This window comes from Ischnura elegans, chromosome 12, assembly GCF_921293095.1.
Source record: "Ischnura elegans chromosome 12, ioIscEleg1.1, whole genome shotgun sequence".
In the NCBI taxonomy this organism is placed as follows: Eukaryota; Metazoa; Arthropoda; class Insecta; order Odonata; family Coenagrionidae; genus Ischnura; species Ischnura elegans.
The window spans coordinates 48370499-48442587 of NC_060257.1; the positions used below are offsets into that span (position 1 = coordinate 48370499).

The 72089-nt window shown below is 37.6% G+C and overlaps 1 protein-coding gene across 2 annotated transcripts; it reads right to left on the bottom strand.

The window, feature by feature from the left end:
* Window positions 1-12890: 12890 nt before the first annotated feature.
* Window positions 12891-48704, bottom strand: LOC124168910 (protein obstructor-E). Of its 2 annotated transcripts, none has more exons than XM_046547297.1 (5): window positions 48541-48704; window positions 19377-19586; window positions 17411-17599; window positions 16587-16797; window positions 12891-13397 (listed from the first exon to the last, which is right to left on the bottom strand). In XM_046547297.1, the coding sequence occupies exons 1-5, from the start codon at window positions 48587-48589 to the stop codon at window positions 13337-13339; spliced, it is 720 nt and encodes a 239-aa protein (XP_046403253.1). In that variant the 5' UTR covers window positions 48590-48704; the 3' UTR covers window positions 12891-13336. The 2 variants fall into 2 exon arrangements, with proteins under 2 accessions (XP_046403253.1, XP_046403252.1); XM_046547296.1 differs by lacking the exon at window positions 12891-13397 and adding an exon at window positions 13898-15038.
* Window positions 48705-72089: the final 23385 nt, after the last annotated feature.

A 72089-nucleotide genomic window follows, 5' to 3' on the forward strand; every position in this document is an offset into this window, starting at 1 on the left:
AATGGGTATAAGTGATATTTTTTTTCTAATCAGAGCTACGTTCTGAAATAAGAAAACAAACTATATCATCTAGATATTTGGTGGTGCATTTGATTTTCCACTCGATGCCAGCACAAAACAGAGTCATAATGGTATCCCTTGGCCGCCAAGTTCTTGTACAGTTCTTCTATCAATTTCTTTACCCAACTCCGGTTAGAAACAAATCACTTGTACTCTATGGGTTCTCACCTCCTCATATCAATAGCAAGCAGATTAAGTACATTTGAATGACTATGGAAAGTTGCCACTTACTAATTCGATACGAAATTCCAATTTGAAATATGCTATCAGGTTAAATTCTTTTATTTAATAGTCGCTCACTTGAGAAAGCAAATGTCACCTTACAGCATTATCAGTAATGAACTGAAGATCAATGACGACATAGTTTCAGCATATAATAGAAATAGAGAAATCAACGAATGGCGTCGTCGTGGCGTGAAGTTATGAGGTCGTATGCAATTTCGAAAAGTGCACATGACTGCATTGTATTTGAGCTCATCTCTACTTCCACGCTATTTTTTCTCGATTCCAAATATTTTCGCAAACTTCCTGCTTTCTAGAATGTCTCCCCTGGAATTAGAAGTATTGGTTATAGTACCTCTTAATACGATGTAGTTTTACAACTTAATACGATGTAGTCAAACGCTACTCACCGTTAATACATTCGAGACTGATCTCGTTTAGACTACAAAAGCTCATAAATCGTCCATACCTCGCGAGTTTAGGTGACATATTTATCCAAGTTATCACTTAAAATTGCATTACTATAAAAAGATAAATAAACAACAATGCTTACCGAGTCGTCAAATGCTTCCTTCGATAATCACTTCACAGCCACTACAGCAAGTTGAAAGCCAACTCCATCGCACGAAGGCCAAAGTAAAAAAAGACAAACTATACACGTTTGGCAGGTGTTTTATGGGCCATCTCGGTATTGTTAGTTGGTAATGACGACAGAGGTTACCATGGCAACGATCGCAAACTGTGCGTGTGCGCAGCCGCTGCCAAGCAGACAGCCAGAGCGGGACGTCTGAACCTTTCTTAATGCGTGTATCTCAATAAATACGGGGCTTAAATAACATTTCGATTATATTATGTAATCTCCCAATGTGGCATCAATAACCTAGAGTATAATCAACAAACATATCTTAATAGCTTTTCACCGAACTTCAGAAACATTGAAAGTGACGTAATTTCACTAATTACCCAATACGGGAACAATCCTGGTTCTATGTCTGGAGGGAGGAAGGGATTTTCGGCGCGGTAGACGGATAGTCGGGAAATGTAATTTTTTTCTAAATATACATAGCCAATTGTATTAAGAAGAGTTGCTCCATTTGCCCATACTAAAATATACTATAATATTTTTTTCACCTCATGAAAGAAATCGTATTTATCAGAATCACTCATTTTTGAGAAAAGATTAATGATATTTGTATAGATAATTTGGAGAGTTGCGCCTCGCATCTTTATCTTCCCCATTATCACTAAACACGGTATATTTCAGTTTTGTCCATAAAAAGTAATCAGAGTTTAAATTTGGTAATTATCTTCATATGCTGCACACAGGGGACGAAAAGTTACTCTAAAACCATACCAGGGGGTCTATTCTCTAACTCGAAGCTCCCGTCGTGGTAGCTTCGAACTAGCTACCAGAATTGGCTACCAACCTTATTCTCTAACAGGGAGTAGCTTTCTCAGACCGAGAATTTCTGGTAGCTTTCTCAGACCGGATATGGGGTATGAGAAATATTTCGTGCGAACTCAGATTTTACTCTTAGAACCAATGAAATCGCTCGTTTCATTTCGTAACCTGCGGGAAAATCATAATGTAGTCGTTCTCGGCTGACTTTTTCTTCTAGTTGACATTAATGTGCTTTGTAAATTACGAAATGCTGAGTGCCTTCAGCTTTCATAATAATAGAAATACGAATAATAATAGAAATACGTAGAAATAATTATATTTGGCTAAGCGGCTTTTATATCAATTCAATAGTTTCGATCGATGCAGCAGTTTATGTCACGATTGATAATCATGTAGGCCATGTAAATATAATGAAGAGAAAATGTTAGTAAACTACCAACACATTAAACCAATGCTATCACATTGTCGTTCTAATTCCCGAGAACTTTACACTCAGCGCTCCTTATGCTTTTGCCTGTTTGATGCAAAAATTTTGATGACCAACTGTTTCTGGGCAGAGATTGTTCCTTCTTGCACTGCGAGAGAATATCGCAATAACATGTGCATACGATAAATGTATATTATTTCGGGAATATCTTCAACAAAGTTAATGGGAAGGTGGATAAAATTATGTTTGAAAGTTACGTCATTTCACTCAGATTGGCCTAAGCAATCATTTTAGGCTCACAATATGCTTCAAACGATATTTACACAAAACTATACTGTCGTGCCGTTCTCACGACGGCTAAATTAATATTTAAATGGTTTTATGAATAAGTATTATATGCCAACCGCCAAGCTTGCACTATTGCAAGCGAGGGCGATTCATTAGAACTTGACCATCATTATGAAAAAACAACCGATTAAACGTAGTTCCTTCTCCCAATATTAAAGTCATATTATATTATTGTTTTTGTGATGACTTCCTCCGTGGGCTTCTGGAATATCCATGGCTACACTTTCTCAAAATTCAAAACAAATACACCAATTTAACTACCGGCACTGAAATTAAATGCGTATATACGGCCAAAGACACACAAATGAAAGCAGAATGATATCATGAACACATTTATTCATTGGAAGAGCAAAAAATTTCTTAATAACTATCATGAAAAACCTTACATTGCATTATAACACAATAATATATCCACCTCTCTACGGTCTGCATCTATGTAACACTAAACTCTCTTCACACAATCACTTCACAACAAAGATCGTTGCTAATAATGCACGGTAAAGTTTATCATAAATGTATAAACACTTGCAAAAATAAGACATCCATCTCTGTGCAGTGGATACATTGGCATTGGTAATGATTTCAACGCATCAATTTGTACCGTCACTACAACAGTCTCTCGCAACATCAATAATAATCACTGTTTTCGGGGTTTTTCTTCTCACTAGTAATGACTTCATGCAAAATAAGATTTCACGTGATATAAAATGATTGAAAGCAACATTTTTCTTCTCCAAATAATGAAATCAACTAGTTAACGCGATCGATAGTTCACTCCGAAACATTTATGTTTAGTCACGAAATTTGTCACTCATGCCCACTACTTTGTTAAGAATACAATAATTGAAGGCTTCAAATAATTTACGCAGCATTCCCGACCTCATTAAAGAAAATAATTACGCAAAACAACAAAAATAGTCAACACTTTTCTTGTTTACCACTCAATCGCTAGCCGTGTCAAGAAAGACTGATGGGATAGAACAAAAGATTAGCGACACGCGCCACTTGGTTCACGGCGGTTCATAGGAATTCCCAAGGGAATTCCCATGGCCCTATGGGAATTCCCTATGTAATATGATGGTAGCTAGCTGAAGCGCGGGGTTCGAGGGCGCGCTTCGCGAAGCTACCGTGGTAGCTAGTTTGAAGCTACGGAAGTAGCTTCAAATCCCATAGAGAATAAGGGTTGGAGCCTAATAAGCTACCGGTAGCTTCTGCAAGCTCCCTTCGCCGGAGCTTCAGCGTTAGAGAATACAAGTGGGAGCAAGTAGCTTAATTAAGCATCTTTCCACCAGAAAGCTACCGCGCTTCGAGTTAGAGAATAGACCCCCTGGTAGCGAAAACAGATTGGGTCATATAAAATTGAGTAATAATTCTATTAAAATAGTAATATTTACAGTGACTGATTCAGAGGGAAAAAGTGCACAACTTCATACATATTCCTTCATTCACAAGGATTACCAACTAAATTAGTTTCCCATGTGGCCAAGGGTATTTTTTCCCAATGACTTCCTCATTCGACTTCTTGATCTTCCTTATTTTAACTTCTCTAATAATTCTGTGAGAATAAAGAAACACTTCAAAGAAATATATGCCTTATGATTTCATAAAATATATGCATGCTGTCAGTGGGTGATATTTTAAGACAACAATATAGTTAATTTTTTTCATAACAATATCAGAAAAAAGAAAATAAGATACACTAATACATTGTATCACATTATTCTATCCATCTAAAAGTGGATCTCACCCTGTTTTATGTTGTCACTCAATGCAACAAGGGGCTGTTATTATTTGAAAAGAATACCATATCATTAGATACTAGTAGGACTTTATTTATAACGGTCACCATTACAATATGAACACATCACCAACGACACTTCCGGGGCCAACCGGAAATAAGGGTCAGTCAGTGGTACCAACTCACTGACTGTGAAAGGGGCACCACCCTAAGTGTACACTACAACACACCCCACATCCTTTTATTTGGAGATAAAGGTCCAGCCAAATCTTGGCCATAGGGTAAAACCACAGAAGCCTTTGAGGTTTTGTACCAGAACGATATTTAAACAGTTCCCGCATCAGAATGAAATTTTTTATGGAAAGTAAAGAAATTATATTGCACTTTTTCTGAAGATAAAGTTTCTTTGCATTCTCTTGTGGGGTGTGTTGAATATAAAAATTCCACCAGTTTAAAATACTTGCAGAGAAAAAAAATATTTTAACCTTGTAAGACTGTGGTATAAATTGTAGCATTAAATAAGTTACTCCCTCACGGTCCATTTCACCTATTTTTGTGCTTTTTTAATGCTCATTACAGAAGAGTTTTGGACACTCATGATACAGAAATTACTGGATGGAAAATGCATTTAAGCTCAGAGGATAAAGAGAGATTAACAAATCACTTCACTCAGCTATCCACTCACAAAGTTAGTCAAGATTAATTACAGAACAGATTCCCTAAATTACCATGTTATGTGCTATTCCCATTACTTTTGGGTCCCCCCTTGAACCTCCCCCCCCCCCCCCCAGTCCCAAACAAAAAATAAAATGAGAGAGATATTTTGTCAAATTGATTTAATTATGTATAAGAATTCATTTTTTCCCAAACAATACAAGACTTTCATAAATTCCATATCAAACTCAGGTGATCAGATCTCTCATATCATGTACCAAATTAATTTTTCATTCTCTAAGGCAGGTTCAAGGCATGGATCCCACCACATGCCATTGAGGCAGCTTGTGGGGTAGTACAATAGATGTAGAATTTCCAAAAATAACAGCCCAGCCAGCATCTTTTTGAATCTTTTGTCTCCTCTCATGGTAATGTGGTGGCCTAATGGGTGAAGCATTTGGTTAATTACTATAGTCTCATCAAATCTAAGAAGAAGCCCTCCCCAAAAAAAAAAACATCCTCCTGTCCCAAACTGTAATCCTTTGGCTTAACCTCACCCTCAAGGAATTATTAATACCTTCTTAATGAGGTCAAAAACATATTCTGTGACCAATGTATTTTTCTTGATTTGCGGGTCAACTACATTCATCCCATATCTAGAATCTCAGATGTCTAATTACAATACACTATCTCAGAAATAGAGAAATTCACAAAGAAAGTCTCCGATACGAAAAAATATTAACCAAATTATTCAGCACTTTTGCTCCTTAAAAACATGTAACCCACAAAGGGAGGAAATTAATAAAATTATCTTTAACATATTCTGTGCAGAAGACTTCAGTCATGCCACCTCCCAGCCAATGGCAAATGATTGCTTATACAGCCATGGGGCCTACGACAGTTCTTTCGATTCCCCCACCATGTTGCCGCTAGGTAGGGCTCTCCTTTCGGTCCATCATCATCAATTGATCCCCTAGCGTTGTTAAGGAAGCAGTCGTTCTTGGATCCATTACTTTTTTTTGTTACCCACTTTAAAATTTTGAAGGAAACATTTCTCTGCTAATTTCAATGGGCGCTAAAATACTTGTTTTTCAATTTTAATTTTGTGAGTATTTTTTAATGGCAAATTGTAAAGCTATTAATATAAGTTTGTTATTTAATCTGAAATTGTCATTTTTAAACATATTATAAACATATTGTGGAGGCTCCCAAGGTAATTAAATTGATGATTGGTTTCCGGGTTAATTCCGCATCGACTCATTCTTGCGAGACGGCAGTTTCGGATGCGTTCCAGCTTCGGTCACCCAAAACTGTCGTCTGCCAAAAATGAGTCGACGGGGAATTAACCCAGAAACCAATCATCATGTTATAAACATTGTATATTAAAGTCCATTGTAATAAAATTTGGCTTAAAAATCTTTATTGATTGCTCTCAAATACTTTTTTATGATCGAAATTAATAATATTTCACAAAAAATAGCTTTAGAGCAAGACATCTAATGGAAAAAAGTATATGTGTTGCGGGTTGCCTAAGTAATCATACAAGCTATTGTGGATGATTGCTTAAGAAGTCAGGAAATTTTTTTTCGCAGAAATATGATAATATGACGTAATTCTACGGTAATCAGTCTTATAAACATGACATTAATGCAATAATAGATTCGCCATTGACATGAACTCCAAATTTACACTTGCACTGAAAGTGTTAATGTTGAAGTTAGCATTCATCTCAACATTGCTTCTCAGGCTCATTTCCTGAATATTCTAAAAACAAGTCTCATCATGAGAATGTTTTGAATAAAAAATATGCCAGCATGTATTTTATAGCAATTATTTGTGTAATTGTAACCTCCAACGATATCAGTAAGCTCTTTTTCATCAGTTTGATTCCTTTTGCTCTGACTAATTGCTATGGCTGGAAGGAAAATATCTTCTCCTCATTAATGACTCATCTTTTCTCACTCCTCCTCTATAGTTGTTCATTGTCTTAATGAGGTAGAAAAGAGGTCTCATTGTCTAGGAGTTTCTTGAGAATGATATTCACTGAATGTATGTTAGATATTTATTTAACCTTCTTAGTTCAGCGAGTCAATATTTTTTGTATGGCTTTTGCATCTCTAATAAAAAGTGTGGTGGGCCAATATATCAGCTCACATAAAATACATAGTGAATTTTATGCCAACGAGATAGATAGATTTAAGATGTTATAAGATTTTATTATTATTATTACCTATTAACAATGCCAACGTAAATATTTTTTTAACTGCAAATTGATCTTAAAAAAATAGCCTCATGAAGCTTTCATCCTATACGCTAGATTTTCTTAAAATAGGTACCTTCAGCAGGAAGCAGTGACATGCCTAAATACTCATTTTGGGGGGATGCTGGACCCTTGGATTAACCTCCCTTACACGCAAGACCACAGTTTATGATGGGTTACACTCACAATGGATTCCACTTGCAGTCTGAGCTGATTGTGCACATGCTTTTTAAAATTTCAAATTTTGCTGCTTTAGCTTTCACATGCACAATATGTCATCAAATATGTAATAATACACCTTATTTGTTAATAAAACATACACAAATATATCTTATCATAGCCTTTGCATGTGCTAATTAGTCTTCTAATATTTTAGATTAAAAACAATATATAGCAATTTCTGTACAAAATATTCCCTTTATTTTAATATGAAGGTTATTAAAATGGAAACATTAACAAGTTAAATGTATACTAACGACAGTTTTCAAGCCCCTTTCCCACTTGGGCGATGATTTCTTTCAATTGCTGACTAGTGGACAATCAATGACCAGCAAATCTGTCTTCTTGACTTGCGCTCAAGGCTTACGTGATTGAGGCTCCCTAATACAAAAAAAAACCAGCATGATGATAACTGCATTAAAAATCTTGTCTATTTTTTAAGAGTCTGGGGGGGGGCAGGATTAGGGGGGGGCACATGCCCCTCCCCCCCCTAAATCTGCCTATGACTATAAATGTAACACAAACTTCCTAGCCACACTTGTAACAATACACCAGCAAAAATTTCCTAAACTGGGTTGAGTAGGCATTAATATATTCTACCGGTAAATTCCCATTCAGCATTTGCTCGATCCAAACCCTCCGTCTTTTCTGTGTTTCATCTAAAATCTTTCTCTCCTTGTCCACTATGTCCACCACTTCAAACTCCAGTGGTCCCTCCTATCCCTTCATCATACCTCACACAGTCTGAAAATATCAATCTTCCTTTCTTCATTTCATTTTTTTATATTTTCTAGCTTACCTGCCCCCATTACTGCCCTAACATTCCATGTCCCTACATGCATTGCTGCCCTCTTCCTCTCCATCTTCAACACGTCTTTCTTGTATGCAGCAGCTAATTTTAAGTCTCAGCCAGGATTTTGCATTATCAGGACCTTAAGGACCTTGCTGATCTTGAACCCTTACCCTGAGATAGAAGTCATGACCTCTTACCTCACTATGACAAGACCAGCAGTAGACAAAGTGAACTGGGTTTCCTTCTTCCAGGCCCTGGTTTGACACAAATATGTAACCCTAAATTGCTATTCCATAGAAATGCTCTGTATTGCATTCCTATTGAAGTGAGTGGGTTGATACATACATCAACTTCAACAAGACTTGCTATACACAATGTTCTCTTATGAAAATATTTTTTTCAAAATTTTGCTCTATCATCAGAAGATGCTCAATCCTATAAATTCACAACAACAATATGAGTTATTCAATTTCCAGTCTTATAGCTGAATTTTCAATCCACCTCCACATTTGTCTTAATGCAAATGCTGGAGTCTATACTTTCTTAGAAAAGAGACTTTATCATAGTAAATAAGTATTTTCAAGTTTGATTAAAGAAGAAATTATGAATTCTGATTGGTAGTAGAACTGTCTGATGGTCTTTGATAAAATATATATACACATGTAATTTTTCATTGTTTAGCCATGTACGAATGCACATTGAATTTGCTAAAATTTATGCTAAAATGTCAATATCTGATTAAACATTAGGAGGAAACTTTTTTATGTTTAGTAGAAACCATATTGTCCGAGAAAAGATGATAGGATTATTTCTTAAGCATATAATGGAATTACAAGAAGCCAGTGGCGCAGCAAGGGGGTTTTGGGTGATAAAACCCGCCCCCCCCAGAGCTCAGAGAATTTAAGATTAATCCATTTTACATTATTGGATCAGTATTACTTATAGAATAATGTTAGGATTAATCAAATTCCCCCAGAAAGCCGTAAAACTCGCCATTTTGAACCATTAATCTTAAAATTTTTCTAGAAAAGGGCCCCCCCCCTCTCGCAACTCCCTCTACCCTGGCGGGTATGCAATACCCCCACACTCCTAAGTATTAGTTGCGCCTGTAATCCCCCCTACCCTTAATTCTTAGCTGCGCCCCTGCCAGGAGCATAATATGAAACTACATAACAAATGGCAGCAAAGCATGGATCAATACACACGACACTCAATACATAGTACAGAATTTCATGTCTCTCTCCCCTTTACCACCAAACATTTTTATATGCATGAGCAATGCACAAGGATGACAGCATAGTAATTTCTCTTGGAATTTGCACCAATAAGAGAGAAAGCCAAGTTATGCTTTCCATATTCCCTCCCCAAATATGTAGTACTCAGTGAAACCTCTCACTTATGGACATTAATGGTCCTAGAAAATGTGTTCGTAAGTGTAAGACTGAGATGACACAAAGAAAAACCTCATTTACACAGTTTGTTTTACCCAAGGAGGTAGTAAATAACTTGAGGGGGCACCACTGGTTTCGAGCGTGGAGCGAAGTGTTGCCGGAATGGGGGTGCTTGGGTAGGACAAGCCACGCCCACTTTGACCAAAACAATGACAATTCCATTAGGGCCAATCTTACTATTTGGTGAAATTTTTGGTCATAACTCATAAATACATTAAAATAACCTATGGAACGCACAATTTAAACCTTTTTTTCTTACTTCATTGCAGGCTTCGTGAAGTTATGACTCAAAGATATTTTCCCGGGGAAAAATAAAATTTTATGAGGGTAAACTAGTCATTTACCTGCACTTATACTGGTATTTAATTTTATTATAGGGAACGGAAATCTGGCAATTACAGTAATAAAGTCTATTATCAAGAATAACCCCACCAGCAAAGTGGCTAAAAGACACAGAGTTTATACATTGATAGAAGTATTGCGAATGATGGAAAAAAAACCTATGACAATCAACGGCAAAATACTAATGATTATGGTTGCATTTTTCACTTAATGTAGTCCATTTTCAGAACAAAACTTACCCACCTCAAAATATCAGTCGGAGACTAAGTCTAAAAATTATCAAACTAAGACAGCAGAACTTTGACCACGCCAAAAACTCGGAAACAATATCTCCAGATATTTACAACCTCCTTGGTTTTACCACACACATACATATTACATTGTAGGATTGTCCTCTCTCCCAAGGCTAAACATAAATGCAATTTTTTACAGGAAAACACGAAAATAAGAACTCCCTCTTTTACTTTATACTTAAGTTAAATGTAAAATTAGAAAAATCAACTAAGTAAATTAGTACCATATCGCAGATGGAGATGAAGTACCATGATATCTCTAGTTATCAGGGAGTGGGCAGCTTCAATACTTGAAGATTTACTCATCTTTGAGGGGTCAAAAGGGGCCTACCAAATACTCACACACCCCTGAAGTGCAAATTACCTCTGCTCCACACCTTAGCACCCCACAGGGTTGATAACTCAAGGCAAAGGAAATTTGCACATGATTTATGTATTTCTTTCTCCCAACAAGACTCTCATAAGGTTACTAAAATTTACTAGATGTTTACCGCAAATCAAGAAAAAAAATTTGACCAGTGCACAAGGTTTGAATTGAGTTACTTTTAAAATTACTCAACAAATTTCAATTAATATGGGATATGTCATAAATTTTCTAAAACTGAGAGAAAATTGATTGAATTTGACTACAAGCAAAACGGCAATTTTACTATTGGAAAGGGCACTTGGTGAAGGAAAAATCTATATCTGCCAAAATTATTCACATGAGAATAAAGTAAGTTTCATGTTAATATGATTATCTACCAGGCAAATGATCACCAGGCAGGCAAATTGCACGTGATAACTGTAACTTTGTTTTAAAACAAACTGTACTGACTGACATTGACTTCATTTCCCATGTTATAGCACGGCATTCACAGTGTATGAAATAAAATCTATACATGAATTCCAACTGCAATTTTTTTTAGGAAATATGTAGGGGCGAGAGGGGCAAAACCGATTGGGTGGGTCAAACCGACCCCTTTAAAATCACCCGGTAGTTGTTGCTTTCAAGCAGCAACATTATATGCTAGTTGAAGTGGCCGCCATTACCAGCAGATCTAGCTTGTTTTCGTTTGCGTAGTGACCGCCGTTTAGTCTCTGTGAATTTTTCGAATTTAATACAGTTTTCTTAATGATTTTTATTACGTTTGTTTTGGATCTGGCAGCTACAATGCCGATCTGATTTACCTACGGTAAGTTAATATGATAATTTAGTGTTTTTAGTTGTGTTTTAAGCCCGTGTAGCCGAGCAGTTGATTATGGATACGCCTGTATTGACATATTTCTGATGTTGTGTGTCGAGGGGCAAAACCGTCATCGGAGAGTGGGGCAGGACCAACAGAGGTTGGATTCTCTTAAAGATAGGGATGATTGTGACGAAGGAGATGAGGAGGCTTGCAAATTTTGCAATGAGTTGTATACCGGTTCCAAGAATAAAGAGGGTTGAATACAATGTTTGAACTGCAAAGGGTGGGCTCACGAGGAGTGTCCAAATTGTGAAGAAGAACATGACAATGTCATTTGTGATTTATGTACATAAGTTCATATCAATTTACTATTTCATGTTCAGAAATATCACACATGTGTTAAAAGAGTGTTTTTAAAATAAATCTTTCAAAATTGTACAGTAAAGCTTTTGTAAATGCAAATTCAATGGGTGTCTGTTTTGCCCCACCTATGGGGCAAAATCGTCATTTTGTCAATGTTTGAAAAAAAATCATAAATATATGTAATCACTATAATAAAATGCATTTACTTTAATATTCTACACCCTATATGTATAAATGTTACTATTAACCACATTTAAAAGAATATTAGCAACAGAATGATCAAGTTTTAAATGAAAAAAGGTTAACCGGTCGGTTTTGCCCCATTTTCCCCTAGCATCTTAAAAAATATTGCATCTTCAGATCTCTTCAGCCCTGAGGAGGCAAGTTGAATCACTCACAAACTGTCATCATAAGAATGACTGTACGAAGAAGTTATCCTAAAAGCCAACAGATTTTCAACTACACTGGACCCACAGAAGTTTCGACTGCCTCCCCTTGGTTCCTTATCAGCACCACTGTCTTTTGTCCAATAATCTAGGTGGGAAAAAATAATAAGCATCTTTGGGGAAATAAAGAAAGTTTGGTATCAAATGATCGTCAGTGAGCTTAATAAACATTTTATCTACAAAATGGCAAACAACTTCAGTGGCGTGTTGAGGTTTTCTGCATTCCTTTGGCCACATTGTCAACATTTTTTGGTTAAATCAAATTTTGAACAAGTTCATGAAAATTTTTCATAAATACTATCTGCTATATTTTGAGGGGGCAGACTTATTCATAACGTTGATCCAGCATTGGTTTCCCGATTGACAGCATATATTATCAGATAAATTGCAGCTCAAAAGACAAGGATGAAAGGGTCATTACATACTATTCTATCAGGGTTCCCAGTATGTACTGATTAAACTCATTCTTTCGGCGGAGTGGTTCACTACTTTTTTGGTGCCTTTAGAGTATTCAGGAGCTATTTGCCATGACGAACTATGCTTATGATAACCAAGTTTCAGGATTCTAAGAGAGAGGCCAAACACCCCTTCAGCTCACCTTATATCCACCAATGGCCCAAAATAGGGTTACAATTATCTTTATTTTATTAAGTTACCTATTGGCCAACTGCCTTATCCTAGTAGTAAATTAAACTGTTGCATATTTATTAATTATAAATTTTTATTTACAAAACACAAACATAATCATTCTCATCATTAACTTCATATGTGCACAAAAAGTGGACATATTGCCATAAGTTGGCAACACTATTACTTAATGCATGTATGTGATAGTCCTGAGTCATGCAGCAACATTAAAATCTGCACTTTGATTGGTTACTTAAGGTCTCATCGATTCATTTTCTCTACTTTATTTTTTGGTCAGCGACTTGTGTGAATAATTTTAAATTCTCACACAACATAAACAATTACACAATCTTACCATTTTATAAATATGAAATTGTAGTCATGAGGTGGCTCCAAATTCAAGTAACCATTCATACATCTTGCTGCGAAAATGAACGTGGCTGAGAAGCCATAATGAAACTGTGCTGGAATGGTTCAATAGATCCTTGAAGACGCTTGCTCAGTTTTGGGTGAGTCAATGAATTATTTCCTCAGTCCCAACTTCTGCAGCTTTTTCACATCAAGGTCTCCATAATAGTCCTCACTGCAGATCAGAGAATGGGCAAGCAGCAAAGAAACCAAAGTGTGAGATGAAATTTTAGAATGAAGACAAGCATAATTCATTTAGCTTATTGGGGCAAAGATCTACATACCAACAGGACAACAGGCACGATAGCTAATAAGGAAAGATAAAGAGCACGAGCATTGTTAATTATAGCAGAAAAGAAATATTTTTACAATTAATGACAGAAAGATTCACAGAATTGCCATTAATATACACTCATCTCCCTCCTAATAATCCCAAGGAAATGTTAAGGATGAGAAAGTTTAATACAAGACATAAGAAACACTTAAACAAGAGAAAAAGGTTACTCATGCCTTCTAGTGAGTAAGAACAGATAAGATTCACAATATAAGGGTAAGTTTTCGATAATTTTGTTCTATGATATGTGCAAACATTACCAGTGCGGTAATTCAAGTTTTTCAGTGGAAAGTAGGGATCAGAGGGTGGATATTCATACCATGGAATAATTAGCACTAATGTAACACCAAATATTATTTTTATTTTATATTTTTTGAGTTATTCATGACTGATGGTGTATGTTTACATTTTTCAACTCCAAAAAGAGTGAACAAGGAATCTTTTTAAATTAAGGGACCTGTATTATTCATTAATAACACAAATCCTTTCTTTATGCAACCTTGTATATTAACAATACCTTAGTTGGCAATTTTTATTTTCTTATTAAAACAATTTTTTTTCATTAAAACTCTATACCACAGAATGAAAATTAACAGAGCTAGAGAAACAGTAAAAAATAAAATAAACAACAGACTCGTAGGAAACAATGTGATACAAAACTATGGGTATAATTTATTCTAGCTTTAGTAATTTCAATATTAGCATATCTATTTTTTAATGCTTCCCTGATAGTAATAACATTTTCAAACTGTGGCATGAGACTAATAAAGTTACAAATAAGTTTTTGGAATTATCCGTCATTTAGGCCATAATTTAATAACAAAAATCTTTTCTCCCAGGAATTTTAATCCACACATTATGGTGCATGATTCAAAACTTAGCAACAACATCCAGAGTCTTTGCTGTAATGGTTCTTCCATGAACTATATGCCACTCACAGTACTCCATCCTAAAGGGTCCATAACTATAATTGTCGCCCCAAAGCCGTCAAATCAGATGAGGGGAACTGCACTGCACATCCACGTCTGCCCACATTCACGTGAACGGAACATCGGCATCCATAGAATCGGACATGAATTTGAAGATATTGTTGAGCAGCAGTTGGGTTTGCCTCCTTGATGATGATAGCAATCCACGTCGTTAGAGGCACTGGAGGCATATATATTGACGGACACTGGACTCATGTCATTGAAATTAAGTTGAGAGATGTCAACTGAGTGACCTTAGAGAGTCACAAAAATATTTCAACTGAATTAAAATAATTAGGCGGCATCATCGTAATCAGCCTTGGAGGGGGCAGGACGGGATGCAATGGCGGGTTGGGGTGAAGGACCAGATGAGCGAGATTGGGAAGATGATGGACGAGGCTTGGCATTCTTGGGAGCAGGAACATTCCTGGGTGGGCTGTTGTTTCCTTGGAGTCCAGCGAGGAGTTCGCTCTTGCGGATGCTCTTCAGATCCAGGTCGCCATAATAGTCCTCACTGTTATTGGTCAGCACCGAGGGTATACATATTTTTAGCATTTCATGATTTATTCCAAAAACGAATCTTACAAATATACTATTATAATGAATGCCAAATGAGGTAGCGGAAAATGATACCTATCATTGAAGTGTTGATACATTTATGAAAATAATATTGTTTAATGACATCCAAAGGAGAAAAATTTGTTGGTACAATTCGGTAATTTTCAACATTGATATGAAGGGAGTGAAACTTTAACTGTGAAAATATCAGAAACAGAAAATGGGTGACATTTATGTTAGGAAACAATAGTCAAGGGAAGAAAACAAACCAAAAATAGATGAGGAAAAGTTATAGTATACATAGAGAAGATGATTATGAGCCTTTCTCATTATTTTCGAGTATATAAGACAGTTCAGAAGGGGTTAGGCAAATCACCAAAATGAAATTATACATATAAAAGAAAAGTTAATTAGATATAAGTGTGAATAGATGGATTCTTTTCTAATGGTAAAATGTGAACATTTATGGCAGTCCATTATATACCACATGACAAGAAACTAATTGAGCACACTCATCTAAAATATCTTTGTTAATCATTAAAACATTCAAATGCATTACAATTGTTAAAATGTGCTTATATGAAAATAAAATATGCATGTATATGCCATGCTATTTTCATTCATGTTAGGAAATAATTAAATTTGATTGTTATGGTTAACAATGCTATGATAGTCCAGATATCCAGTTAGATATCGTGGGAGCATAGTTTTGCTTGGACAAAAATCAGTTATTTAAGATAAATGACCCAATAAATATGAGAATTTTCTGGGTAAATTATAAGGTTAAATTATATTTTAGATACTAGTAAATGTAAGTAATACCTTTCAACATATATTTTGAGATTTATAGTGAATTTAATGCCCTGATACTTAGTTCTTGCATCACCAAGCACTTGCAATTAAATTAAAATTCAGGAAAAATTAAATTTGAGATACTGAATAATATATGCTTATCAATTGAAAGGGCATTGGGGCATTTTATATAAAAAAAACCCATATGAAGATTCCCATTTCTCTCATATTTCTCAGATATATGAGAATATTCCATATTCTCATATACATATCTATCTATTTTAAAGAGAATAAATTATTATAAATGGTAAAAAGTCTGATAGATGAAGAGAAGTAAATGAGGAAACACGTCAAACTCCTCAATCCCTTGTCAGTACAGATTTCATTCTCCTGCATGCATCTGAATTTGTTAAGTTGACTGTGCCTGGGTCAAAAATAATAAGCCCCAAATAAAATGCTTAGAAAACTAGAACCTTAATTATTACTTGAAATAATATATAGGCATTCCAGCCATAAAATGAAAATCAAATGATCAACTCCATGGCAGAATATTTAAAATTTGTAAATTATTCCACACACTTGTAAAATACAGCATTTTACCAAGATGATGGGCTTTCTCAAGTTACAGAATGGAATGACAACTCTATGAGCATATCTCAAGTGCAAAAGTAGGTTTTATAAATGGTGGTAAAAAAAATTAAAGAAAACTCACCATCCTGGGACTTCCTCGGGATCTTCGCAGTTACCAGTGCCTTCAGCATCACCAATCTTGAAGACAGTGCCAATGGGGCAACCATACTCACGGGCAACTCCCTCAAGACAGATGTAGTACTTGCGGCAGTCTTCAGGATGAGCATGACGAGAGAAAGTTCCACTGTTGGCAATTTCTCCAGCAGCAGGGCAGGAGAAACCTCCAGCAACCTCTGTTCACAAATAAAGATGACAGAGTGAGTGGCACAATACAGAGAATATGATAATCAAACCCTGTGACATAAACTCCATACAATGGAATGGTATTTAAAGAAGGTGACACACCGCTGCGGTCATTTGCTACATGAGGGAACGGTTTAGAGAAACCCAGCATTGGCATCAGCCTACTCTCAACGAATGGTACCAAGTGGAACACATCTTAATTTTGTCTTCAACAGACAAGACTACTGTACTTCAAATGCATTTGACTTCTTAAGAAATAAATTATTGCCAAAGTATGTAAACAACTAAAATAAAGCTTCACCTTTAAGGAGGCAGGCACGACTGCTTTCGCATAAAGTAAGTACCTCAAGAAAGCATGTCGTATGGCCAACGGATAAGCAATCATCACATTGTTAAGCTCTTCATTGGGTCTCTAAAAATCATTATTTATTCTCAATTTATATACATTTCAAATATTAATTACTGAACTCACTGAAACAACAATATGGCCTCAATCAACAGCATAAAAATTTCCCAGCAAATGGCATGAAAAAATAAATGCAGCAAGGATAATGGAACATAACTGAAAATGATCAATCAATTAAAAATTTTAGGTCTTCTCACCGTCATTTCGGCACTCAGGAACCTGATCAGCCCACATGCAGACACGAGACTCCCTGTCATAAGCAAGTCCGGGAGAGCACTGGTAACGGCTGGCCTCACCATCCCAACAGTTCCAGAAGGTGTCGCATTTCTTCTCATCGGCGAAGATACCGTACAGACGGGGGCAGTGAGCTGTGCCAATTGCGGGTTCTGAAAGAGAAAAGAATCGTGAAAGTTAAGATTTGATTTCTGTGACATCAAAGTTGCAACAGAATACCTTTTGTGCCAGTGAATAATTAATTAATTTTCGGCTGATTTCCCGAGAAGACTTCATCAATTAACACATGCATTAGAATGTCCAAGTATTTCATCTGACAAGAACTCATTAATTTCAAAAGGTGAAAGCTGGGCCTCACCTTTAGGCTTCACTTCTCATGTAGTATACAAGATCAACTACTAAATTTAAAGGATAAGTCTTCAGCGTTGATTCTTCAAGGATATCTACAGGATATTAGAATCTTAAAAAATATCAAAGAATATTATAGCAAGGATACACAATATACACTGATCATCACAAATACATCCACAGTGAACACTCTGGTGCCCTGTTTTTCTTCCTTTTCCTCTGAAAAAATGTTTAACCGCAGCGAATATTGTCAAACCACATCTGTTGTACATATATAAATTGCTCCAGTAAATGTCAGTTAATGTCTAATTCTTTGAGAAACCTCACCAGAGAAATTTAGACTAAAACCTCAAAATAAATATTTGGGAAATAGATATCAGTCAGATATAAATTAAGATTATTATTAATCAATGACATGAGCTTAGGCAAATGAGGTAATCTTGGCACGTAGTAGGCAACCCACAATACACCGAATTTTCCTACATTTCCTCAGTTCACAATCTGAAGATGGCACTTTTTTCCGATCGATGTTATAGAAGTTATGGCTTAAAAAGTGAAAGTAATGGAGAGATATTTGATTATACTGTAACTAGCATGCAAATTTTAATGGATTCTCAATTTTCTCATTGCATTCAATGAACAACTACGGCATTGTCAAGGGACATCCCAACGCCCATTTGTCTCCACTATATTTCCTGCCATGAATTCTGCAACCGAAAAATGACTTTTTCAGGTCATGGGGAACAACACAAAAGTTGGCTAAGTGTTGTGGGTTGCCTAATCAGCGCAAAAATTACCTAGACGTGCGTCGAGGTATGTCATCAAGTCAATGAAATCAATGAGTTTTTAACATTTTTGGCAATAACTCCCATGAAAGGTAACCGATTCGGATGCAATTATATTTCCAATTACGATATGGGATCGGAAATTCTGGCGAGTATTAAAATTTGCTCCGAGAAAAAGTTACAAAGCGAGGCACCTCACTGAGCATTGGGTTACGTGAAAGCTTCTACTCATTTTCGATCTCAATACGTGTTCCCAATCGTAAAAAAACTGAATATTGCCAGATTCAGTGACAAATCGGCAGATAAACCTCCGAAAAATTAAGCGGTGATAGGTAAAGATATAGACATATTATTCATGAGTAAGAGGCATTTACGACTACTGTAGAAAGTATTTGAACCTTATCCATGATCCCAGGGGCGGATTTAGGGGGGTCACATAGGTCATGACCCCTCCCTAAATTTTATCAAAATTTTAAAAATTTTGTTAGTTTAATAGTTTTTGTATCCTTGTAAAGAAGTAAAGGGAGTTCACATGAAAATTCAAGACTACAAGTTCCAAACGTAAGAAAAGTTTGATTTGTATTTAGCGTACAGCGTAGCACTCCCTATTGTAAAAACGGCCCTCTCTCCCGAGGGATTCTATGCTCCCCAGACCTAGGTCATGACTCCCCCCCCCCCCAAATTGATGCAGAATCCGCCCTTGCGATGGTCCCACATTAGAACTTCATTAGGATAAATTTTCATCTCCACCAATAAAATCTGTACCCAATACATAACTCTAAACTGAAACTCTTACCGATATTCTTTCTGTCGCCACAGTCGACGTTGTGAAGGTAGTCGCAGTTCTCCGTCAGGTATTTCGGGTCTGAGGCATCGAAGGCAAGACCATTGCCGCAAGTCTTCAGCTCGGCCGCACCACCATCGCACTTCCAGTACTTGTCACAGGATGACGAGTGAGGATAGAATCCGTAATCATCGGGACACTTGAAGTTCTCTTGGGCAAAAGCTGTAACGAGAAATAAAAAACACGTCAGTTAACACTCAAATATTTCAGGATTTAATGAGAGAAACCTTTCCTCTATAGTAAATTAGTACTAAGTAAACTAAGTAGTTAAAATGTTTAAGGTTCACTTTTGATGTTTGATGAGCACAACCTGATCTTTACAATATAGCTAAATGTCCAGGATTTATAACTTCAACCAGAAGACGTAACCACGTTAGCAAACCAGGGTTATGCTCATTTAAATCACAAGAAACCTAGTAATGGATTAATTATTTTAACTTCCACTAACACATTGAACAAATTTCACGGCAAAGAAAAGATGAATTTGTTAAATCCATTCATAAATCTCCATTTTTCACATTAGCTACGAATCAATAATAAGCGATAAAGAAGCTACATAGGCAAACAGTTACACTAAAGACTGGTACATAAAATCAGACTAAATAAATTGAATGTAATGCCATTTCCGCTTCAGACAAAGGACTGACATTAACTTTAAGATTAAAAAAGCATTATGTAACAGATGCACAGAAATATAATAATCCTGTCGACCAAATCTCCATGATGAGTCAATGTATGAATTTCACCATAAAACTGTTCCGTATCTCCTGTTCACACGCGACTGCTCGGTTCATGCCAAGTTCGGAGGAAATCGATCCAATTCAGCCCGTTAGAAACGTGAACTCGAAAATAGGAGAGCGGTTTTGCAATGAAGGTGAAAGTAAAGGAAAGCCAGGAGTTGGACGCGTGTGAATTTGTGAGTGTGAGAGGAATAGGGAGAGGAATTCTCGTAAATAAAAATTAAATTATGCCTCAACCGATGGCTACCAGATCGACCAATCGATGATATTTCGTAAACGGTGTCGAGATCCCTAACTTACGCAATAAACTCTTCTCATCATCATAACTTTCCTTCCTCAATCGACTACTATCACATTTATACAAGGCGAACAACATGATTACTGCTCTCTCGCTATACTTAATTAACCTCATTTACACCTGAGAACATTATCACGATCATGAGAACAAATGAAGAACACGAATTTTCGTTAATAGTAATTCCTACCTTCAATCTATGCCTACGGGTCACGCTTTTTATAATTAAAAAATGGATAAGCTAAAAAATAAAATGAAAAATGGGTGGCAGTTATGGGTATGTTATGACTCAACTTCATTTTCTTTGCACTCATTAAGAGGACATTTCACCCTCAGAGAGGAAAAATTATTCTAATGTAGTTTCGTATGCTTTAATAATAAGGTTCAAGAATTTTCAGGGTCGTTTAATCAAAAATTCTTGAAATGCGCTAATATAGACTGTTCTCTATGACTAAAGGACCTTGCCAAATTCCTATACGTGATAAGACCGAAATAATAAATCAAGAAAGCACGATATTTAAGCACATTGAGCATTTAAATCACTCTGAGAACAACCATGAATTTTATCCTGGCCTTTTTTCTTTCAACTAACATCTAAAAAAAAGTATTTTCGATATATGCGTTGAGGTATTTTTGAAAAAAATAAAGAACTCAGATTTTCGCATTCTTCATGAGAGAGAAAAAATACTTGGTTTCGGTTGATTAGGTTAGAAATCTGCTGACAGATCGTTTTTGGAGGGAAACTGCGTTTTGAAGCGATTCTGCGCCTCAGAAACTTTCCACTTGAGGTATGTCACGTGGAGTTGTTGTCGGAAATGACGAGGGATTTTCGCTTTTCCGTTTTGGTACACACGACACCCTTCGCTTCCGTATTTTCCCACAGCAGCGACTCGAAGACGACAGCGGTGAGAGACCTCTTGTTTAACGACGGAGAAAATAGCTTCCGGTAGTCGAAATAATTTTATTACGAAAGCATCATGGATTCCTCAAGTAAGAAATATATTTTAAGATTCGACACGCGCACCTATATTTTTTACAATTTACATCTGCATCTTAAGGCCTGGTAACACGTACGGGTTAATGTCTAAATGTATGAACGCGTGAATGAAGACGAAAATGAATCGTGTAACCACCCAATTTGCGCGAACGCATGAACGGAAAATAGAAGCTGTTTTAATTTGGTTCATGCATTCGTTCATGTTCCGTTCCGGTCCACAAAAGTCATTCATGCTAACAGACATTAACTCGTGCATGTTAATGTACCGTGTAACCAGGCCTTTAGATATGAACGATTTGCGGTTGATAAAGGAAAACTAATTTACAGCACCGAGAGGAATGTAAATATGCTCTTAACCAAGTCAGATTACTATTACAATGTATATTGTGATTTCAGACACGTATATATTTTCTAACTAAATTTTGGAAGGGAATACAATACATAAGAAGACTTAATGAAAGTTCAGTGGACAAAACTTTCTGTCGTTAGAACTTGCAGATCCTCGTTCACGAGCCAAAAATAAAGCTTCTTAGTCTCAAAGATTATTTTTGTGTCCATTCCACACGAATTTCCCGCACCGTCATTCAGCTAATCCAATATGTTTCGCTCGGAGAGATTGGTTCAAATATAACCCCAACAACTAGAATGAAAATCAAGCTTCTAGCAGACACAGATTACGAGTGTCTCAAATTATTCCAACAAATTAAAACGGCAAAATACGGAGTGAAAGCATAGCGATCAAAATACAGATCCACGCCAAACTAGAGTCGCGTGACATAAAATACTGAGTCGCGCATCGCATGCCGACAAACTAGAGCAGATACTTATCACACGTGTCAAAAGTTTTGATCAAACACAACGCTGCAACCAGTAAACATTGCACTGTAAAGCTTGAAATCACTTTTCACAGAAGGGGCCTTTCACAGGAATGGTGGAATGAAGATGGAGAGGATGGAGAGATTTTATTTATATCATTTTCGGCAAAATTCGAATTCATAACTCAGTGACCGTATGCATCGGTAGAGAAAATGTGACAGATTTCAAAACTAAACGGACGGCCCAGCTTCTAGGAATATTTTTAAAAAAGTGTCAGTTGAAAAAAAAAATCATCGCGTCTCACACTGGCGGTTTAAGCTTGAGAGAGTGAATGAAAGAAATGACCAGGAAAAAAAAGATGGGAACTTTTTAAGGTCAATGCCCGACACACATTTCCCGCCCGAAACTGAGAGCCGACCGTGGATACACTTGATTTCCCCATCCACAACATCGATAGTCTCTCCCACTGATCAAAATATTTTTTTATTTCCTCCCAGATTGGGGGCCGGCGATCGACAGTCGAAGCCGTTGGCGGCATCATCCAGAAGAGATGCAACATCTCAGATGGCCTTACTGTAAAATATAGTGACTGTCTCGCGAAGGACACCGTAGGAATAAGGCCTTACCAACAAAAACTTGCAGGGACTTGGAATTTAAGGTAAAAAACGACTGTTAGTCACTAGAAACTCCACATCGTGGAATAATACGAAGTGAAATTTCCTAAGGTAAGGTCCTACCAGTTGCTGAGGGATCTTGGGCACCTAAGAATTAGTATCCTCGCTTTTTCATAGAGAAGTGAAAACCCATGATGATTCTGAGGCTAATTAATATGTACACAAATTTATGCATGGATATGAGCAATTTAGGACGAGATGATCAAAATTTACAGTAATCATCAAATTAGATGAGTAAAGTGACCCCAATTTTCGGTGGCATAACCAAATAACTCGTTAAATCAGAGCAATGTTCCCCAAATATATTTGTATCTAGCTTATTTTCATCGCCAACTCTCACCACTAGAGTGAGAAGGTTATTATAAAATTCTACCGACCTTCAATCAAAATCAACCCTTTCGTAACCAGAGTTCTCACTTGAGTGGCGAAAATGACCTGTTTTCGAGCAACATTTTAGCCTCTTCGCCCACCATCTTTTTATAATTACCGATTTCATAATCAAACTACCCACTTGGAAGACGAAAATGACCGCTGTTTCGGGTGGCCTTCACCAAATAACCAGCTGAAGCAAAGCATTTTGCCCCAGTGACATTCGAATCTCGCTATTCCTCATCCCCAACCTACCTAACCGACCGGGTAAGGCGAGCGAGATATTTTTTAAAGAGGGTAAGTATGGAGGGAGGGGATTATTTTACGAGCTGGTGCAAAATCCTAAATGTCACCTGTCCCCCCCTCTCCCCTCTAGATCGACTCCACACGGGTGGCTCCGTGGGAAGATGGCGGCGGTTGGCGGGAACCTCGAGACGGGTTGGCAGAAACCTCGAGACCGGGTTGGTGGGAGTGTGGGGGCATTTGACTGGGGGAGAATATTGGGGCCATTTGACTGGGGGAGAGTGAGAGAGAGGGAGACAAAACACGAAACAAGTCGGCGCTCCTCGAGAAAATCGCTTTTACTTTCTTTTTTCTTTCCTCCTCGTGTGAGGTAGCACGGAGGATGAGGTGAAGTAGAAGGACTCACTGGAGAAAACCACCACGCCGAAGCAAGTTTTGGAGGACTTGCGAAAAAAGTTGTTGAAGACGGGATGGTTCCAGGTCCATTTGATACAACGAACAGGATTTTTTTACTTTCAAGTTTCTCATCGCTTTCGTCGCACGATAAACAAGAATAACATCCCTTCAATTCCTTAAAATCAAAATACTAAACCCCACCTCCTCCATTTAAGTGGTAGTGAATTTTTTTCAGAGGCCTTAAAGAAGCAATTCAGGGTCGAAACGGTGGACTGATCCAGCTGAACGTCTCAGAACCATGAATGAGCAGTTCTTCGATAAAAACAGCTTAAAAATATAGACCACTTTCGATGTCACCGTCATTTTTAGGTTTCGACTCTCTCCATTGATCACGTTAATTCGACCGACCACAATTATCACACATTAATTGCTGAGGGATTTTGACCACCCAGTAACGAGCATGTTCACTTTTTCATATCCATAGAGAGACGTTGAAAACACTGAAGATGATGATTCTGAGGATAATTGATATGTACACAAATTAAGGTATATCTGTAAGCAATAACTCATGCATTAATCACTTACTAAGTTGACTGTTCGTTTTCTTTTAATAACTAATAGTTATATTTGAATGGTTGCATCTTCGTGCCATTAGCACTCCCCTAGTATCTGCTCTGACCGCACTTCGCTGTCCTGTGTGCTTGGCCTGTGTGAGCGCGTGTCTGATTTAGGCTAGGATGAGGGCTGCAAGCCTGGTGTGGAATCACCCCGTGCCACACACCCTGATGGTTACTTGCAAGGTACCTCGTAGATGTGGATGAAGCGATTAAGAAAGAGCTGATCAAAAGCTGCAGTAGTCATTCCATTTAAAGAACTCGCGATCGAATAAATATAAGCGCGTCGAGTATGGGAGTGTTGAAGAGAAAAAAGTTGAGAAGGCCGGGTAGGAATGAGCTTCAGGGGAAACGAAAGAGAAAGGCAATGCGTGGTACAAGGACCTTTACTTTCCCTCACAGCACGCGTCCCAGCATACGAGCGCGACAATCTCCCCACCTTCCCTGCCTCTTTCAAACCATCTACCTCGATTGGTTGACACGCGTGCGTGCCGTGATCGACTGGCGGGCATATTTAACGGTAAAACGTTTCGCTCCTCCCGCCTAAACCCCCTTCCCTACCCCCGGCATCTCGCATAACTGGTTCAGGCGAGGAGACGAGAGTGGAAAAGTGGATATTAAAAGAATGTATACATAAGATGGAGGATGACGATGCAAGAAGAGACCGACCCACTCGACTGAAGAAGAAATAGACGCGACCAGACGTTGAAATCGAGAAAGAGAAATTTGATTGAAATTTTGAACCCCAGTGCACGATCGGGATTCGAAGCTTGATCACGAATACTTCCCTCTTCACCGGGCTTTTTTGGGGATAGATCACTCGCGTGATCTTGAAATTTTAAGGATAAGCAGGGTTAGATTTACATGTGAGAAAATCATTGGAAGATAAACATTTTCAAATAAGAGGTACGGGCAAATGTTGATAACGGTTATTTTATACAGCCTGAAAATTTTAAGATGGTAGCATAAGTTCAAAGTGTCCGGCACCCAAAAAAGACCGGTCGAGCAAAACTTATTCGCTCTCTTTAGAGGACACATCGCCCTCGCTTGACCGGTTATACTTCTTCGTGACCTGTTACACGTACCAATGTTGCGAACATTTAAGGGTGCATAAAGAAGACCCTTGCCAACATTTGCTTATGCATCGAATTCAATTATTTTATTTGGATATTTTCTCTTTCAACCACAAACATTTCAAGATGCGTTAATTATTCGCGAAAAATGATTAAGTGCGACCGGTTAAGAGGGAGTGGTGTGTGCTGTTACGCACAATCTTAGCCTGATGATGGCCTTTGGTGCAGAATCAGGGTGGCGATTCATGAAAGCTTTCATTAACCGTAATAAATCCACTTCAATGGGATAGCAACGATTACCATTCCTTCAGACATATAATTTTCAATTCATAATTGGTTAAGATACTTCTGTTAAGATTTTCATGCTAAATAAAAATTCACTATGCAATTTTAGAACAAAAGACAACCAAGAATGAGCTGAAAATAAATTAAGGCCTGCATTTCTGCATCCATAGGGAGATCCTCCCCTAAGGATCTTGAAGTAATGACTTGCGGAATTGGTCTACCGTAATTTCCGTTCAAAAAGGAATGCAAATCGCAATGAGAGCATGTTTCAGGATAAAATATATAAATTTACGAATAGTAATTTCCACACTTAAATACATAACTTCACCACGATCATGGTTCCGACACTCCATGTCATTTTCAAGGTGTTTCGATAGCAAAAGAGTGCCAAAATCATGGTCGGTAGTGGAGTTATATGTTAAAGTGTGGTAGATTGTTACTTTTGTTGTTCATATTTTATCATGGATATGCCGCATTTCCTCCACTTCAAACATGAAAAGATTTCATAAGCATTTTTTTTCAGATTAGGATTTCATTCTTTGAAAATAATGAAATGCAAAAAAATTTTATAAAGCCACATAACTTTAATGCTGTACGACCTAGTTTTCGACGTGGCACGTCATCATCTGGTGCCACATCAAAACCTAGGTCGTACAGTAAGTTTATGCGGAATAATAAAGTTTTTTGCAATTAATTACATCAAGTTGATTCCATAAAATCACGCCCAAAACAACGAAATATGTACTTAGAAAAGTTTAATTGTCACATTTGATATTATTCCAGAGTTCCATGTTCTCCAACGCAGGATTAAGGAGACTGTTAAGCACGGTGCAGTGTGTCCCGAATTTCCTTCGCCGGGAAAGGATAAGAATATAAATGAAGTCGAACACAAGGGCTGGGGGCGTGAGGCAGGGATGGTTGGTTAGACAACCAGGAGGGGAAAACACGTATAGACGAGGAATGGATGAGGGCAAGTCTCCCTGCTTTTGTGTTCCAAGGACACAGAAAACATTCTCTTCTGAGTATGTCACCGTTTCCGCCAACTAAGCCGACGCCCGGAAACGATTAATACCCAGCCTCATCCTACAGAAGGCCACAATGTATTACATTCCATCAGATTTGATGATGACATCCTGATTTACCGGGAGGTCGGCAAAAACAAATTGGAAACGATGGAATCAGACTGAAAGAAAAAAACCCAAGGATAGTTCATTCACCAGCAAAATGCGCGTCGCATTTCCAAAATCAGGCTACGAAACGTATCAGATAAAAAAATTTCATGGGCACGAAGTGATAGGGATTGTTTATGGGTAGAAAAAACACGCGATGTATCGAGTATCATAAACTTGACGAATGCGGAAATTCTCATTGAGGGAAAGATGCCAGAAATACAATCTCTTGTCTACTCAACAGCTGTTTAAGAGGCAACAGGAGGAATGTGAATCGTCTTTCCTTCCTGCTCCGCCGCCGTTTGCTGTGTATTACGGGTGGTTGGAGAAACCTCAGTCATTATGTAAGCAAAGAAAGCCAATAATTACTTCCAATCACACGTACGCACTTGGAATAATCGCAAAGCAGATTGTATCGGGCTACATTTCTCTTTTGATACTCAAAGGAAGCCATGAATCAATTCAATTCCCTATGCCTTCTAAAAATTTATCCATGAAACTTACATCAATGAAGGGTACAGAAAAACAACACGAGACGTCAAATTTTAAAATAATATTTCTCAACGAAGACTTTCAGTCTCAGGTGTTTAAATTATCATTGAAATTCTCATGAATTTAGTGATCTCAGTAACTCTCTAACTGCTGGAAAATATCACGACTTACTGCCAAATTCCAACTAAAATTAATTTCTTCGGAAAACGGAAATAAACGATATCCCTGAAAAAATCTTGTGAAGGTAGGATAGAAACAAGTTTTCTTATGTTTTCCTTCATTATAGTATGAAATTTCACGGTCAGTTCGCAATAACGGTGAAGCTATCATTGAAATTTTAAGATAAAAGACAAATAGATAAATCGTTGACATGAAATTGTAAATAATAGAACATTAACTAAAAGCCAAAATCTCCTCAAAAGGGTGAATATTTTCGTATGATTCTATGAAATGTATGCGAAATTCATGAAATAACAAGCTGTAAGGTCCGAATAAACGTTGCGCCATGGAGCACAAACATGTGCATCGTTGACAGGGAAGTGAAAAGAATCTGACTGACATTTACTCACTCAAAAATACAAACCTCTTCAGAAAGGTTAATAGTCATGAGGGTTCAAACATATTTTATGGATATTCTGAGACACAGGGAATGGGAAATGATTGGGCGTAGGGGAGAAAGGAGGAATTTATGTGGGGATGACACCCCATACGGAGGAGGACAGGTGGAGTGGGGGCGAAGCGTGACGAAATGACAAGTGAACGAGGAAGAGCGTGATCGGGTGAAGATGAGTTGGCGGGCGACGTCTTCCGATGAAAAGGACGTGATAAGCAGGTTGGAAAAGGGTGGGGTGGGCTGTTGATCAGGAATATCGCGGAGGCCGCGAGAGCAGACGAGAAAAACGGGCAGGGGGGGAGGAGGGACCGGCAATAACAAGTGAAAGTTCTCTCCGCTCGTGTGGCCTTTAAGAAAAAAAATCACCTTCCCCCTCCCTCTCCACAGTCTTATCCCCTCTGGTGGTGACTTTCAAAGATGGCAGGCTCCCTGAGGGTCTGGCGGGTTGCCTATCCCCAGGGATACAACCGCGAATTATGATGAATCCAAAAGGATGATGCAATGAAAAGACCAAACGGACCGATTGAAACTTCATGTATAAATCACTTACCTTGGAGAATCTTTTGGCTATAGCTGGTACAACATGGTAGTATTACGGCAGACTAAATGTGTGGGCCGATATAAAAAAGTAAATGGCACTGGCGTCCGGTTCAATCGGTTCGTCGTCCGGTTCGGTCCAATATTTCAAGCATCAAAGCATGAATGAGTGGATAAGGCTTAGTGATCATAAACTATAGTGATGCAGAAAGAATATCTATATTTTTATCTCAGAAGAATAAATATTGGAGACCGATTAAAAGCAAATTCATAAATCGATGCATGTGAGAGTCTACCGTTAGACCTAGGGAAACAGTGTTTCTTCAAAATGATGCTATAAAGACAAATACTGACTGTGAAAAAATTAAAAATTAACGTAAAATCAATCAATACCTCACTTCCTTTAAAATTCTTCCTGTTCATAGCTATTAATTTCAATGTTTGAATATTTTGTGCAGTGTAAGTCTCGAAGTGAAATCATGTAACTAACTGAGGTGATTTGCTCAGGAAGATATTTGCAGTCAGGGACGGAAGCACTAAAAAACCAGCAACACGAAATGAATTATCTATAGAAATCGTTGTGCATGGTGTTAAAATCATCACTCAAAGAAAATAACTTTCGCCCCGCATGTAATTTATGAAAAGCAATTGAGACACCACGTCCTAAAAGGAAATGAATAATAAATTCGCAGGTAAGGCGCGGGAAACTTTTGACACTTATCATTGCCAAAAATTAAAAATGCTTACAACACGCGTCAGTATGAAAGCTACGCCAGATATTTCCAATGATTAAGCAACTTCGACAAAATATGAGTGAAATTATTGATGCAAGAAAGTCAAATGTGATGACATACCAACTTAGAACAGTTGATGAACTCCTGAGAGTGAAAGCAAAATATAAGTGCAAGTGAGGAAGGAAGGAAAGACATAGATGAAGAGAAACTTCGAGTAACCGATTAGCCTCAATTCTTGAATGTAGAAGCATTTACAGAAAACATGCTCTTTTACATTTTTTGGCGTGCGTTTTTAGCAACAAAATTTCTTTCCTCAGAACTCCAACCAACTTGAGAAAAAAACCTTGAATAAACCTCGCGCTGAGACTTGCAAAAAAAATGAATGTCAAGAAACGCTATGCATTAATGAAAACTTCGAGTGAACATCCACGTATGCAACTGTTACCCAAAAAATACATTTAGCAAAGGATAAGAAGGGAATATGTAATATTTAATGGATAAAAATTAAATTTTAAACACAATCTCGTCCTCTCCGTTAGTTTGCCAAATCAATCACTCCACTGTTGGCATATTACACCGAAGGAAAGCGAGTTGAGGAAATTGCCCTGCAGTAGACGAACTCAACAAACCAGCGTTGCATGTTGCATTGAATTTCCCTCTCGCAAGATGCCAAATCTAAATCCCCCTTCGCTATTACGCAACCTTCGCCGCTACTCACTCTTTCACCCATAGTAGAAACTTATCATTCCGTTAACTATCGAGCGAAAGACATTCATCTAAGAAACGCTTCCGAGTTTACAACACACACATTTATTAAATCCCGACTGCTGGAGTCGGGAAAAAGACAACAAAGCAAACGTAATGAGTTATTATATACCAATTCATTCAGGCACTTACATTCGCTATGAATAATCGGGAAATAAAAACACACAACAACCGTCACCCTAATGGGAAAACGCTTGATTTAGTAAAAGCGAGAATTTTCAGAAAATCATATTTAATTTATGAATCATATTATTGTCCAAAAATATAGGAACAGCTATTTTGATAAAATATATGGTCGGCGAAAAGTCATTTTTGTAATTAATTTATCACCTTAGTATTAGATAAAAATACTCAACATTAGTAAAGCCCATAGAATCATAAACTCCACTTGACTATGTACTCAGGCCGTGGATAGGCCGCATATCGGATTTCGTTCATGAAAGACATTTTCAAATTTTACAAATGGCCCTTAAGAAATGATCTGGCTAATACCAGGCAAATCGACTGGATAAAGTTTTCCCTTTTTTACATCCTAGTGAGAGGTTCCATGGCAATAATGATCCTTTCGTCCGGTTGAGATCCCGAGAAAACTTAATCCAATCTGCACTACAATTTGATTTCACTTATTTCCCCTTCAATATATTACCCAAGCCTAAAATCTATTTCGTAGATGCTACAGAGCATAAAAACACACATGGCCTCATTTAAGAAATAATATAGGCTACGGATAGAATAAAAATAACAAATGCCCAACCCACTTGAACATTATTCGGATCACAACTCTACGAGGAAGAATTTTTTTACGCGTTCGGGACAGACGCGTTCGAGGAGAAAGATAGGAGCGGTAGGTGAGCGGTTTGTTACCGCAGACTTCCCTGTTTTACACGGCTAGTGCTCGCGGAATGGGCGTGGGCACTGTTGGGACACTGCGGAGTGCAGTGAGCGGCCGAGGAATGCAGTTCCCACCCACGCGGGGCCCCTCCCGCGGCGCCAGCTTCCTGGAGGGGATGCAACCGCTCTTCTAGCGCCCTGCCCTCACTGGCCCACTTCAAGGGACTACAAACATCGAGAGGAGATACCCCCGCCAAAAGAACCATACGCACGTAAAATCCATTATATATTCGCAGCATTTGGCTCAATTGCACTCTGGATTTCAGATGGGTGATTTGGTCCATATAACGAGAAAAGACTCGGTAATCATGGATCATCTAACCCGGTTGCATTTTAAGAATACTTCGAAGGGCAGGCACCATTTCATGTATCTCTTCTTAGTATCCCGTAACGATACTTAAAATTCCATGAAGACATCAAGTCCATCAAGAGTCCAAAGATCAAGGATATTTAAAAAGTCAATCGATTAAGTAAACCCATATTTTTCAAACACTTATATAAAATTTTTATAAGAACGTCATGGTAGATTGCTAAACTTAACGTCTCAGATGAAAAACTGTTTTTATATCGAGGTTTTAAAATCTTAGAATGAAATTGAGGGAAAAAATATTATTGCATTATTTAAATTAGGTTAGACATTCTCAAAATACATAAATATTAAAAACATTTATATATTTTTAAAACTTTTATCAAATATTAAAGTATTTACTGAAAATCCCCTTCGGAGCCCAGTGGTCATGAATGTCAAGTGTTTCGATATTTATAGCTGAATTTATACCCTGACACAGGTAACTACCAAAAATTCAAGTTGGTATGTATGATTTTATTTTACGAGTGAAATACTAAGCAGTATTTTTCATTGTTATAGTGATACGATAAACAAAAAGAACTTTGAAGATTACTAACATTGGCTTCAAAAGAACAGTTTACCCCTTTTTTAAATATAAAAATGCCGATATAAACCACATCGACACAAATACTTCTTCGATATCGTGTTATGACTATCGAATGAGCCATAGATATTCCAGTAAATAAACATTTGGTGGATTTATCTGAGTGAATTCCAGTTAAATTTTCCCACAGTTGCAAATGCCCGCGTGTTTTAATCGACTGGAGGGATAGTAAGAATATATGTCGGTATTTTTCGGGTGTGGAAGGTCAAAGCCTACATACACAAGAATACAATGGTGCGACCCAAATCACTCGTGGAGTTAACGCAAGGCGAGGCAAGGGGAAAACGCATATCTTACGTCTTTCACTCACACGCAGGCGTTACCGCCAGCCGCGAGCCGACGGGGCGTTGCCTGTAACTGTAACTAGCGCCGCGCCTTCGAGGACGGTTGGGATAACGATGCAAAGGAAGGCCTTCACTCAAGAACCGAACGTATGCAAGGAAATGGAAAGTTTCTCCTCATCGTTTGAAGGCGGAAGGTAGAGAGATATTCTCTCTTTCTTTCTCTACAGCAATTACGAAGCTAATTTCCGGAAAAAATGATGCAATTATGAGTTTTTTTACAAGACCAACTTCCGGGGTGGCGAAAGTTTTAAATGTCATCTCTCAGTTTACACAAATCGTGCCTGTTGGAAACTCTGAACGAAGCCGTACCACATCTTTAGTAATGCCTACCTGGGAAACCAAAATTCAGGCTATTTAGCAATTTCTTGGCTAAATAAAAGGATAACCCAACCGTACCAAAATGTGTCTACACTAAGATATGAACAAAATAGTAAAAAAATGTTACTCAAAATATGTTCCTTTTCGCAAAATAAACTCGTCAAATGTAAATTAATCGGGCTGTGTTGCCTAATTATGATACATTTAGCATCTTTTATCGACATTTCCCAAATATTTTAGAGTAATAAACATATATCTATCACAACAGCAGTGATAAAGATATGTCGCGTAAAAAAACTACTACACAGGTCAAAATCAGGGGGGGGGTGGTATATTTTTTTAAATTCCACTAAATGTAAACCAAGTAATATCTATTCCATTAATACGTAATGCGGCGAAGTTACGCCTAAACTCACTAAGTCGCACGACAAGCACACTAAAATTCTTCCCTTGGTGATGTTATGCAATAATTACAGGGTAATTTAGCCAAGGGTATCCTAAGAGACGTCCATAACATATGAAGAAGTCGTTGTAATATTCTTCCATCACTCTCGCTTACACTGGGGTCATCTCTACCTCCAACTATGCAAAACAACGTTAGGGTTGAATCACTGAGAGAGTGACTGATGATGTTATGCTGTATTTGCAAGGAATTTAAACGAAGATAGCCCAAATCCCATAAAATATGAGGGAGTCGGTACAGATACATTCAATCACTCTAGCCGGGTAATCTTCTCCCGACCAATTCGGGGCGCGTGAGGTGAACGAGAGGCTGGAGTGGGGAAGCCCCTCAAGGTACGAGGGAAAGGGAATCAGTGGGCGTTGGCACAGCGCATAGCTTTCATCCCGCGCGCCTACTGCTGGCTCCGCGCCCCAACCCCTTTCACTAACTCCTCGGCCACTTTCACTCCAGTCAGCAGGGCGGGAGAGAGAGAGAGACCGTCTGGATGCAATGTTGGAGGGCCCATGATCGCCGGCTCGTGACGACGCGACTGTGATCGTGGCCAACTTTTGAATTTTTCCGAGCAAGAGTCCGAATGATCGGAAAGGAATTCGACGAATTTTTCGTCGCTCGCACGCGGAGCGGTGAAACTTCGATTGGCCGCAAGGCATGTTCGCCTCAAAAACGATTTGAAATGTGAGCCTCCGGTATTTGTCTCAATCCTTCCAATACAACTCCTGAAACGACGCTTTCAATACCGAATCTCGCCTTGGTCTAAGGATTTTTTTCTTATGAAATAAAATTGAATGCTCCAAGTGTAACTCGGTGGAAATGTGTTCATGATGGAATATTTAAACTTTACAATCCTTCCTAAATTTCAATTGAAATGAATAGAGCGAGTTACAAATAAATTTTAAGGAATATTCAAAAATAAAATTGACTGTTTCACGTGTAAATGGAAAGAAAATATTCAACATTCACGATGGAATAATTAAGATTTTTAATTTTTCCTAAATTTTATTTGAAACGCCTAGAGAGAGTTTCAAATAAAGTTTCAGTTGAAATTATTAAGTTTAATCATTCGATCATGAATTTTTTCAAGTTTTCGGGGAGGGAGAGTTTGATATTTTTTTATAAGAATTTTACCGGATATAATTCCCCCCAAAATTATCACCCTCAATGACATTTTCGATATTAAATGCACGTATTCAGTGATGAGTGACCTCAATTTCCCCTTTAATATTTTATTTATGACCAGCTACTTAGGTCCTAAGCATCAAACTAAAGATTTAAGTCTAAATAACTCGAAGGTAGCCGGGCAGAGAACTACCTAACAGCAAATGAACAGAAAAATATAATCATTTTAAAAGACACTCGCAACTTTATTTCCAACGCAACAAGCTTACGAAATATTTAAAAAAAAATACTAACCCACTTCTAATAAACATCTGCCATAATGGAAGAGCAAACTTCGGTAAATATATTACGGCGTAAAACGATTTTTCCACTTTTTTTCAACTGCAATGAGTACACTGTTTATGCTATCTTGAAGTCTATATTTCAGCATGACGGTTACACCTAGTTAGCCCTCATGATGCTGTTCTATCCGCGCCATTAAATAAAATAAACACGACCCAGGTATGAACTGACCGCGGAATTTTGTCGGCATCAACATCTCCGTCTCGGAAACTAATATGCGGTTCTCAGATTGTCACTTTAACCGCACTAAAACCATGTCCTCACTCACAAGTGTAAAGTGTCAGTGTCCCATTCTTAAGGTCACCTTGAGCCGAGAGTATTCCAAGGATGGACATTGGGTAGGAGGGTTAAAAGTATGAGGAAGGTAGCTACGGCGGTAAGGGTACCTCAAGATGCGGTTCGAAGGAGTCAACATCAAGCACACGACAACAGGGGAAACCAAGATTATGACGTGACTGCGGTGAGACACTTTGCAGCATTTTCATGAGTCATTAAAGGTAATAAAAAAATACATATCATCATTTTTCTTTCAAACATTTACTCCAACACAATTATACGGTTGAGTAAACACTTTCAAGGATCATTCGATACCGTTTGCTGCAGGATGAGGCTTCAAAGTGTAAAAAAATATTACATTTGCTTGTAGAAAGAGAATTAAACGTTGAAAATTGACGATTAAACACTGAAGAACAAAAATACTAGTACATTTTCAAAAAACAATGATTTATATAACAAGGAATGAAGGGATGGTAACCCATAGATATTCAGCAGAGTGCAAATTCACAAACGTTAAATGGATGATGAAAGCATTCCAAAATCTACACCTGAAAACATTTACAAAATTTAACAATAAATTCGTATCATTAGACTGAAAGAATTGATTTTTGATTTCCCGTGATAAACTACAACCATGAGACAATAAATTTCTGGATGTAGTAGAAGCACACAAATACATGCTGAACTTTTTTATCTGATTCTGATCCTAAATACTTGATAAATTCATTGTAATTTAAAATAGTTAATAGGAAAAAATAAATATTTAACGTCACAAAAAGGCCGTTACTATCACATCAGCAGAAAATAATCACTGGCATTAATTTATAATCAGAGAGATCGGGCCAAAATCTTCTCAAGGATGTTCATTAAAAAGAAGACGATGTAGATTATCTTGAGATATTGATATCTATAGTTCGTATCAAGAAAACGAATGTCCTAGACAAATAAATGCTTCCATCAAAGAGGGCAAAGAATTTCCTGAAGAGGACTGGAGCCTTTACACATATATTGTTATGCAAAACTTCATAAATTAATTATTTTAGAATGTGACTATCAAAAGCCTTAGCAAGTATGAAAAAACTTCAATCTAAAGAAATAATAGCAGATATTAATCAAGATAAATAAGGCGTAATAATAGATGTTCGAGGAAGAAATACTAAATGATCCGCTAGCACGATCGCAGGGTATCCGTCACTCCCACCTTGCGGTTACGAGTTATTCGAAACGCTGCTACCAAGACTATCTCTACGGTAATGTTGCATGCAAAAAGCAAGTCTCTCTAAAACATTCAACCAATCACGAAGGGTAATACACACCGTTCTTGGCCTTGGAAATAAACGTTATTAGAGCGCCTTGCATGAGTATATCCATCCAAAAGAATGGCTGAAAGTAGGTGGGGAAATATGCAGCAAACAAATATTGAAAATGTGTTTTGAGGTTTATCATTTTCCACATCTTAAGCGAGGAAGCAGATGGTGTGAATCTGTGAATCAACAATGGATTCAGGGCCAACCAGATGGCTTGCGGGACTTCGTTTCTCTTAGATGAAAGAGGCTGATTTTCAATGTCGGTGCTTTCTACATAAGTCGAACAGTAAGCTTGAGTATTGTCAACTTGACACGATGGAGTGAATGACCGCAGAAGAAAATTAAAGTGTGTGTTCCTCAAGAATTCAATAACGGATAGTAGAATTCCGTGTTGCAAAAAGCTGGTGGATATATTCTTGGGATTCTTAGATTATGAGTCCAGAAGAGAGAAGATGAGTAATGCGTGGTGTAAGAAACACGTTTGTAAAATTAATTAAAACTGTGCCGGATGAAAAGGTACATGTTTCCATCGTAATCGGTTAGGAAATAATAACTTCATATTAATTAACTTCCAAAACACTCACAAGGGACTGAATAAAGGATGGTTCCAGGAGTAATTAATGCATGTACAACAAAAGAAATATCATAAAAATTCAACATTGCCAATACTCAATTGATTTGCGCCTAGATGAAGCAAGGATTATCCCAAAAACGTTATTATACCGGTCTAAAACGACAAATGAAACTATTACAAATAAATAATCGGAACATTAACCCCTAATAGAAGAGAATTCGATGGAAAGTACACAGTGAGGTTGCATTGTGGTTGAGGTTACATCCATGTCAAGTCAGTGAAGTGAGGATTATTATTTAATTCATCAAAATTGAAAGGAAACTATGTACTGAATTAGCTTACTTAACACCTATAAAAAAATCCAATTCATTCCAAATAAAAAGAAAGGTACGTCAAAATTTAGTCTCTTCTTTATAATTAATTTACTACAGAATTCTTTTTATTTTATTAAATTATTGTAAAAAAACATTGTTAAAACCTTTTATTCTGTTTATGTATCAAATACACGTACTCATTTTCATTCCCAGCCATGAATAACGTGTTTAAATATACCGAAACATTGATAAAAATTGCATTGAAAATTCATCAAGACCTATACTCCAAGACACTGAATCTATATTAATCATGGAGGTCAAGAGGGGGGAAAAATTTAATTTTTAACTAAAATAAACAAGTTATGACCCAAAAAAATAAATTATACCGGCGCAGAACAGCAGATGCCATTATTAAGAGGGTCTAATTTGGCCCTTAACCTCCTTTTCGACTGAGGGGACGCAACGGAACGTTTCATAAAAAAAATAAAAAATCGTTTCAGGAGACTCGACTCCAGAGAGTTGACCACCACTGCCCTGCTCTCTTTGGCGTAGGTACCCCCATATGTCGCGCGCATGCCGTCCCCATCCTCCGAACAAACCGCTTCTTGCCCACAACCCTTCAATCCGAACATCTCAAAGCCGCTTGGTCACGTGGGAAGACACTTGCGCGCGTAGGAGAAGGAGAGAAGTTGATCACCTTGACGTGGGGTCGACTCATGCAAGAGAAAAGGGAGGTAGAGAGAGAGAGAGAGGGACATATAGCGAGCGTCTCGTGCTCCCCTTTCATTACCCACACCCTATTACCTTCGTCCCTTATGCCCTCGTCCATGTTTCCCTCTCCCCCACTCTCCTGAACTTAGCCTCCGGTGAGACAGTCGCCGCCACCTTCCCAGAAAGCCGCAGGGTCGGAAGCATCGGAGGGCCCCCAGCGGGGTGACCACAGAGAGCCTCCAGACGAGACGCAACCCCGAGAGTATCATTAATCCTTACAGTCGCGGCCTTTGGTAAGGTCCTCTCATTGATCTCAATCGAAAGCCGGCTTCCCCATGCGCGACGGATCTTATTTTCGCTAAGGCAAGGATTACTAACCTATCGGCGTTTGACCACTTTAGTTAATATGATAAAGAAAGCATCCCAGACTTGCGTGGCACTACTTAATTTTCTCGATCGTACGTTTCTCTTACTTTACTCGTTCCAGAGTAGAATCTTCTCATAATAAGAGGAAAGCACTTTTCAATACTATATTTATCAATATGTTTTAAATAAAAATACTCTAGTAGGGAACATGAATAACCATTTATAAGAAAAACAAGAGAAAATAGAGGGCATCTGATAAAAATATTCCATCCGGAGCAATAATTTTGACTAATAAATGTCAAAATGACTGATTGCATCGCAATTTTAGTCGGAATCACAGTCATTTGAATGGCCCAGTACATCTTAAAAATCATTAGGGCAAGTACGCATTTGGAAAGGTTCAAATAAAAACTATTAATCCAAGGCACAAATCAATATACGTATTAAAACTAATTTAGGAAACTAATAAACACAAGGTGAACGTGCTTCGACATGTCCCTTTCCGCATATCAGTTAAAGAGCCTATTGAAGAGTACACCGCATTACTCCCACACAAGGAAGTATAATAACTAAACATAAGAAGGCTACTGATCAAAATTCAACCTTCTTTAATAGCTCATTCGCTACCGAAATATACATTCCCAAACTGCAACGGATGCATTAAGGACATTCAACCGTGGCGAAACAAGCAGCGCAATACAAAGTCAGCCAAGTAGGCTATACTCATCAAAGGATATAAAGTTGCCTCGTTTCACAGGAATTAATAAATCAATGCCTTGGAAATGCCCACATGTGAATTTAAGCATCCCTCTTCCTCTGTTAACCAGAATATCATTGCTCATTCCGGCGAAGGAGGATGGATATAATTCACGTCGGACGGAATAAATTGTGCAATCGCTACAACACTCTCATCCGATTCGGGGGATTATAACGTTCCCCTTCTTTTATTCCACACGAAAACTCAACAGAAAACCCTTAGGGCGGTAAAAGCAGCCTATGTCTCACATTCGGAAATTTTAAGGTGCCTCCCAGGGACAACCATTGCGACCGCTCCAAGCAAAGGAATTAGGTCGAATTTAATCGGCGCGCCCTAAGGGAAACTGGTTTCCGACGAATCTAATGACTTCTTAAAAAACAAACCTGGGCCATTGTGTAGGCACTGTTAAGAGGGAGTCTTTCATTCGCTTAAAGGACACTGTTATCGTATTCGCGGAGCCCACATCATTCCCACGCCATTCGTGCAGTTTTTCGCTTGAGAGCTTCATTGCATAAGAGGAAATGGCGCGATAACCTTCGGGCGAATCTTCATCCACTTCCTTCCTTGAAATAAGCCAGTCGCTAACGTCTCTACGTTTATTTCCAGACGAAACTCGTAATTTTTCGATACGAAAAATTTTCAACACTTTATTCAAAGATGAAAGACAAATGCAGAGGAGCAAATGGTCGTTAGAAATATTCGGCGTTTTGAAACGGAACTCTAAAGCCTAGATTTTTAAGACTGAATTAACGGTAGCGAATCAACTGCAAATCATGCCCAACTTGAGCTCGCAACTCGTAGAATCTCAAATTAATTATTTCTCAGGATTATATGAACCAAAATAATTAATAAAATTTGAAAGCGTCGATTATAATAAAACCAAACTATTCAACAATGACTCCAACGAACCATAGAATACAAAACCACGAATAGTGTACATTAACATACAAGGTTAAATGCAAAAATTACATTTATTGTGTTATGTAATTATCACACTATTTACATTAACTGCACTAGTCACTAAAACAAAACACGAGTATAGTTTTTCCAAAAATGAAGTATAACCGTAAAACAATGGCGTTTCAAACAGTAATATTTATTTATTTATCGATTGATTTCTGTACCAACAAAAAAAGCTCCACTGGTAAGAGTAGTTAGAGTTTGAATTCTGATTCCAATTACATAGTAGAAGAATGATGTTTTATGTCTATAAAATCGAAAATAGCACATATTGGCCATTTACATCGGCGTTTTTAACTTAACAATCATACGTACGCGAGCATTCGCGCCCCGAATAAAGGCAACCTACCCAGGCGGGACTCGAACCCGCGACCTCTAGTTTGGCAAGGACTTAACCCCTCCACCACCGAGGCCGGTAATATTAGTTAAGCCATCGATTCGTTTTCATGCTCAGCAGTCAGCACCCTCATTACGTTTCCATTAAGATACTGCAGGCAAATGACGAAATTATTACGACTAAATGTCAACTGGGACCCATACAAACGTGACAGCAAGACAGAAAGTAGTAGTAAAATTACGAAGGTCATGGCAAGGGAGCTTTTCCCAACGGGAGCCGAAATGGTAAAAGCGAAACAAAAGTTGAGGGCATGTGGGTAAAAGAAACGAGGAGGCAGAAATCGAAAGGCGGGAGGAAAGAAAATCAATGCCATTTAAGGTGGAGTCAGTCTCACTCGCCCAGAAACTGCTAACCCGCGGTCAACAGGACAGGATTCCTGCCAATCCCATTCTTGGACACTGGTTTTATAACGCCCAAGCAATCCAGCACTTGCGACACAGCTTTAGCGGAATCTGTAGAAGAACACTAACGGGAAACCCAAGTGTGGAGATAACTGCTCATTCGCGAGTGTTAATTATGGAAATGTCAAAAAAGGTTTTCATAAAAAAATAACGCGAGAGATTCGTTTTAGAAGAACCAAGAAATAATTTTGGACCGAAAAGTGTCCAAACTCCCAGAGATTTGGGCGAAGACATTAAGAGGGAAAGAACCCGTTCAGATTCGGCAAAAAAAGGTGTGGTCTTGAAAATTTAAAAAAATTGTTTCGTCGAAAGAGAAAGTAAGATGGAGAGCCACTCTTTTGCGTATAGAAGACGTCATTCGCTCATAAAAACGTATCCGAAGGTAACTATTATAGACTTTTATCGTACTTCTACTTCATTCATAAATTGAAAATTCCCCCACACCATGAATAATCCATAAGTATTTCAAATTTACAATACCATACGTCATAAACAGGTCATTTATGCATGATAAAACTATCTTTTAATACTTCAACTTGAAAATCAATATCCAAAATGAAAATTTTAAAAGTAGGTACGTTTTAATGACAATTATGGCGCATGTTATCATTTCTAAGGTAGATTGTTTCCGAATGATAAGATCGTTATAATTAGAGAATAAGCTTGCGATCTATTTCCTATATATTCAAAACTTCTATCTTCTTTTGAGAGATAACTTTGACTCAAAGATGATGATGAGACTAAGATGTTATATTTGATTTGCAATAAATTATGCATATTGATCTTAAACGCATCTGGATAGCTTCGTACCTAAAAAAAAATTTTTCCCTCGTAGGAAAGATTTATTTCGATGAAAGTAACAACTAGCCCCAGAGATCACATTCTTAATGCAGTGTGTTCCAATAATACGCTCAAGTAGGATGAAATAAAAAAATATATCGACTTCATTTGTAAATTAGTTTTAAAATTAAGCTTCCATCTTATCAATAAAAAACCAAGCCTTGTTAAAAATAACATCACAATTTCCACCAAACATAAGTAGCGATCGCAACTAGTTGGATAAAAGTGGCATCACATATTTTTACCTCACCGATCCTTCGCTAAAAGTGAGCGGGAAATTACTTTCTGCTGCTCAACGTTTTAAATAGATTTCCAAGCACTTAACTCTGACACTTTGAAGCTTCCTCAGCCACTTCTAACATGTAAGGAAGGTGCGTTTGAGAGGAAGGCAGTCGACTCCTCGAATTGCTTCGCTAGACGCCTGAAAGGAAAGTGAAGGTTCGAGAAACTTCGATCGAGACGATGCTAAAATACCAGTGGAAGACTCGCACCGATTCATTATCCATGGGGCACCCAGAGGCACGTATTCTCATACGGGAAAGTGAAGCTGCGGACGGAAGGAGGAGGCATCGCTTGGCAAAGTGCCGGGTATGGAGGTGGGGGTTTTTAGAAGGGAATGCGACAGCAGGTGCAGCCGGTTGGAGAGAATCGTCGGGTAGCTACTTTTCTTGAGACTTCTCCGAAGACTGACCTTCTTAAAGATGGCATGCACGAAAATCTCCCTCTCGAAACACCACGGACGCATTAAATGAAAACATTTTTAAGTAGACGGGCCTAAATTACCACAACTCCACATTAAATTGCTAAATACCACGACGAAAAACTAACAATGAGCCGGTGCCAATCAAAGAGCAAAGAGTCAGTGAGAGAGGAATATAGAAATAGTGGGAAAGAATAAAGGAATCGTCGGGTAGGTTCTTTTCTTGTGACTTCTCCTAAGACTGACCTTCTCAAAGATAGCATGCACGAAAACCTCCCTCTCGAAACACCACAGACGCATTAAATGAAAACATTTTTAAGCAGACAGGCCTAAATTACTAAAACTCCAAATAAGGTTGCTAAATATCAAGACGGAACACTAATTAGATTCATTGTGAGGCGTTGCAACCTCATAAAAAGAGGAAATAAAACAAAGAATTGAATACACCAGGCATGTCGTAAATGCTTCTAAAACAAAGACTATGATATTATCACTTTAAGAAAAAAATCGAGTGACAACAAAAAACCGTCATTTTGATTGTTCAATTGATGATTCTTTAGATTGTTTGGATTTAGCAGAAACAATGAAGATTACTATAAATTAAATTGAAAATATTGAAAGAAAAAAAACTTAAAATATCAGAATGTATGGCATGTGTGGTGTTCGCGTAATGAAAAGGAAATGAGGAGTGGATACACCGGTAACGGTAAATTTTATTTACGCTCTATTGGCTGAAATAACTACCATTCATCGGGAACTTAACTTTCAAACAATTAAATTGAATATAAGGCATAGAAGTCAACACTAAAGAGAAGAGTATAGTGAGCGAATAGTAAGCACGAAGAGCAAATCACGCATTCGGGGAACGAAAGGCAGTGATCCGGGAATCCCGATGAAAGAGAAAATGGACCATGGAAGATTAAAAAGACTTTCTACGTACGAACCTTGGCGGCATCCGAATCAAATGGTCACACCCAATTTGACGCGACATCGTGCGTGACTCGCACGACATCATGGTGGGTAGAAGCCATATGCAAGACTGTACGTGAAGAAAAGAGATGATATCGAAAATTCGATGGAGAAGTAAAAAAAATTAAGCGAAATGCGATATCGCAGATCGCGCCGAAGTCGTGAAACGGGACTTTGTGAACGCCGGGATGAGCAAGAAGCACATAAAACAATCATCTGAAGAAGGTATAAAGGTGAAAACGGAATGAAATAATAAAAACAGTAGAAATCCGACTGGTCTGGCATCTGCATCCATACTTTCACCATGTGCCTGGCACTAGTGATCTCTTTGGCTGGGAACGAGGTGGCTGGCCGATGAAGCTCCGAGTTACAAGAGCTCGGTCTACTTATTTGACCTTTTTAGCGTGTCCACGAGGGACAGTGGATACCTCTCTGAAATCAATGAAATGTCCAAGGTCAAAGAAAGTACTGATTTGAATAATTTTCCTAAGATTTTAGCCGAAGAGAATCAAATGATACTTCCCGGAACTGCATTATTAGCCAAATTCATGTCACATTTCCTTTGACTCACAAAAAAAACTTTGTTAAAACAATCTATAAGATGCTCTGCATTCTTAGATTGGTAAAACAATAGCCGGTTAGTCAGCTAATGCTCAGAAAATGGAAACATTGAAAGCCATACGAAATCTCACAAACGTTTTGTAACGCCACAAGTTTCAAATGAGAATGTCAAGCTAACATCTAAGAATAGCTAAGTAAAATTAAAGAGAGAAAGTGATAAGGAGAAGACAATCAAACTAGCCTTGTTTGAGAAACGTAAGCAATGCAGATAAGGCTATCCATATGCAAGTTTAGTGTTTTTCGAGTTAACGGAATATAAATGAACACTGTATAACAAAATACCAAAGAATTTATTCACAAAATGATTCCGAGATTTTTTCAGTTTTCCTATTAATTTTTCTCTAAATCTGTGAATGAGCTCGAGTATTCCCAGAAATTTTTCACTTATCATTAATTTTTTTGTAAAACAGGCGTTGAAATCTCCAATTATAGAGTATTCGTTACATGGGAGAGAGGATTAAATACGTCGGAATAATAGTTAACGGGAGTTTAGTCCGTTTTAATTCTATTATAGACGTCCATAAAAATAATATCTGAGCTCTAATAATACCAGAAACATCATTCAAAGGCAAATACTTTTTTCATTAGGCACAGGCATTGAAATCTCCACGGCGTAGCTCGGGGGAATTTTTTCTGCAAACATATTTTTACATATATGTCTGCAAATATATAAAAATACTATCCAGACTGAATTCGTGATTTTTCCTGAATATTAAAAATTAGAAAAGATTACAAACTCTTTCATCATCACCGAGAGTATTCACTTTGCTCCGTGTAGCGTCATATATTGTGATTTCCGAAAGGTATCGCTCTCTCAAAATCACTTTATAACCGAAAAAAATCACAAAAAAGCAAAACGTAAACATGCTCCAATAGTCTGGATGATGCGTGAGCACCGCCGCCCAATTTTTCATTAATTGGAAAAGAAAGTAGATAGATGCGACGCACCGCTTTCTTTTGATCTCATTCGTTACTGGGCCGTTACGAAAAAAGTATGAATACAATGGTCTAATAAGGCCAGAATAAAGCCATGCACCAAGGCTTCAAAAGTGATGAATTGAAGAGGATGTTTCCAGCACACAAAAGAATAGAAAAATTAATGTAACGCTCCAATTAAGCTGACGCTCAATTACAACGTTCCAAGCAAGGGCGATTATTTCTTCACGGAATGTTAAATCGTGGACGAGTTAAAATGTTTAGCGAATTAAACCAAGCGATTAAATAAATAACACCGACCTATTTTTATGCACTACATCGTCATCAGGTGTAATACGTTCAAATCTAGGTCTTTATATTTAAGGATGGAATTTTTTTCAGCATCCTTTATGATGTCGAAGTTTTTTCACATCAACCACATCCTATATTATTTTAAAATATTTTTCTTGGATGAATTTGGCAGGCATGCTTTTTATTAAGACTAGGTAATAAAAAATTTCTTGGCCAGCCATCAATTGACAATTAAATGATGGAATTTGAATAAATTAACCTCACCGCCTCCTTTACTCCTCTGTTATGGCGTAATCATTGAAATCGACGATAGCATGTGAGAGAAACGAACCAAAATTACGACGAGAAAGAGAGAGTGATAGGGCTATTATAAATGGGAGAAACCAATCATCCTGAGACGAGTCAAAAAATATCCTATGCCCGCGGTTCTTGAGTTAGAGTAAAAAGAAAGGAAAATCTACTTTTACAACCGACTATTCTCGTCTTCTTCTTCGTCCTTGGGAATCCTCCAATCGAGGAAAAACTCTTTCAAAGCTGTGCGGGGAGAAACTATCGCATCCGGCACTAAAAGAAAAACGCTTCTTGGAAGAGGAAGCTTAATGCCATGAGCCGATGGCCGTGACCGTTCACGCCAAGGCTGTGACGGTTGGAAAAGAGATGAGAGAGCTCACAATAGCTCAACTATTTTGAGAAAATTCTGAATCTCGTGCTACAGAAAAAGATACCTATTTCTCCCTACCCTACTACCCAAATGAAATAATCTTTCTATTCCAAAAAACACCATATTTTCAATATCATATTGGCATGACCTAACGATGAAGTGTTACTTAGAAACCCTGGCAGTCCTAGTATTTTATCATGTGGAACCACAATGTCGGTATTGTAATTTATATGAGATGTTTTAAGTGCATATTTTCTTGCGGTAATTCCATTTTAATATGCAATGTTTTTATGAAATCAAATTCCAATATTAAATTATTCATTGATTTTTTTAAATTTTGACTCGACTGTTAAAGTCATCCTCAATTTTCGGAGATACTCTTAAATATTTACATAAATACATAATTATATTAACGAAGCATTAGGAGATCAAATTGAAGAAGGGTGTAACTAGATCTTTAACAATTTTGATAACGAATTTTCCTATTAAGTCGTAAGCCATTTGTACTAATACGGTTATAATACGATAAACTGCATATATATTTGGAATTAATATTCTAATATACTTATATACATGGGTTGAACCGACTTTCCTTACAAATACCTTAATTTTAAAATCTTCAGGGAGCACAAAACTAGAATAGAAAAATTGTCCCGCTCTTTTTTTTACTAAATTCTCGAAGCAATTCTTAAATTAACATTTCGAAAAAAATACATACTTTAGTTATTCGCCAAGAGCACAAGATTAAATACCTATTTTTGAAATACAATGTTCAAATTTAATTTTCACATGAGATAAATCCGTAAGGAAGAGCATTAAACAATCAATTCCATCAAAAACAAAAGAAGTGATACTCCTGAAGCATGGCTGAAGAAGAAAAAGCACATTTATGCGTGAAACGATGATTAAAAAACATTCCGACACGATTCGAAAAAAAGATCACACACTGGCGAATATTTGGTGTATGGTGTTTTTACTCGACGTGAAATCTAGGTCAGTGGGGTTCTTACGGCGGCTGCCGCTCGTTACGGGCTGGATGAACGGGGTCGTAGCGCACGAATAACCGCTCCGGCGGAGCCACGCCTCGTCTCTGCCACGGCGGCAGCCATTGAGGAAGGAGAAGGTGGAGGACTCGTTAATGCATGCAGCAGCAAGAAAGTGACGCTATCGGCGGCGTAGGGAAAGCCAAGGGGATGAGGGTAGAGAGGCGAGAGTGGAAACGGAGTAGCGATACGAAACCAGAGATGCAGGGAAGCAGCAGAGGAAAAGTTATTCAGCTACGGATAACAGTCATTTAAAGTATAATATACGGTCTCTGACGTGACTTCATGGAACTGATTCATAGTGTAAATGATAGTACTTCACTTTCCCACACGAAAAAAATTACTTAAACGACCCTAGTTTTTAAGTAACACTTTGATGAATTGGGACCTGAGATGAAGTGTTACTAAGAAACCCGGGCAATTCAAATATATTTTTCGTATGGAAAAATAATGTCATTTCATTCAAATAAAAACTTCATTCTATCCACCCTAGTTTTAAAGTTACATTTCGATGAAGTGGGCCCTGAAGATGAAGTGTTACTTAGATACCCGGACAGTTCAAATTATTTTTTTCCGTTCGGAGATACAATGTCGGAATTGCAATACACTCAAGTTGTTTAAAGTGGATATTTTCTATTGATAATTCAATTTTAATACGTAATGCCTGCATGAAACCAAATAACGTATACAATTGTTCATTGATTTTTTTGAATTGTGACTCGATTGATGAATTGTCCCTCAATTTTCGGAGATACTCTTCTATGTTTGCTGCTTTTCGAAGTCTATTACTCCGGCACTATCGATAGTAAAGAGATAATTAAGCAGATACTCATATTTCCCAGCTATTTAATTTTACAGCTAAAAGAATCAATATTTGACAATATTAGCTTCAAAACTCCTCGCCCTATAAGATCAAAACTTTAAAACAAATTACATTAACCATCGATTTGTATTTATTATTTAAATAACGTTAATTTATTAAAATCATTCCCAATAAAAAAATCAATACATTTTGGATAATTCTTTAAGAAATTAAAGTTACTTCAACACATATATTATATCATTTCCCATTTTGCATATGAAATGACACCCAAATTAGCAGCCAGCACAATTTTTTAATAGTATTATCACGGATTCCCCAACCCCAACGAGAAATTCACCGCTGTGGACTTAAAACACTGAAACACCGAATTACAATAATACAAATCGTACGAGAATGGTTCCTAGAGGAGCCACATTTTAGCGAAATTTTTGTCAGTCACTTCAACGACCTAACAGAGAGATAAAGAGAATAAAATCACGACTTTTACACACCTCGCACGCCAAAATTTGAAGATAGAGTACAATTTTTTATTACTTCCAAAAGTATCATTTTAACCCTTCACCTAGAATACAATACTAGCTGAACTTCTGAAAATCACTTCAACGTAGATATTAAGGTAAACTCCCAGATTTATCCACACAACAAAAAAGTGACTAACTAGAACTCTCCTTCCCGAAATAGCATTTCAAACTCTTCCTCAACAACGAAGCAGCTGAAATTCGAGCAACTTCTACGAAAACACTTCGAAGACCTGTTAGGAAGATAACTCCGAGATTCCTCCACACAACTGGTACATGTAAAGAGTATGACTTGAGTTTTCCATCCCAAGACAAGACCTTTCCTCCACGAGAAGATATTTTCTGGCAATTTTTTCCACCCCTGGAAAGGAACTGTTAGGCATTGAGAGAGATCTTCTTGGGCGTTACGTACCGACTGCGGCGAGAGAACCGACAACCACCAGGAGACTGAAGCACTTCATGTTGAGGGCGGTGCAAGGGTACGTTCGTAGGTGTAAAAAATGCAAAACTATAGAAAAAACAATCTGGAAATCACTTGTTTCGTCCCACGATTCCTCGAACGAAAGACCTCGTGAGTGGCGGTGGACGTTGGGTTATATAGCCGGCGAAGGGGGGAGAGGTGTTGGAGAAAGAGGGGTTACCAGGGGGAGGCGTAGGGGGAGTGTCAGGGGGTGGGAGGTCTGCAGTGGAGGGTTGGGAGGGGAGGCAGAGAGAGCGGGGCTTAGGATTGGGGGGGGGGGAGGAGGAAGGGGGACCTTGCCGCGGGAAGGGTTTGAGTTGAAAGTGGGATATGGAGATTTGTATGAAGGGAGAATAGGTGGGGTTGGACTCGCTTTTTGTCCCAATGCCTCCGAAATTTCATAGCGTTCAAGTCTCTAAAGAAGATGGCTCATCAGGGAGAACGCGACCAGCTCAAGTTCGAGGTATGGTGTTTTGGATGACGTGACCGACAGCTGAACGCATTGTGGCACAGGAGATGAACAGGGAAGGAAGGAAAGCAAGATGGAAACCCGGCGTCCGTATTAGCATGATCTAAGCGAAAGACACGAAGGGGACCACGGCTTAGCGTTCCATCCAACAGACTGAGTATTGTATATGAAATGCCGTTTTGCCGTGAACTTGAATACCGTAAATGAAATACGGTACATATTTGGTGGAGGCGACCGACAGCCATGAGAGATGGGCAGGGAAGGAAGGGTGGAGAGAAACCCGGCGTCGGCATTAGAATGCTCGTAGCGAAATACGCCAAGGGGACCACGGCTTAGCGTTCCATCCAACGACCTTAGTATTGTACTTGAAATGGTCTACACAAAGCACTCAGGGATATCATGTACATTTTGCGTTTTGTTCCGTTGCCTCCGAAATTTCATAGCGTTCAAGTCTCTGAAGGAGATGGCTCATCAGGGATAACGCGTTCAGCCAGATCCAAGTTCGAGGTATGGTATTCGGAGTCAGAGCCGGATTCAGGATGTGGGCGGCCCGGGGCCCATTTTGGTGGTAGGCCCACAGTATCAAGGTGTTGCAATTTGTAACGTGATAACAGTAAATTCAAGTAACATAATTTTAAGCACTCAGTATTGACAACTACATGTTAACCAAAAAGCAACCCAGATTCACTTCGAATCCCCTCATTCATGATGGTTTATTTCTGTTATTCCGATTTTGGGAGATGTACCTCTATGTTGTCGGAAGGCTCATTTGATATGGCCCTGTTCAGAGGAGGTGACCGACAGCTGAACTCGTTGCGCCATGACAGATAGGGAAGGAAGGGTGGAGAGAAACCTGGCGTCAGCATTAGAATGCTCGTAGCGAAATGCGCCAAGGGGATCACTGCTAAGCGTTCCATCCGACGGACTGAGTATTGTACTTGAAATTCTCCACGCGAAGCACTAATGGATATTATGAACATTTTGCTTTTTGTCCCGATGCCTCCGAAATTTCATAGCGATCAAGTTTCTAAGGAATATTGATCATCAGGGGGAATGCGTTCAGCCAGATCCAAGCTCGAGGTATGGTATTCCAAGGAGGTAAACTCGTTGTGGGGAAAGGCACAAATGGATATGAATTATATCAGGTAGCAGCTTGAAAACTATTTAGAATTTATTAAGTAGCTCAGCCGTGGTCTGTTTTAAATAGAAATTTCATGGTGTTCAAGTCTCTGACGCTGAGGGCTCCTCAAGAAGATAGGGTGCTATAGCCTATCACTCTTGAGACTCAGCGTCGATCCTTGGTAACTCAAGAGTAATTTTGTCATATCTGGTGATCTTGGGAATCTGCGATTATTTAAAAAATAGTATTTGCGACAAGTTCTTCCGTGCTCTGCAGCAGACTTCGTCGGGCATCTAGTACACAACAATAGTCTGGTAATGAGACATATATTTTAGTACATGAAAATCAAGAGAAATATGGATGATTAGAACAAATGATTAATAAAACCCTTCACATTCCACATTGCATACAATACTTATGTTGTTAACGTTCTCGTGCGATAGTGTGTCTCATGCAAATGATTTTGAGTTTTGAATATCGAAGAGGAGCATTTTCTCATACCTTTAGTATCTTAGGCAACCTTATGTTTTAAGAGTAGCAGAGGTATTTTTTTAATTTGTAGCTTTATCTCAATATTTAGTTATTCATGTTTATTTATTAGGTAGTTGCTCATTTTGTTTCGTAAGTACAAACTCTCGCAAATACCCTCGTTGGCAGCCATGTTGCACTTCCTCTGATATCTTCCTAGAGACGCTCTCCACGCTTTGATTCATGGGAAAAGGATGCATTCGTAGATGCCCAAATCTGACCAAGATGGCTGCCGAAATTCGCTCCCTTTTGTTGTCTAACGAATTGGGACACCCTTCAAAGACGGCTCTCTTCCCAAATCATGGGATTTAGGTACCCAACTGGTGAATTCGGCTTTAGCCTCATGCTACGGAATGACGCGGCGTTACAGCGGGGAGCTAACGACACATCGATGCGAGAAGGAGGGTGATAACTGAGAGAAGGTGACAACATTTCGACAACAACTAGACCATCAAGTGAGGGATAACAATTCGATTCACGGCGGCGCGAAATCCTTTGATTAACCTACTCAGTCAATTACGGTCAAATAAACGGACTTGGGCGGAGATCGCCTTGGAAATGGAAAGCCCCACATGAGGAGATAACGTAGAAGTGCCCAACTCCCTCTGGCCCGACGGCTCGAAGTAATTGCAATATTTTATTTATTCTACATAATAAAATAGCGCTAAAGATACGGGTTCCCTTGTGTTACCGACGACCTTATCGAATTATGACAATCCGCCCCTAAATCCATTATTGAGAGGGTTATAAACAAATAAATTATTCAGTTCGCTGTACTACTGAAAGCTCTCTGCGAAGTAATTGCTACTTGACATAACGGCCAATACAAATAGAATTTCTTGAGGTAAGCACAAATAACTGCACACAGTCAAAAAGCTAGTTCACCACGTTGGAAGGTCCAGAATAAGAGCAAATAAAACCGAATACAAGTCATCATTCGAGGAATTCAATAACTATTAAAATGTCTCCGATATTTTTCCAGCATGAACTGAACACTATATTACGTTTTTTAACGAAAAAATGGTTTTTACAAAAATATTTCCATTGCCAATTAAATTTCAGCAAACTGCGGTTTCCAAATAAAATCAGCCTTATTAGCAATTTTTCAAAGTAAAATCTGATATCAACATGTCAGAACATACTAGTCGGGATGGGATAGTACACAGTAGGGATGATTAATATTTCATTGAATATAGATATAGAGATAGGGAAAATTGTTGATAAAAATTAGTATTCTAAGTAGTATTATAATTGAATGTGCATAGCATAAAAATTCATGATATTCTTCACGGAAAAGTCGAAAGGGACTAAGATTTTCCGAAAATGTTCATTGAATGCATTACCATCTGTTTTGAAAATTAGCATAAAAAATTTCCATTTTCATTCATTTCTATCCGAAAGTAACACTTATCTGAATATATTTTATTCACTCCTGGTCATGGTAAGTGGCATTAAGACGGTATAAATAATATGTAATCTCATCAGAGTAGAGAAGTAATACAGCATTCCTCTTGATTTATCAATATGTTAATCTCACAGAAAATTGTGATTTTAATTTTAGTTTTTGACAATGTACTTTTCATACATGTTTTAATTTTTACCTTTCGCTCTCATTTTTCATTTTATACGCGTTCGTTGAAGTGCATAGAAAATACGGATAATGTACAACCTCAACTTCACAAAATACCGCCTGCAAGTTAATTGACTCAGGTGGACTATAAGGCCTTTCTATTAAAAGGTAAATGATTCGTATACACTCTGCTTTTTGTCTACTATGAATCGATTGTAATATTTGGTCTCATGTTTATTTTGCATTCTTATAAACAGCATTACTTCATAATTTCTACTCTCTAAAGTTGTTATTTATTATGCGGTGTGAATTAGTCCCATTTTCATTAACTTGTGAGAGGCATTATTATTCTAGAAGAGAGGCATATTCTTCTTGTCAGTATACTTGCTTTCGCTCGTTGAGGAGTCTCAGCCCACCAAGACAACCGCCGGAAAAGGCCTGCGTCTTGTTATGGTCACTCTTCTAGTTATTTATTACTTACAATTTTAGTCTGCCGTTTGTTCCTTGGGGATCGTTTATTTTTGGTGATATCTAATCTACTACAATTAAATCCTTGAAATACCAAACCGCTCTAGTAGTCCAGGATTTATGATGGTTACAAGGTATGGACAAATGGATGCCACAACGACTTCAGTTCCATCAACAAGTTTCTCCGCAATGCTCAAATTCCTCATTACAATCAATTTTTTGATACCCAATAGCCTCCAAAAAGGTAGAGGCAATTTGCAATACTGTAATAGATAGAAAACGAAGTGTTTCGACTATTATCCTGGAGTTTCACACTATTTTAAAGGGGGTCAATTCTATAACTTTTTTTCGTATCTCATCTCGTACACCCCAAACATTTGTATGAATGAGTGAGTAAGTCAGTGAGTGGTCGGAGGTGGGTTTTATAGTTTAAAGATAGAAACACCATCAGAGTAAAACGGTAATATCATTTAATATTAAATAATTAAACAATTTCCTGTTAAAGGAGAATACATTTAATATATCCGCCCGTCATTAATGGAGCCTAGTGCTAGAGACGGTGGTACTACGGTTCGTACGTAAGCAAATTCAATCATAAATCAATTATTCCATTATCATACGGGTGTGCATGAGTCGCAAAAGAAAACAAAAGTGAAGACGCATGAGGAATATGAATATAAATATAAACGTGATAAGGTTGATTCATAGAGGGGATTTGGAAGATCGATTCGACAAGAGATTTGAACGGCCGAAACGAATAATAGCTCCCGTCCCTTTCACCATTCACTGAGCACACGCATCGAGAGTTGAGATTAGCGGCCAAACAAGAGAACGAAAATGAATCACCATGACGTTGGAAATTCTAAATGAGGAAGACTTGCATTTAAATGCATATTCATTGAAGAAATAAAAGAAATATTAACTGAGATCACAACCGAATGGATATTCAAAATGTGAAAATACATGCAGCGAAATATTGACGATGCCAATGTAGGCATCTCCGAAAATATTTTATGCCACGGCACATGGTGGCTGGAGGTGATACATAGGTATACTAGCAGACCACCCGCTGTTACTCGGGAAGGATAGTACCCAGAGAAGTGGGAAAGTTGGATTTCATGATCATATAGGATTTTCATATTTCCTATTTGAGGGTGTCAAGAGATTTGCCTATCCGTCAGGATGTCCAACTGCCTAGATTGTATTACATGACGTAACAAACTGTAATGAGAAAGCGACGTAAAGGGAGCGTCGGACGCAACCGAAAGTAGTACTAAGGGGTTTGGGAGCATGCAATGAGCCTATGTTCTAACTTAGGTCGCAATCCGTTCATCCGTATAGATACGCATAGTGAACAGACAAACAGACCTTTTACATATATAGATTACGAAAAAAATCCATTTTCATCAAATAAAAAGCTTCATATAAAAATGTACATGCCACCAATTTCTACCGGAGTAGTATGAATCAATAAAGATATTAAATATCAATGGTAAATTAAGCCATATTTCACCTGAATTATAAAACTTGCATTCAAGAAAAAGGAAGGCAGTTTTCCAATCAAAATTCCAAAGCTCGATACGGAATTCGAGATTGAATGACATTCCGTTCGAACCCCGAGGTAAAACCAGTTTTTCTTCTCTCAGTTTACATTGCAATTACTTAAAAATTGAGACTTTCACTAAATTCCGCAATTCATTGTCCGAATAAATAAAATCAACACACATTTTCTACAATATTTACATTACTCGGAACTAGCAATATATGCACGAAAGCGAATGAGGTTCGGAGCTTTACATTATGTAAAATAAATTTAAAATAGCGGAGTCATACGAAATGGTAAATGGTAGAGAACGGGGTTGGTAAATAAATAAAACAGTACGTTAAGGACAGGAAAGTTTTATTTTTAAATCTAATAGTTTATCCGAGAAACTTTCGATTTTAAATCTCAATCAAAGGATTTCCTGCTTGTTAGGACATATCATGTAAAATATATACTATGGAGTTCTCAGATGGTGGCACGGTATTGATTCCTATTTATTTGCTACGCGGTCGATGATTTTTGTGGTTGAATATCCTCATTCTGATGACGATATGAGCCCTCGCAGTGAGTCGTCGGAGTGAAAATTTTCACAAACAACTAATTCCGATCGCCTCGCAGCCGATCGGAATCAACCGTTCGGAATGAAAACCGATTGGAATTGTCCTGAAGTGTCTAGCACACACCCCCTCCAAGGCGAACAGTCAAAGATTGAAATCATAAATGTACCGATTTCTTTTCTAATGGACGTAATATGTGTCTTCTTCCTACTCTTTCTGTCCCTATCCACTACACCATAACCCATCCACCTATTATGGATATAAATGAGGCTTTACCGTACGATGATGCAAACAAAAAAACCCAGGTCAACATAATATATTGCAATATAAAAACATTTTTCAAATAAAACAACGTTTTTTTTCGCGACAATTATGCAATAAACTTTGATGAAAATAAATTTGTTGCTATAATTTTCTACAATTACCGTCCCATTTAATGATCGCTGCGCTGCCATCGGATTCTGATGGCCAATTTTTCACTAATTTCCCTATTTAATTTTGAATTCCAAATAAATATATAGATGCAGTTCCAATAAAAATAAAAGTGTTAGAATACTTCATTCCCATCTGGTTCTAAGTTATCCTAAAAATTTCAGCTTGATAGCTAATCGAAAAATGGGTGAAAATTGAGTTGCAATATTTTACCCGGACAAGACGACAAAAAAAAATCTTTCTAAAAACGTTGTAACATAACAGGATTGGTAGAAGCACAAAGTTTCAAATCCTTCATTGAAAAATGGAGAAGTGAATGCGCCTCACTTATTTGGCGTTTTTTTAATAATTAAGAGATATAAGCACAGCATGCAAGCATTAAATCTAAAAAAATTATGCAACGGACTGACTATCTCTTGATCCTTTTATTTCGAAAGACGAGTCTGTATCGACATGGGTTATCTACTTCTCTACGTGAATGATATCATAAGTCGCCACATTTCAGACTCACTTCATTCTTCATACCACTAATTGATACAAACATTCAGCACAAAGGCTGTGACGCAATTTCACAATCTCTAAAGATTTCTATACACTCAAATGTACCGTCAAAAGTGCATCCCTCGAGGTATAAAAGTACAGCTAAGAGAAATGCGATTTCGCCACGCAATTGACATTGGATAATTCGAAATCATACCTAAAAGCCCTTTCCATACGAGAATACGTAAAACTTAACAGACTACCATAAATAATATCTTTAGTCGACGAGCGCTAATACTGCGACTAAAATTACAGAACTTATGGGCACACGTCTGTTAGCTTTATATACGTACATAATTCATTTTATCAAATAATTTTTTTAAGGTCAAAAGCAAAGCGTTATCTTTGATGTAAAAAATACAGAAGCTCTTGCGTGAAAAGATGAGGATCTTAATTCAAGGTTAAGAACAGAACACGATGACCATAACATCATTCGTTCCACCCACCTAATGCAGTTTCCTGCTTCCTCGCACCGCCTTTGAATCTGATAATACCACACTTCTCAGTAATCAAAAGTATGCTACGGAATAGATACTACTAATGAATAACGAATGGTAATCACATGAATAAAGCAAAGTCAAAATTATTCGCGTTCATGCATCCGGTAGAAATGATAAATTTTTAGTCCATTCAAAGCAGTTTCACGGAGCGAATCGTGGTTCCTATAGCCAACTTCTGAATGTAATATGATGATACTAGAACACGCTGAATATTTAAGAATATTTGTCGAATATTTTCAGTTGTAGCACATTTCACTATCATTCATGCAATGATGTAAAAACAGTATTAGGTACTCATCATAACTCAAACGGTAAATATTTCTGTGCAGGAACTACTGAATAATTTATCGTGAGATTCGCTCCAACGACAGAGCGTGATCTCCAAGTACAATTATACGCATTACGTGATGATTGTTCCTGATGATGATGTTTTATCATGTACAACGAGGCACGATGAATGATTCGAAGTCCATAAAATGGTTTGCATTGTTTTAGTTAAATTTATTACATCATTACTTCTTTGGCATGACTTTTCTGGCCAAATGTCGAAAAATAAAGTTAAAAAACCAACTGTCTTTTTATTAATACTCTTTCTAAACTATTGTGCTATACAGATCCTATATACACCGTGATAAAACGGTGGTCAAATGTTAGTACAAAAGTAAAGTATATACTGTACCCTTATTTCCTTTTCGGGTTTATACCTTCAAAGACGGCTCCGGCATAAATACTACTTTCGGCTTAATCGTGCGGTGATAAATGATTACCTTATTATATTAACTTACTCATAATAATTGCTTAGACGGAAAATAGATATAATTTAATTTATATTTTATACATAATTGATTACATCATATAAAATTTATTTAACGTATTCGTACATATTACCCTTGTATCAATTAAATATTTTCTACAGTTAACAATTTTCCCGTATATGCCCTGAAAAATATAAGCTCCATATGACGAAGTCATTGGTGTAGTGTGATTCTGCTTTTGCTTCGTAAAAGATGGTCTTAAGATCCTGACCTTACTTCAGTTCATTCCTCACGACGAATATCCCCAAGGGAGAAAAGAACAAGCTTTCAATATGTGACACTGAATGGTTCGATCTTGAATTGATTCCCTCGACTTACGAGTTCATTGATCTACCCACGCATTTATAGTGGACAGGTCGCGCCGGGAAAAAAAACTCCAGGACATGAATCGACAGAGTAGGTGTCGACCTTCCAATCAGCAAAGAGGAAGAAAACAGGATGAACGATATAAACTTTATTGAGATTGAAAACTCAGCCTATTATCAAATTATAATAATTATTGGTATAATAAAAGCAATGTTTTTAAAAGCGGTATATTTCAAAAATTACTTTAATAGTGTATTTCTTGGATCTAAAGACTTAAATTGCATAACTAAAAAGCACATGCCCAATGATTTGAAAATTCCGTCTTTCTTGCACCAAACAATACGGCACTCAAATTAATTAATGGATTCGATTAGACTGTTAAAAATGTGAAAACCCAAATGCTCCATTCACCTCGAATATCAACACAAAATGTATAATTACTTCCTATCACTTTGTCACATCCTTCTTGAAATAAAATATTACTGCTTTTATTATAAAATTAAAATACTAGTGAGAATTCGATATTTTATATACAGCGTATGGGATTATAAGGGCACTGGCAGATGTCACTGCATGTTAAATTAATTCCTGTAAAAGAGCTAAATAAAATAATTTCAAGATTTTCTCCTTAATATTTTATAAGACTAAAATGAAGGGTTGTCGAGATTTTATCGGATGCCTACTATAAACGGAAGATGCACCATGATATGATGACATTTCCAATTAACAAACATACCAGTAATCGACGTTACCACTTCTTTTCCTTCCACTTGGAGGTCACAAATTACGAAAAATATATTTATGCCTCAAAATTTAAAATGAAGCACCTGTATATAACGAATATGTATTTAAACAAATCGCTGATATAATAAAAGAGTGCCCTTCGGTCACCACCTCGCGAAAACCCTCGAGATGCGAGCAGGCCGGGGGAAAAGAGTCGGGGGTCCCAACCCGAAATGTGCGGAATTCACAAGCCTTTAGCTAAGACCGGGCTGTGCTTTACTCCCAACTATTCAAACCCGCCGTTGGTTTGAATCACTGAGTGAGTGAATGTTCAATATCTCCAGAATTTGCAGATCCCTACCCGCTTTCAGCAGTGCCTAAGGAGAAAATTGAACTTCGCAATTATATTTCGCAGAGGCACCTAATGCTGACATTTACCCTTTGAAAAAAATTCTACCTGTTCGCAAGATTTACTTACCCATGTCACAATTTCTAATGTATAACCCTTTCTTTCCAAATGTTTCTTTAATTGAAATCTGGTGTTATCTCTTTCGAAAATTTACAGTAAGCAGTACCAACTCATCATACGTAAAATTGGATGCAATCATTATGTTTCAGGCTTCATTAAGACAACGCGTATCATCATTCCACGGCATGGAGTTAGTGATGTGTACTGAGACAGTATCCAAATTTGATAATTGCCAAGGTGAATTCATTCAACCAAGAACTATTTTTTCACCATCATAATTTCTTTTTCGTCGGCTACCTCCCTCGTTTTCTGCATCCATACCTTCGCCGCATTCCAATGAATGAAGCAGTCAAGCATTCATTTCCAAGAACGTCACTAATTGTTTTCCACCTCGTGTGCTGTCTGCTTCCCCTTCAAAGAATATAAAACGGGAAAAATCGTCAAATCTGAGAGCTTTAGTCGCTGGTTCACCGTCGGCTTGACATCGCATTTCATTCGAACCCCGTTCTGCTTCTTCGTTTCTCGGAGCAAGTCGTGTGACCCCGACTCTCTATAAAATTACCGATATCAATATATCTTGTTCCAAAGTCCGAGGAAGGTGAAAAGTAGTTCCACCGAAAATTTAGTCGTGTACTTTTTTTGTGTCTTCAATTGTCTTCTATACTCTGTCCTACCCAACCATTAGTGTTAATAATATAGACCGATATATATCACTTATTAATGTAAGCTCTATAAAATTGCCTAAATGATTAGATTTAAATCTATCTTCATGTTCGGTCAGAATTTTCGCCAACAAATTTCACAAGTTCTGGAACAAAAACTACTATTTTCACCTATTCTTCCGCTAAGAGAGAACACATATTTATACAGGTTCAAAATATAAAAACGAACACGGCAGTAATTATATCATATTTGACTGCTGAAAGAGGTATATCATGAAATATTATATTCATACTCGCGAACATATTTCATGCTTCCCATACAGGCAATTCAGTTACACAATTTAAAGCGAAGGCATTGTGTGCATTATTCACCTCTTATATTTCCTCATTCAGGCGGCTGGCGAGAATAGGTAGCGTAAAAATGATAGCGTTCGAAATATGAGCAAGAAAGAAAAAATGGATTTCCCACGGCAAACAAACAATTAAGAAACTAAAGTCTTAGCTAAGAGGAAAAGAAATGACTCAATATTGAAGAACAGCGTAAGGCCCCTCAGGTCCGTAAATATATTGCTCTCTCAGACGTGGAGAGGTGAAGCCATAGATCTCGCCAGCTAAGGGGGCCGCCATTAATTACGTGAGGTGATTTTGGCGATTTTTGGACTCCCTCTTCCACCTGTAGTGAGATTTGGCTCGACCACCTCCCTCTAATATCACGTGATAATGTTCGATATGCGTCTTTCCAGTGTAAGTACGGTAATCTATGCTTCATTGCGTTGGATTTATAAAAAAACAATTCGTTTTCTTATATTAATTTAAGACAAGCAGTCCACCCGGCGTTGCTCGGGAAGGATAGTACCCAGAGAAGCGAAAGACTTGGAATTTGAAATTCATGGTTATATAGCAGGATTATGAGGTAAAATTAAGTGTGGTATTCTTGGAGGAATGTCTTCCCTTTGATAGTGCCAAGAGGTGTGTCTACCAGTCAGGATGATCAACCACTGAAGCTTTATGACGTAATTTAACCAATTGTAATGAGAAAACGACGCAAAGGACGCGTCGGACGCGGCCAAAAGTAGCACTACGGGTTTGGGAGTATGATATGCACCTGCGCATAAACTTTGGTTGCAATCCGTGCAGCCGTATAGAAAAACATAGCGGACAAACAAACATACATTCTCTTATACATGAATAAATTTGTTAACACTAGTATTTTAGATAACTAAGATCGTAATTTTACATTGTTTCTTGCGGAAAAATCACGTGATGCATGCCAGGACCCCCCTCTTACCACGTGAGATTGGGTGAGAATCGGCTTGACCGCCTCCTTCCCCTAACGCCTCATGTAATGTATGGTTACCCCCCTTATGCATAAAAGTTGCTCTCATATTTTCGCGTTGTTATTAATTATGTATTAAACCTGAAAAGACAACTTAATCGGCTATATCATGAGACATGATACTCCCAGAAGAACAAGTGGAAGGGATGAATGGCAAAGGAAGACCTACGATGAGATGTTTGTAGCAGGTGATGAAGGAAGTAAAATTGACGAATTATGATCGTAATCTACGATTAGCTGAGAGGGGAATAGAGAGGACAGCTACATCACACCAATCTCTGGATTGCTGACAGGTAATAATAATGATAATAGCAGCCATTTGAACGTCCACACGCAATAGAGTTCCAGCTATGTATTAAGATACGATACAATATATCTCAGAAATCAAACTATCTATTTCGTAAAAATAATGAAAACAAATGATAAACTTTGTATGAAACCACACAGCTTTGATGCCTCTTATTTATCATTGATAAATTCCATCAAGTTATGTATTACTCCATCCGAACTACCATCAGCCATGCAATAAACCAATGGCGTGAGAAATTTGACTGTAAATAATTATTTAAATGTAGTCTAAAATAAAAAAAATTAATCACTAAGGGCATTATTAATTAAGATTTTTCCCAACAATGACGCATTCCTAATAACGCTCTGAATTTTGATTTTACATATAGTCCACTCGGTGTCGTCATAACATTAAACTTAGTACTCCCAGGCTTTAATGTACCTTTAAATGGAAAAGCCAGTCGTCGGCTCCTAGTAATTTTTTTTTCCTTGGCATTGAACTTTCCCGGCGAATAAACTAGTTAGAGTGGTCTCGGGGTTCCAACCGGGAGAGAGAGAGTCCGACGTTACGAGGTGCATCAGGTTCTCCTTCAGGGTCCTTGAGATCCTTGACCCTCATCATTCCCTGAAGATGAGAAACGTGACGTACCACGAAAATTTGGACATAATGAACCCTCACGCTCGGTTGGAAACCCGAAAGCCTTTATCCAATCAACTCTAAGATTCCGAATACACAGACAACGAAAATATTGAAATAAAAGGTAGTTGCACTTTTCCACGATTATTTTAATGCATACGACGCGTTTCACAGAGCCATCATCTGGTACAAATGAGCCGAAACTTCCATTACATCACGCCTGTATCGGTTGAATTCAATGAAAATGTTAACAGTACGTTAGATGTTATAGATATATAAGAAAACTGTACTAAGGTGAATGAAAATACACCTCCGTATGACGCATCGCCTCTTTATGTATTTAGTATCAAAATAGCAGAACAAAATTACATAACGATATTAGCAACAACATTGAAGGCCGTTTTACCTGGGGCTCGAGTTTCGCAGGTTAGACCTGCATTGATGGCGTGGAATTGCGCAAATGCATGAATGAAATTAGAACAGGGCTATTTTACCATCTCACGCCCACGCATTTTCGCATGCGTTCTGGCAATTCACCGCTTTACACGACGCAATTTTGACTGCGCCTTCGTACACACGTCAGATTGTGCAAGCACGTGCCCCGTGTAAAACAGCCTTAAGACTACCTCTGCCAATTGAGTTTGGTCCTCCATAGATTCCAATACATGAATATGCATACAGCTTAGGAATTTCTAGTATAGAACCGTCTGACTTCCAACTAAGCGCAAGAAAGCGATGTAAATTTAAATCAATATAAGTTCCAAAATACCACCGAATACTGCATCGACTACCTTAATATCAGGCTTCTACCGTCAGCAGCAAGGGCGTACCCAGAATCATAACTAGAGGGGGGGGGAAATCCATGGTCTAGGGGGGAGGCAAGCCATGGTCTAGAGGGGGGCAAGCCATGGGATTTATGAGATTATTTCCTTGAAAAAATAGTTTTATTTTAGTTACATATCTTATACTAATATACATCATTTTTCGTGGGTTTTGATAAAAATTGTTGAATACTTTCGTTTCAATTCAGTACTGATTTTGCTTGAAGACTTTTGCGATTTTTACTTCTAGGGGGGGCAGCTGCCCCTCGCTGGGTACGCCCATGGTCAGCAGGTCTTACTACATACTCCATTCCAATAAACCTTCCACTCCTACCGCAACACCTTTTCTCTCTTATGTCATGGCCGTCAATTTTTCCGTGGCAGACTTGAAAACACATTCATGACGATGGAGACAACTTATAGCCGCGGGAGTATGCAAAGGATGGCCACTTATTATCTTACCATACCCTGCACAGCAGAAAATGAAGATTTTCTCCTTCAGCCACATCATGATCAACAAAAAACACACCTTCGTCATCCAAAGATTGGTAGTTTTCACTAATAATATAGAGAATGGTGATGAATTGCCTGCGGTAAATCCATAAGCACTTTATTTGAGTCAATTTTAGTGTACCACAAGGAGCATTATGTAAGCCATTTAAATACCACGTACTTATAACACTGGAAACATTTTCTCCCATATGTCATGGGCGTCAATTCGTGAGGGACAGACTTGAAAACACATTAATGGCTACGAAGACAAAGTTCAGTCGCGGGAGTATGCAAAGGATGGCCACCTCGACTCCGGAAACAATAAATCAACCTTAGTCTACCCACTTCACTCTCTCTTTCGCTTCTATATATAGAAAGACTTTCTTCAAAGCTTGTTCGAGGCCCCGGAGCCGGGTAATATCATTCCAAAGAGCCTCAAATCAATTAAACCAATGAATAGTAATTACTTACACCAAGGATCAAAGTCGCCATTGAAAAAAATCATTTGACTTAGCCGGTATTCAAACCCGGATTTCTCGACTGCCAGTAAGGTATACGAACAGTTACACAACCAAGCCATCTTCTTCTAAGACGATTCTCAGACTGGGTTTTACCGCTTGTACGGCTCATGATATAACTTACTTAATCACGGAACGTCTTACCATACGCTGTTCAGCAGAAAACAAAAATTTTCTCGTTAAGCCACATCATGATCTACAAAAAAACACTCACTTCATCCAAAGATCAGTAGTTCTCATTAATAAAAGAGAGAATGGTGATGAATTATCTTCGATAAATTCGTAGGCACTTTGCTAACGTCAAGATAACAGTAACACAGGAAGCCTAATGTTAGCTACTTGAATACCACGTATTTGTAACACTAGAAGCTTTGAAAATACTGTAACTAATAATAAAACAATTAAGCGCTATCAGATTACTGCACTGAAATACTATACGCAAACCACAAGTCTTGATAGCGGAGACAAAGCGGAGCGACGGAGAAAAATGCAAATAATTAAATTTATTTCTTTGACAATATCATGAATTATCACAAAAATTAGGAAAATATTACCGGTAAACATGCATAAAACATTTGGGAAATTGAATTCAAGTGTTGAACATTGAAGAAACGTCAACAAACAATTTTTTAACAATAGCATGTAACAGATAGGAAATCCTATAAAACCAATTTAAAATTAATAATGTGTTTCAAAAAACTAAGGTTAAAAAACTCAAAACGTACTAGGCACGGGCACAAAAAATACTATTCACCACAAGGGACCACGGTAAAATTTATGTGCAAATATTTTTACGCCTTACGAAATTCGCCTTCATGAGATAAGGATTAAACATTACGACCTATTTGAATTTGCTTGTACTTAATTGAAAATACGGGCGATTTATCAGCAACAAATAATAACTATATATTTTTAATTGAAATCCCAGCTAAGCATAAGTTGGAATTTCATGAATTTCATAAAATCTGGCATTTGATTAATTCTGAACGAAATCTGAATTCTTACTAAGCCTGTGCAAGCAAACGACATCACTTCAAATACCTTGACCCATATTTTTGATTTAATTGCTAGTGATAAAGTCAAGTACTCAAAAATTTTCCGCTACGTTACGTCTTCATCATTTCGGCGACGTTTAGTACAATTAATATGAAGCTTCTTTTGGAATAAATTTTATGTCACAAAGACAAAGCACATGGAACAAACATCACTTTATAACTCGAGCTCTAAGAAATAGCATAGTCGCGAAAGGTTCAACGAGAAGATTGATTTTAATTTTAGCACGGTTACAAGAGCGTTAAAACATAGTCTTTCAAGAATACTTTAGAAATGTTTTCTCACGCTGAAATGACGAAAGTCTTGCATTTCAAAGGGAGGACTGATTTTTCTCGGACGAGTTTAACGCGTGGTTAAAGCTTTCCCCGATATTCGAAAGCCTCAAAGCCCAGCGGGTTCATTAACGGGATTTTCAAGTGCGCATCTTTAGGTGTCAAATGGAGAAAACTCATTAGCATCAAGAATTTGGCAGATGAGTTGAATTAAAAATATGAGCCGTCTCTTTGCCGTATTCAATAGACACGGATTGAGACATTTCCATAAAGTAAATAATAAAATTATGGAAAAGACCGAAGTGTCAACTTGGCTGTGCATTAGATATTCGTAGGGAAATAATCCATTCATACTAACCGGGAAAACTAAGTCATAACCGACTCCCGACTACGAAAGATGGTTTGGAAGCAAATACGGAAGTATCAGCTAAATGAAGGATGAAAAATATAATTAATGAAGTCCTCTGGAAAATTCGGAAAGCTGTTTTGATTTAGTTTTCACAGAATTATCGAAAAACTACATTCCGGTACACTTCACAAAACTTCAAAATGACTAATGTTGAGCACCTAATAAGTTTCTTATCTAAATTATGCATTTCAACGATAAACTTTTTAGCATCACTTGTATAAATAATATATATAAAAATCTTAATATCACGATAATATACTGATATCTCCACAATTTGATGCTCCCAGATCATTTGCACTACTCCTGGCCATTCCCGAAGATTGCGTCCCAGTGAACGGTAGAGCAGCGCACCACTATTATTTCGCTTCTTCAAACTCGTATGACAGCCGAGAAAAAACCTCAAAAAACCACAAACGGTCCCGAAACTTTCGGGGGCCAGCGAAAAATAAAATTCTGGCAGATAAATTTTCATCCAGAGACATAATGATGTATTAACTTGACCACTGCAGTCAATGTTTCAAGAATATTTTATGAAAGTTTATTTAAGGCCCTGGGTAAAACACTGTTACTTTAATTACGAACCACGAAATAAATTCTCAATAATGACACACGCCGACGAGCAGCCCCAACAATTGAAAATCTTGTTTTCAGAAAAAAAGATTAAAAATAAGCTATGGTAACCTACCCTGTATGTTCATCAAACTGAACGAAATATGAAATGCAGAAACAAGCTTAAAAACTTCTAATATTAAACTAATATCAGTAAACTTCGGGTGAGTGACTAATAAAATTCCTGGCAGCAAAATTGTAAGACTCCGCCCTCGTCGTCAGCCACATTGAACGGGTTTACCTTTTCATAAAATAAGGAGTTTAGTCCAATCGCAGGTCGCAATCCCCACTGAAAAATTTCTGCAAAACGGCCTCTCCCAAAACACATATTTCCCTAGTATATGCTGAAGATATTCACCGTTTACGGTAAGGCAGCGCACTACCGTGAAGCGGACGCATCACCCCCGCTCAACAGGTCTTTTTTCGTGAATAGTATCTTATAGTATCTTAGTATCTTATTAAAATTACGCTTTCAATTTGAAATATTCAGTATAAGTAGACTAAACCCTTGCCTTTAACTCAAATTCGAAAATTTTCACTCGGTAAATTCTCAGGTGTAAAGGCCAGGTAACACGATACATTAACACGTAAACGTTAATGTCTACATGTATGAACGCGCGAATGAACACGAAAATTCACCGTGTAGCCACCCAACTTGTGCGAACGCATGAACGGAAAATAGAACCTGTTCGATTTTGGTTCATGTATTCGTACATGTTCCGTTCCAGTCCACAAAAGTCATTCATGCAAACAGATATAAACTCGTGCATGTTAATGTACCGTGTAACCAGGCCTTAATACTTTTTAGGATTTTATTGAAAGCTTGTAAAAAAAATTCTTTTAAAATTTTAAAGAGAAAAGAACCGATCAGCAATGACGAGGTGAAATTCTTTTTGAAGATTTATTGAAAATTTTTAAATATAAATTCTTTAATAAATTTTAAAGGGGAAAGAACAGATCACTTACGACGAAGTGTAATTCAGTTTTAAAAATTATTTAAAATTGTAAAAATATTTTTTTATTTTTTTAAATTGTAAACAGGAAAGAACCGATCACTAATTCCTCACTATTCCCTTTCCACTTCCCCGCCTAGACATTCCACTCTCACACCCCGAAAAATCCCCTCTTGCGTTTATTTCCCTCGCTTCCACAACACCTTCCCCCACCTTCCCCCTACTTCCCCCGTCTAACCCTAACCAACACCGTTACTGGTATGTAACCAAGTACCAATGTGTTCCGTACCTCTAGTCCTGAAAATGATAGTGTATCGAAACTAACCTATGATTGAAAATTGTAGAAAGAAAAGTTAGCTATGTTATCTAACTTAAAATGGAATATTACAAGGTTAAAGGTCTCCACCATTCAACGCAATTAATTCTACAGTTGGTGGTTTCCGGCAATAGTTTGTGGAATTTGCCGAACATTTTTGATTAATAAAATATAAACTTTGTTTTTCCACGGATTTCGGATGCATAAAAATGATAAAAATGGGATTACAATACATTATAGCGAATGTTATAAGCAAATAATACGCCAAGAAAATAAGGAAAAATACGACTGGTTGACTGGGCGTGATCTTTATTTTCAATTCGCTCCACCAAGCTCCTCTAACGTTAGCCTCTTGGCACAGAAACCACACCGTGTGGAGCCGTGCCGACGAAAATTTCAAGCGCCACGGTGCGATAATGTTAATTTATTGCTTTTATAATTGATATTCCAAACTAAATTAACATCACATCAAACTTTTTGCACCAAATTATATGCCCGGTGATTTGATTGGCGAATAAACCCGGCCAAAATGAGCTTACTGTAATCGAAACAATAAAGTTTGCATTAACTTAAAGAGTGAAATAGGAGTGATGAAATATATTTACGACATTTTTATTCTTCTACAACCTAATCTATTGCATCCATTGAAAATTGTGAAAGTACTGAAAAAGTGTACTTAAATCCATTGGCGTTGGTATTTGAAAACTCGATGCGTCTAAAATTGAACACATTTATTGTAAGTTTTTAAAGAAATGTATACAGTGCAGTAGTGTTAATTATAGCCAATAAGTACTACCTTAAATAATACTACTTTGGTATCAAATAAAATACAGCATATGCAAAGGTAAAAATATTCTCTAATTGTTAGTGCATCAAACGTTATTGTTAAAAGATTGCCCAAAATAAATAATTGTACTACCTAGAGTTATGCTTGATAATTTGTCATTAAGTTATGCTCGATATATAATTCTTATTTACTATTGAAGGAGTGAACTATAATTCCATTTGAATTTTCTAATTAATCGTTTAAACAAAATCTTAAATAACTACTAAATTATTACAAATACATAAAAAAAATATCTTCAAATTTGTGATCAGCGAGTCAAAATATACGAAATTAACATAAAATATATACGTAGTAATGACAGCGATATTAATTTTAGGCAGTTTTATTCGATTTGGGACCAATGTGCGCCGAGTCGGCGATCGTACCCGCGATACAAGGTGAAACAAGGTCGTTCACCAATAATTTTCTGGGGGATCCACGCCTCTCGAGCGGGAGATATCGATGGGAGAAGGCGTTCCGATTGTGGCCGCGACGAATGTGAGTTTCGCGAATCCGGGAGAGAGGGAGAGAGAGGATTATTGGCAGGGCGGCATCCCTTTCCATCGGAGTTCACTGTCCCATGCGGCACACGTCTTCACGCCCATTCCTCCCCCTCCCCCTACGCTTCTCCCCCAACAATGCTCCAAATTCCCTCCCTCGGAAAAAGAAGAGCTCTGGCAAGTGAAGGCGAAGCGCCGCATTCCGACCATTTCCTCTCGCTTCTGTTTCCGTGCGTAGATCTTGCTTATATTTAATTTAATTTATTTTTTGTTTATAAACACATTACAATACATCAAAAATACATATCTCAAATATTAAAATATATATAATACATTAAAAACATTCCCTTTACAAATTCTTAACACGCTTTTCACTATATAACCAACACCTGAATCACGAATACTTGTATTACTAGGCGCATTTTTTTAAGTAAGTACCTACTGTTTTTTAAATATACAAAACGGTAAACAATTTGTACAAGTTTTATTTTTAATTACAATCCCACACTTTAATCTACCTTTCCACATAAGTTTCGTTAATATTAAAGCACTTATCGTTTCAAACAGCAAGCTTTTGTTTATCATCGTCATTGAAAATGCCGCCTGCGTTGACAGCCACTTGAGTTCAATTGGCTGCATCTGGACACCTGATTTGGGACAGGAGAGGGGTTGTACTTGTCGATTTTTTGCCTCGTGGTGACTCCATAAATGCTGTGACATATTTTGAAACCTTAAATTTCGCCATGCAATTGAGAAGAAAAGATGCGAGGAACTCTGAGTAAAGGAATCGTTTTGCTTCATGACGATTCCCGTCCACATGCAGCCAAACTAATTCAAAACGTATATATGAACTATGTGAATATTAATTATGTGGAAAGGTATTTTAAAGTGTGGGATCATAAAATTGTTATAAAATGTTTACTTTTTTATTTTGCTGTATTTCAAAATGGCACTTAAAAAATGCGCCTCGTACATTAGAGGATTCTCAAGTCCTCCGCTTGAATTTTTGTCGCTCCTCGCGTATTAAAATCAATTTCAAAATCGCCACTCGCGGCGCTACCAGTCATCAATATCCACTTTTCTCGGAGAAATAATGGCAATAATAAGTAACTGAGCCAATAAATCATATAAACCATACATTTGACGCATTTGAGACGATTGTCAACTAAAAAAGAACACTTCCACTAAGATTAATGGCTAAAGTCACTGTGAACGAGGTACTGCTGCCTAGTGGTGGCGCCGAATAAAATGCGCGCGGAACGGCAACAGATGTAACACCTAATCACTATGTTCTTGGGCCTCCTTTAATCGAGTACCCTTGCCCTGCATCTTCAGCGACCGTAATATCGTCCAATCTAACTTGCTCGCTTCCCAATTTTATGTAGGGTGTTTCAGGAGGAATCGGCCATAGTTCAGGAGGTGGCAGACGAGACAATTTTAAACATTTTTTGTCCATAAAAATGGGGTCACAACTCCTTAGTTACTGAGCTATGGCAACCAATAACTACATTACGACTAGACGAGCAACAAAGAGCTATCTATAGAATCAAGGTAAATACAGATAGAACTACAGCCCTACAGCGACTTTTGCTTAATTTTCTGCCTGCGCCTAAGACGTAGCATATTGTTAGAGAATCAACGACAAACAACAGACGAACGACCTAGCTACTACCCCACATGGCAAACGACCTCTTTTAAATTTGGATTCAAAAGGAATTTCATTGTTCGATGCAAATATGAATATTTAAGCTCCTCAAATCTGGAGCACATAAATAGCGGAAACGGAAGCGTGAAAATAGGGCTGAAGAGCTTTGCATTCCCTTGGTAGAGCTATTCTCCGATAAATAACATCGTCAGCCAGAGAATAGTGTACATTATTCAAGTTTCTCCGCTGGAAAAGCTATGAAGTCACCTAGGTGCCAAGCGTCGCTTACGCTAGCTGGGAGAGTGTGCGTACGAAAATATTCGTGGTGATAACTGCTTTTATCAATATGTAAAATTCCGATGGCGCGCTCTGAGTAGACATGTTAAATTATTTTCTGAGGCAGAAATTTATGAAATTCTATTACAGAAATTACAATAATTTTTACCTTGTATTTGCTTATTTCCCATAAGTTTTCCATAAAGTTGCGATGGATGTCATATAAAATATTTCCAATGATATAAAAGTAAATTTTACAATTCACTGTTATAATACATGGAATTCCACAAAGCGAGCACCATTACCATTTCATTCGTATTTCATTTTGTTCGATTAATTTCGACAACATAATGCCAACTAGGCGGAACTGAATCTTCAGTAGAGTTTTTATTACGATAGATTTATTCTACTATTGGTAAATAAAGTTAGATTCTTATCTTTTCGAGTGAAATAAAGTAATTTTGCTTTGGGTATTTATTTGTAGGAAAATACTATAATATTCCATTTAAAAAAAGCCAAGAATCGATAGTTGCAAAACTGTTTCTAGCTAATGATGACATATTTGGTGATAATCCATTCGCGATGAGAATCAACGGTTTAGCACTGCACATCTGAGTCTCTCTTTTCAGTTAGCTACAACCTTGACAGCATATTAACAATAACATTATGCCGTGGATTTTGGACTGAATTGAAGGCAAATTATGCCTGATTGATAACAGATACATCTTTAAATTCACATTTTCGGCACAATACGAATGAATATATTACAACGAGCACATTATAAATTGCTCGTGGTAATATTAACAATTTTAAGTCCTACACCAAGCAAAGTGTGCAAACCCTGCTAAGATGCTGTGAATTAATTTTACACAAGAGGAAGGATTTTTTGAGGAAGATTATACAAGTAAACTTACAACAAGTCATATAAATACTAATTCCAATTCAACACGTGAGGGCTGCATATTATATAACATATTATATATAATCCAAAGAGTGCTATTTTATTATGAACAAAATACTTTTGTGCACTGATTAAAAACCCTAAGCCCGACGAATGTAAGACATTTAATGAAATTTTCAGCCAAACTCTTACACATAGTGTTCTATGAATGGCCTGAATTCATCTTTTGTATTCCAAAGAAATACCTCATTAACTATTCGTGCTAGATTGTAAATAATATGTCTTCGTATTCCACATAATTTATTTCACCGACCGCGGATTAGAATTGGCCTGTGTTATGTGGCATGTTTTCGACAGGTTGTAATTCCTGATTATGTCGTTCCACGTCGAAATCATGCTCTGTCATATAAATTAGATGGAAATATGAATCTTTTTATTTACAATGATAAGAAAATTCTACGAAGTCTTACCGGAGACTACTACTTTTATTATTGATCGAGTTTCATTTACAAGAATTTCCAAAGTAATCCCCGTTCTCAAATTCACATTATAAAGTTATGTCAAAAATTGAACAAATCGAAAACCCAAAAAAAAAAAACTTGCAAGGAATATTGCTTGCTCAGACAGATCAACATACACACCAATAATGATATTTTCTTCGAAAATGACAGCTTGGTGACTTATTAGGTGGCACCCCAAATCGGGAATTTTGAGACCCGTGTTGTACTTTTCCATGGCATATTTCACTCTTGATGGAATAAGTATTTACATCTGAGAGCGGTAAAATGTTCAGATTTAACCTTTCAATGCAGTACTATTAGTAGGGAAGGGAGTTTTGTCTCATAACACGAACAATTACCTCTCTTAATATCGTATTATTCACAAATAATTACCACTACGATTTGCTACCCCTTTACCTTTCTCGGATGGAAGAGGAAACAATTCAT

Bases quoted from the DNA above. Each gene is read 5' to 3' on its own strand.
- LOC124168910 (XM_046547296.1), bottom strand. From the start codon at position 48,589: ATGAAGTGCTTCAGTCTCCTGGTGGTTGTCGGTTCTCTCGCCGCAGTC. The intron at 17,600-19,376 runs GTAAGAGTTTCA...TTTCTCTTTCAG, and splicing joins TGGCGACAGAAAGAATATCG to AACCCGCAATTGGCACAGCT. The intron at 15,039-16,586 runs GTGAGTTTTCTT...GACCAATAACAG, and splicing joins CCCGAGGAAGTCCCAGGATG to TGAGGACTATTATGGCGACC.